General features: G+C 42.4%; 7 protein-coding genes across 12 annotated transcripts; 4 read left to right on the top strand and 3 right to left on the bottom strand.

The window, feature by feature from the left end:
• The first annotated feature begins 3,972 nt into the window (after positions 1–3,972).
• On the top strand, positions 3,973–9,508 carry bzw2 (basic leucine zipper and W2 domains 2). Its single transcript, XM_041053365.1, has 12 exons — positions 3,973–4,036; positions 4,727–4,797; positions 5,509–5,685; positions 6,902–7,005; positions 7,099–7,164; positions 7,521–7,656; positions 7,735–7,844; positions 7,990–8,160; positions 8,243–8,389; positions 8,543–8,681; positions 8,803–8,925; positions 9,225–9,508. Exons 2-12 carry the CDS (start codon positions 4,734–4,736, stop codon positions 9,251–9,253), a joined length of 1,266 nt encoding a protein of 421 aa, XP_040909299.1. The 5' UTR covers positions 3,973–4,036; positions 4,727–4,733; the 3' UTR covers positions 9,254–9,508.
• Positions 9,509–10,951: 1,443 nt separating this feature from the next.
• tspan13b (tetraspanin 13b) lies at positions 10,952–15,412 on the top strand. Its single transcript, XM_041053502.1, has 6 exons — positions 10,952–11,155; positions 12,746–12,913; positions 13,528–13,608; positions 14,222–14,335; positions 14,479–14,589; positions 14,732–15,412. The coding sequence occupies exons 1-6, from the start codon at positions 11,093–11,095 to the stop codon at positions 14,804–14,806; spliced, it is 612 nt and encodes a 203-aa protein (XP_040909436.1). The 5' UTR covers positions 10,952–11,092; the 3' UTR covers positions 14,807–15,412.
• Positions 15,413–17,438: 2,026 nt separating this feature from the next.
• agr2 (anterior gradient 2) lies at positions 17,439–21,254 on the bottom strand. Its single transcript, XM_041053360.1, has 8 exons — positions 21,177–21,254; positions 20,459–20,580; positions 20,281–20,344; positions 20,137–20,189; positions 19,811–19,887; positions 19,322–19,385; positions 17,854–17,937; positions 17,439–17,733 (listed from the first exon to the last, which is right to left on the bottom strand). Exons 2-8 carry the CDS (start codon positions 20,565–20,567, stop codon positions 17,684–17,686), a joined length of 501 nt encoding a protein of 166 aa, XP_040909294.1. The 5' UTR covers positions 20,568–20,580; positions 21,177–21,254; the 3' UTR covers positions 17,439–17,683.
• An 8,046-nt stretch (positions 21,255–29,300) lies between these two features.
• ppp1r10 (protein phosphatase 1, regulatory subunit 10) lies at positions 29,301–38,520 on the bottom strand. Of its 2 annotated transcripts, XM_041053240.1 has the most exons (20): positions 38,412–38,520; positions 37,953–38,240; positions 36,530–36,598; positions 34,300–34,408; positions 34,101–34,187; positions 33,216–33,351; positions 33,071–33,122; positions 32,891–32,980; positions 32,624–32,752; positions 32,428–32,533; positions 32,180–32,283; positions 31,946–32,073; positions 31,632–31,791; positions 31,332–31,475; positions 30,956–31,202; positions 30,787–30,862; positions 30,441–30,659; positions 30,186–30,309; positions 29,692–30,057; positions 29,301–29,572 (listed from the first exon to the last, which is right to left on the bottom strand). In XM_041053240.1, exons 4-20 carry the CDS (start codon positions 34,404–34,406, stop codon positions 29,421–29,423), a joined length of 2,427 nt encoding a protein of 808 aa, XP_040909174.1. In that variant the 5' UTR covers positions 34,407–34,408; positions 36,530–36,598; positions 37,953–38,240; positions 38,412–38,520; the 3' UTR covers positions 29,301–29,420. The 2 variants fall into 2 exon arrangements, with proteins under 2 accessions (XP_040909174.1, XP_040909173.1); XM_041053239.1 differs by lacking the exon at positions 36,530–36,598.
• Positions 38,521–38,965: 445 nt separating this feature from the next.
• mrps18b (mitochondrial ribosomal protein S18B) lies at positions 38,966–41,753 on the top strand. Its single transcript, XM_041053855.1, has 7 exons — positions 38,966–39,062; positions 39,512–39,668; positions 39,753–39,850; positions 39,951–40,019; positions 40,538–40,604; positions 40,689–40,748; positions 41,421–41,753. The coding sequence occupies exons 1-7, from the start codon at positions 38,982–38,984 to the stop codon at positions 41,615–41,617; spliced, it is 729 nt and encodes a 242-aa protein (XP_040909789.1). The 5' UTR covers positions 38,966–38,981; the 3' UTR covers positions 41,618–41,753.
• A 3-nt stretch (positions 41,754–41,756) lies between these two features.
• abcf1 (ATP-binding cassette, sub-family F (GCN20), member 1) lies at positions 41,757–50,948 on the bottom strand. The gene is made up of 25 exons (XM_041053854.1): positions 50,764–50,948; positions 49,468–49,514; positions 49,269–49,346; positions 48,747–48,873; positions 48,612–48,646; positions 48,410–48,511; positions 48,265–48,324; positions 48,077–48,163; positions 47,887–47,982; positions 47,511–47,633; positions 47,309–47,409; positions 46,853–46,938; positions 46,603–46,742; positions 46,335–46,483; positions 46,162–46,245; positions 45,929–46,053; positions 45,229–45,341; positions 44,868–45,042; positions 44,694–44,768; positions 44,398–44,468; positions 43,931–43,963; positions 42,662–42,830; positions 42,508–42,572; positions 42,356–42,428; positions 41,757–42,239 (listed from the first exon to the last, which is right to left on the bottom strand). Exons 1-25 carry the CDS (start codon positions 50,825–50,827, stop codon positions 42,073–42,075), a joined length of 2,445 nt encoding a protein of 814 aa, XP_040909788.1. The 5' UTR covers positions 50,828–50,948; the 3' UTR covers positions 41,757–42,072.
• Positions 50,949–51,721: 773 nt separating this feature from the next.
• c13h6orf136 (chromosome 13 C6orf136 homolog) lies at positions 51,722–59,194 on the top strand. Of its 5 annotated transcripts, none has more exons than XM_041053342.1 (8): positions 51,743–51,810; positions 52,803–52,879; positions 53,236–53,488; positions 53,715–54,395; positions 57,049–57,137; positions 57,279–57,479; positions 57,637–57,706; positions 57,920–59,194. In XM_041053342.1, the coding sequence occupies exons 3-8, from the start codon at positions 53,390–53,392 to the stop codon at positions 58,061–58,063; spliced, it is 1,284 nt and encodes a 427-aa protein (XP_040909276.1). In that variant the 5' UTR covers positions 51,743–51,810; positions 52,803–52,879; positions 53,236–53,389; the 3' UTR covers positions 58,064–59,194. The 5 variants fall into 5 exon arrangements, with proteins under 5 accessions (XP_040909274.1, XP_040909276.1, XP_040909277.1 ...); XM_041053344.1 differs by lacking the exon at positions 51,743–51,810 and adding an exon at positions 51,821–51,936; XM_041053340.1 differs by lacking the exon at positions 52,803–52,879 and having other exon boundaries at positions 51,722–51,810.
• The last annotated feature ends 3,365 nt before the right edge of the window (positions 59,195–62,559 follow it).

Below are 62,559 nucleotides of genomic sequence, written 5' to 3'. Positions count from 1 at the left end.
CCAGACAAGGAGAGATTCCAGCTCCTATCAGGAGTTAGGCTCTAGCGCCAGTGCTGTGCGTGGAGGTGATACGCCCTGCACCAACTCTGGCTCCTTCTCCACCTATTATAATTCTTGATTGTTGTCAAAGCAGGGCTGTAGAAGTTGCAACTCACTGTAGCTGCTACTGGTGCTAATCACCAATTACAGAAGCACCTAGTATGAAGAGAACAGTGCAAAATGTATGATGTACCCTGAACTGAGAAACCCCTTGAGAAATCCCAAAATTTGGTTACAAGGGTAAAGTGCTGCATTTGAAGAACACTGGAGCATGTTTGGACAAGAGCAGGGAACATTCGAATAAATGCAACGCATGTTGTGGGTGAAGGTGACTGTGTGGGCAGCGACGTGGAGCTTTATCACCACACCTGATTCTGACAGACAGGCAGTCTGAAGGCGTCTGTGAGCTACATGTAGTGGCGTGACTCTATTGTCAGGCACTGTCGAGGGCTACGCCTGCCACTCAAAAGTCGTCTCCATATGTCTCTATCACAAGGCATAACATGCTACAGTGACACAGCTGTCACTTTTATCCAGTGTCATGGTGCAAACAGGGTCCTAAGCTGTACTGAATTTTTGGTTTGACACTTCCTTTAAACACACGGCTCAGTCTGAGTATATATACATATATATTTATATGTATATATGTATATACACACACACACACACACACAGACGTATATATACATCAATTAGTTGCTAACATGACAGTAAATGTTCCATTTTCGTACCTCATCCAAACAGTTGACTCGTACTTCTTTGTCAGAAAGCAGCTGGGCAGCCTCCTGTACGTCACCTGCAAACCAAAAGCATCAGGCGAGGGGTGAGGTTTGAACATCAGAGTAAGAAACAGCAAAAATGGACGAGAAACTGCACAAACATGCTTTTTTTTTTTTTTTATTCGAGTTCTGGCTGGAGTTATGATGGACTATCTAAATTAAAGTATGCACTGTCGCCTTAAGTGCTTGCTCTGGGGTCAGACTCTGGGTCTCTGTAAAGCGCTTTGAGACAATTTTGATTGTGGAAGGCGCTATATAAATAAAATTGAATTGAATTGAATTGAATTCAGACTGTGTAGTCTGGTAGTAAATAAAGAAAAACAAAGTTTTGCCATGAAGGAAAAGCTCCAAATAAACATTCATTTGTTGGTCTTATTGGAAATATTGTTCTTCATATGTGTTGAATTGTATACAATTCACGTGATTTTTACCTCTGAAATGTTGCCTCTCAGTGTTTCACATCTGTTATTTTTTGCTGATGCATTGTAGATCATAAGGATGGTTGTATCATTACCATCATATGGTAAATACTGATTTGGATACCTTGCAATGTCATGGTTTTGTCTAAGTGCACTGAGAGCACCAAAAAATAAATAAATAAAAATCAAGAATGCTAACATCATAAGCTGGAAGAAGAAACAGCGTAAAGAAAGCTAAAAGTATAATCTCATAACAAGGCAGGGGTACTCACCAGCAGCGATAACTTGCAGGATCTTCCTTTCAGATTCTGACAGCTCTCCTTTCTGAGGTGCAGCCATTCTCTCTCTCTGTGTGTGTGCGTGTGCTGTAAATGATGTGCCTGGGTCTAACCTGGCCTGGTCTGGATCGCCTCTGTTCTGCTGAGACTCGGAACAATCTCTGCTGTTCAGTTCAGCTGACAGTTTCATATGTGGAATGAAAACCTACAGACACAGAGGACGCCTCTGAGAGTTGAGCCATTCTTGGAACGTACCACAATACCAGACATAAGGGGGAGACATCTGTTGTGTGCTGAGGAAAAAAAAAAAAACAAAAAAAAAAACAATGGGCAAAAGAAAAGCAGTAATTGTGTTACATGTCGCTAGATTTAATCTTTGTGATTTTCATGTTCAAGATCTGGATGTGCAGCTCTATGACTACTGTGCTGAATGTTTCATCAAGTTCATCAAGCACCTGTCTTTATGTCCAGATCCTGTGCTTTAAAAAAATGTCTAAACACATGTTTGCAGAAGTTTGGCCTGATATCTTATAATATTACCGATATATATCTGGAACTGGTTTTTAATGAACTTAACTTCATACTGTCCCCTCCAAAAAGTCACCCTATAAATCTGATCTCTTTTGGGTTATCATTTGAACGCTTACAGAAATGAAAAGTGAGAAGCGGTAATCACTTTCTTAAACATGTGAACAACGATTGTATTTTCATGTAAGATCTTCATCTGCTAAGTTAACTAGTAACAACCGCTAGTACAATCCTTCCCTATGAAAGGTATGATAAATGTTCTAATATCCTCCCTAGTTTAAATCCCATCTCTTTAATTCTACTACTTGACTTTAAATGTATAACTCTTTTTTTTTTAATGTAATGTAAATGCATTCAGTCAGCAACAGTTAATCACAGACACCAAGGCCAGGGGAGGATGTTCAAGGTGTGTAAACTTACACACTCAATGTAACAAACCCCAGAATTACAGAATCATCAGAAGCCAGTAACTCGACAACCGCTGAACACACCATCCAGGCTTATACAACCCTGTCATACCCCGGGTCCTGATAGCGTTGTGTCCCATCCCTGGCTCCACTGGTCTAATCCAGCAGATGGCAGCATTGCTACAAAAAAAAAACTGTAAGCTGTTGCTATTGTAATATGCAGGATTGCATGTTGTCTTTGCTATTATTCAATATTCTGTTGCGTTTATGAAGACAGCGCTTAGTGTACCAAGCCAGGCAACAACATGTAAGCAGTGGGGCTGCAATATTTTTCAGATTTAAGTTTAATCTCAGTTTTTCCTGGGAACTTAAATTGTGCAGGAAACCTGAAGCGCTTCACAGGGGCATTCATAAGAACCAGATGATTCCAATTTTTTTTTTTTTATCACATGCAAACAATAAAACAAAACAACACATAACAGTGTCCAACAAGCAACTGTGACAGACACACATTGTCACACATTGGCCTGTGTGCTCTCTTGTAAGGGTAAGGAAGTGTTCTTTTGTACTGTGTGTTCTTTTGAGACACTCTCAGCGCACAATGTACAACACTGCTGATTAAGCCACAATTACAAACAGAAGCAGTCTTGGGACAAGAGATTACAGGCCACTCACAATGTAAATGTCATCTGTGTTTGTTGAAGCGGTGGATTGTTGACCTACATGCATTTATTGTATACTTTACAACTATTAAACACCGCGTATAAAATCTTTGTGTGGTGTTCAGCAGGTATAATGGTATAAAGTAAAATGCAGGTGAGGTTCAGTCCCCAGACCAGCAGGATAAACCTGAGCAGAGGGCCCCGTAGCTCAGGCTCTGGCTGAGTGGCTTCACGTAAAGATAGAACTGCACTTTGTGAAAACTTGCCTTAACTAATAAAGCTTGATAGAATATGACAGATTGTTTTCATACATTTCAACACAGCTCCTCTAATGACGTGTGGAGCCCATGAGAGGAAACGCAGTTAAAAGCGCTCTTTCACTGGCTTCAGCTCTCAGCTGAGTGCGGCAGGTGGTTGGCCCTGCTCCTTTTCCAGTGTGTGTGTGTGTGTGCGTGCGTGCATGCGTGCGTGTGTGTGTGTAGTGTGTAGTAGCAGTGAACTGACACAGTGAGTCTACTCCTGAGCTTAACGAGATCCAGACAACAGGGATTGATGTTGTGGATTAGAAAGTGCTGTAATCCATGACCCAGCCAGCGGCACACTGTCTGCCAGAACACAGTGAACTTCTCCAAGTCCTTGCTGCAGACATGGCTGCTTTTGGACCTTTCTTCGCCACGCCTTTCAAAATAATAGAACCTAATACACCTATGTATTAATATGCATGCCATGTACAACAGAGCGAGAGAGAATGAGTGACATACACTCTAACGTGACACGTGTCCTGGTGCCTAAGAGTAAGAGGCAGGTTTACCACTGCAGGGATGAGCCCGCTATTTATAGAGCAGAGCCACAAGGTTAGCAGGCAGAACGACACTCAGACGGTCAATACAGTCCAACTCTCTTACAGGACGGAACTCACTGCTGGTAAGCAAGCAGTTTAGTTATCTTATTCTTTTTTTTTAAAACAATTCTCAAAGGAAGAGCTCTGAAATAGATTTTTGAGGTGAAGAATGGAGGAAAAATGCTAATTAAACACAGTTAACACGGCTCCAAAACTCAGGGCAACTGCTATAAGCTGCTGTGTCTAGTTCTCAGGTTACATTTTCCATAATTCTATACTATATATATAGATATAGATAGATATTTATAGATAGATAGATATTTATAGATAAAGGTATCAATATAGATATAGATATAGCACAGTTTTCAAATAACAAAGTCCACAGTTTCATTAGGCCTCATTAGAAACTTTCTTGTGGCTGTTTATTTCGTGCCGACATATGACATAAGACATGTAAGTAGCTTGTTTACTCAGATGTTAACACCGATTCTGCAAACTTTGCTTTGTGCCGCTTTTATGCTCGATGCGAAAGGAGCGATTCACTTCTCAAGCCACTGTAGAAACAGCATTGACATCTTGTCTTTCACACGAACAAAGCCTCTCATGTGACATGACACAATCATGTCGCATGAGAAATCTCGTACCATACAGGCACAGCAAATGTATATTGTAAAGTAATGATTATAGCCCAAACCTAACTGTAACCTGAACCCAACTGGCCAAACTCCATCTGTCATGTCTTCGTGAAACATGTTAGACGTTGTGTCTTTCAGGACGTGTATGAATACCGGTAAGCAGCAGAAGCCAGTGCTCACAGGCCAGAGGTTTAAGACCAGGAAAAGGGGTAAGTACATAAATGTGTTGGCTTCATATGAATGTATACAATATATTTTTTCCACTTGGATACACATTGCATACATACATTCTGACACAGACCACCTGTTGTGTAGTCCATACAATGTTAACGGGCAGTTTTTTTTTTTGTCAGGCAGTGTTTCACTGACCAGCTACAGCACATGCACACAGAGCCCAGTGGACATTACTGTCCTCATAAAATGTCCCCAGTCTAATTGGCAGGTCGCTGATGGAAGTGTGATCCACTGTCTCCAGCTAGTCTGAGGTTCTGCACAGCCCTCAAGAAAGCTGCTGAATTCATTATTGTCACCAGGTCTCAACACTCAAGCGAGACAGAGAACATGTAAACTACTCAAAGCATGAATGACATTTAGACCAGGACCCTCTGACTTTGTTGAAGTCCTGAGGTCCAGAGGCCCTGTCCAGACCTGACATCAGCCTGTGTCTCAGGTGAATCTGCTCACTAAGGTACAGGAGTAGGAACACAAACATTTCCTGGGCCACGCTGGACAGGGACCACCGACAAGGACGTTGGTTGAGTCGGTGGCCACTCTGCCTTGAAGTTGGGAAAACAACTTGAATCCAAAATACTGTGAACAGCAATGTAAAGTTAATGCAAATAAAAAGTACAAAGACATTGGTAAGCACTTTTAATCTTTTTTTTTTTCTTTCCCTGATCATGTGATCGTCTCTGTTCTAGATGAAAAGGAGAAATTTGAGCCAACGGTTTTTCGAGACACGATTGTTGTGGGCCTTAATGAAGCCGGTGGCGATCTGGATGCTGTCGCCAAGTTTCTAGATATCACAGGGTCGCGACTGGACTACAGACGCTATGCCGACACTCTGTTTGACATCCTCATCGCAGGAAGCATGCTTGGTGAGTATCACTGTGACAGTCTAGACTGGCTTCTGTTATCCCCCAGGGGAGCTCTCATTCAGGTTAATGAGAATATCTCTCTGGATGACTGCAATGTAAAGTGGTGCTTTAACCTTTGTAACCTTGTAAACGTAACCTTAAACCGATCTTAATCTGTGGTAAGGCTTTTTCCTGTTTACCTGTTTGAATGCTGTGGACTGTCTCTCTCTCCACACACACACACACACACATAAATGTGCGCACACACACACTTCCATCCCGTCTTTTACATTCTCTATGTTCTATGTTATTACCCAACCACCACAGGCCACGTCCACCCCCGAAAATATAACACTGTGTAATCATGCATGCAACATTCAGCATACAGCGGAATTCACTCTCGATGCTGATACCCTCTGTCTTGGCTACATGGACTGAAGGTGTTATTTTCACACTGGCTGTCACGTTAAGACAGACTGAATCACTCACACAGATGGTCTTTCATGTCATAATTAGAATCAGAATCAGAAAAACTTTATTAATCCCCATTGGGAAATTCTTAAAAAGTTATGATCAAACTCCCAATGGAAAATGAGGAAAATAACAACATAGTACACAGAGAGTTAGAACATAGAGGTGAGATTTTAAAAATGTGTCTAAAATAAACAAAAGAATAGAAAAAAAATAGAATAAAGTAAAATAATATCACAAATACCCTTCCTTAGCCCTTTCATGCATGAATTATGAAAACCTCAGTTATCATTTTTTTATCATAAAGTTTTTATCCCTCTTTAGGCATGAAAAAAAAACAATACAATTGAAATTTTGTTTATGAACCTTTTTTTGTGGAGTTACAAACATGTCCGTTCTGCGAGAAAACTATGAAATAAAAACATTTTCAATGCTACTAATCTGTTTTCTCACAACATTGTCTGCGCGGTGTACAAATGTCCTATCTCCCCTCTGATTTGATGTCGTCCTCTCACATAATAATGTCCTGCTCATCTCCACTTCCCATCCATCTTGTATGGCAATTGGCAAAGCATCCAACGCACACAAGGCACTGCGTGCAGACATCATAACAATAAAATATGAAACTCCCATAGATCCCCTTCAATTATGCCAAGTGACGCCATGCTGGTCTGAGTCCAGCCTTGTGGTGATGTAGTGCTTGAGGGAATGTTTTCTTGGCTCTAACTTTAGCTCTAACTTTAAACGTCCCGTTCCCTTTCCTCAGCTCCTGGAGGGACTCGTATTGATGAGGGCGACAAGACCAAGGTGACGGCGTACTGCGTGTTCACGACTGAGGAAAGCCACGCTGCTCTACGCCAATATGCTCAGGTACATCCACAGAGGATGGGTAACTATTAACATCACATAAACACACTGCTTGTTACTTGATTGATTATGTAACTGTCTGCTCTCTGATTGTAGGTTTTCAATAAGCTCATCAGGAGATACAAATATCTGGAGAAGGCCTTTGAGGAAGAAATCAAAAAGGTAATGCAGTGCTGTATGACAGCTGGATCCAGAATCTTTATTGCCTATATAGTACAATTTAGTGTGGTGGATTATTATTATTATACCTTATACACTCACAACACTTTATTAGGAACACCTGTACACCTGCTTATACATGCAAAAAAAAAAAAAAGGCTCACCAAAACTGGACAGATGAAGACTGGAAAATACGTAGCCTGGTCTGATGGATCTGGATTTCTGCTGAGGCTGCAGATGGTAGGGTCAGAGTTTGGAGTCAACAGCATGGATCCATGGACCCAACCTGCCTTGTGTCAAAATTTTCCTGTCAGTCAGAAAGTGAGACTCGCCATGTGCTGTCTTGTCTGTTTGTGTAGCTGCTGCTCTTCCTGAAGGCCTTCAGTGAGTCAGAGCAGACCAAGCTAGCCATACTGACTGGCATCCTGCTGGCCAACAGCACGCTACCACCTCCCATCATCACCAGTCTCTTCACTGAAAGTGTTGTTAAAGAAGGTAAGGTCAGTTCTTCAGAACTGATTTGATGCAAACAAAGAAAAACAGTTTTAATTTTTTTTTTTTTTTTTTCTACAGGAATCTCTGCATCGTTTGCTGTGAAGATGTTCAAAGCATGGATCGCAGAGAAAGACGCTAATTCAGTCACCTCATCTTTGAGGAAGGCAAACCTGGATAAAAGACTGCTGGTAAGGAAAAACAAGCCTCAACAGGTTGTTTGCTATTTTACACACTTCTCAAGAATAGCCTCAGAGAGTTTACATGAAGGGTACCTGTACAGGTCCGCATGAAGAGTATTAGTCACCATGGTGTGCCTGCCTGTGTCGATTTCAGGAGCTGTTTCCTGCCAGTAAGCAGAACGTGGAGCATTTCTCTAAGTACTTCAATGAAGCCGGGCTCAAGGAGCTGTCAGACTTCCTACATGTGCAGCAGAGCCTGGGAACCCGCAAGGAGCTGCAGAGAGAACTGCAGGAACGTCTGTCCCAGCACTGTCCCATCAGAGAGGTACAGACAGCTGGGAGACATCCTGTCAGTGTTAACAGACTCTGGACCAAGTCGTAACCTGTGTATGTGTGTGTGTGTTTAGATGGTGGTGTATGTGAAGGAGGAGATGAAGAGGAACGAGCTACAGGAGCACGCCGTGATTGGCTTGTTGTGGACGTGCCTTATGAACGCTGTGGAGTGGAACAAGAAGGAGGAGCTGGTCACGGAGCAGGCACTCAAACACCTCAAAGTAGGTCTCACACAGCTGATCCATCTGGACACTGCACGGCGCAGCACGGCCTCATCGCTTCATACTCCTAAAGCTGAGCTGTTAACCTTTCTTTCCCACACCATGGAACTCCTGGTGGTCCCTGTGTAATGTGTGTGTGTCTCTCTCTCTCAGTACTATGCTCCTCTGCTGGCAGTGTTCAGCACTCAGGGTCAGTCTGAGCTGGTGCTGCTGCTGAAGATCCAGGAGTACTGCTACGACAACATCCATTTCATGAAGTCCTTCTCCAAGATCGTGGTGCTGTTCTACAAAGGTCAGTGTCTCACACAGTCAGACTGCATCCTTGTGTCATTATTTCGCTCCCAGGTCTTTCCAGAGCCCTCCCTCCCCTTTTTAAGCTCCCTGTGCTAAAAGTTTTTATTTTCTTATTCCAGCTGACGTCCTGAGTGAGGAGGCCATCTTGAAGTGGTACAAAGACGCCCACTCTGCTAAAGGGAAGAGCGTCTTCTTAGAGCAGATGAAGAAGTTTGTGGAGTGGCTCCAGAACGCCGAAGAAGGCAATGACAATATTAGTTCCCTTATATCGTTTCATGTCCTCCAGACTCTGTCAGGAAGCTGTGTTACCACTGCAACCAAACCGTTTGTGTTATCACACTGGAAATTCATTCATGACTTACAACAGGCTGCTCTGAGAAGTCTTATTCTTATTTTCATGCCAGGAACTGGCATGAAAGGCTCTTATTTTGGCTTAAGGCTCTTATTTTGAGGGTCAGTGATGTCCCCAAATAGTTGTAATTGTCAGAGGAACCAGCTGATGGAGCTGTCATCTCACACTGTCTTTCCTCCCTGCCCACAGAGTCGGAGTCAGAGGGGGAGGAGGGCTAAAGAAGGAGCAGCTAGAGATCCCACAGTCTGCATCCTGAGTCCGGAATGACAATGGATCAACCAGTTAACACGTAGTGTAGATTCCACCTGGGCTGAGATGGAGGCCCTCCAACCACAACAAACCCCCCCAGACCCCGTGAAGTAGCTGAGCACCGTTAGATAACCAGGAAGTGTCTGAACACTGGACCAGGAGTCAGTCCTACACATGTAGGTGGCCTTACTGATGTCCATCCACCACCACGAACTCTCATCTTTTTACCAATAAACTGGTTTTATATATATATACACATGGTTATTCCTGTTTTGTGCATTAAAACAAATCCATTCAGGGTGGATGGGTGGCTGTGGGTAAGTGTGTTCTTGATGGTTTCTGTGCCAGATATCAATTCTGGTGAACTTTCGGGAACTACTGGTGCATGAATTGCTCTGTGAGCTTGTAACCTGTGTGTGTGTGTGTGTGTGTGTGTGTGTGTGTGTGTGTGTGTGTGTGTGTGTGTGTGAGAGAGAGAGAGAGAGAGAGAGAGAGAGAGAGAGAAGAAGAAGAGTGTCCCACAAACGGTTGTGTTGTCTTAAAGCCAACATGGTGGCTAATGAATCATAAATGAAGGGTGAATGTAACATGAGACAGGAGGAATCACTGGAGGATCACGAAACAAACACCCACCTCACAGCATCTCTAATCAGGCCTGAGTGTGTGTGTGTGTGTGTGTGTGTGTGTGTGCGCGTGCTGCGGAGCAGAGTGATTCTCATTCTTTCTGGAAGATTTTTAGAGGAAAAAAAAACAAAACAGGACGTTTCTTGTAGCCAATCAGGAGGCTGGATGCCTTCTGAGTCCGTCCCTCCCTGAGTCATATGCCGAACAGGCGTCAAGCTAAAGTGGCTACACTGAAATTACATGCAAAATGTTTTCAAAATAAAAGCATTTCACTTCAGGTGACGTGCATTCATCAAACCCTAATAAAGACAGAAAGACTTCACATATAATTTCATAGATGACAGTATTTCGTGTTTGCAGAAGTTCAACTGAAGACTGATACATTATGCTGAGCACAGTTTAGTTGTTATATGGGCTGAATGAGAACATTTCTGTTGTCATAAAGTTTGGCGGATTCATACAGCCTTTGTTACACACAGTACAAAGCTGCAGACTGCAGTGATTTGTTCTAGTTGACTAAAAATAATGAAACTGCAGTGAACTACAGTGAACTATATTTCTAAAAGAGAGGATGATAATGACACTGTCATTTACCTGGGAGAAGTAGTAATAATAATAATAATAATAATAATAATAATAATAATAATAATAATAATAATAATAATAAAATCACCATCTCACCAAATGATTCACTCAAATCATAAACTCAAACATTTGCAATATGTAAAGTAAAGTCTCTTGTCAGGACAACATACATATTTTAGAATGAGGCTTGGAACAGGTTTCAATGAAATTCTTTTGGAAACCCATAATTAGCACAAACTTTAAATAATGCTTTCCAGGTAACTTCCGCCCTTACGAACCGTTGCCCTGTCCGCCACGTTACCGTGTAAGTCAAGCTACCACAGAAATTGCCATATCTAAAAGTGGAAGACGACACGCTTTCATTTTGAAGGCGTGATTTCTAACTTCCTCTTTTGTCCTGTGTTATCGTCGGCACTTGACGCGTGAGCGGCTCCGTTCTTTCCCAGGTTAGACCTGCCGCCGGAGCACCATCTATTCCAGCGGGGAAGCGGAATTATACGCTCAGAGGAATTTTGTTTGTCTGGATGTAATTTCTGGAGCCGAGATATTAAGTGGGAAAAAACGTTTTAAGGATTGATTGTGTTTATTTATTTAGAAAGATGGGCTGTGCTGGATTCACCTGCTCCAAACACTCCCTGTGCGCGCTCAACATCCTCTATGTTGTGAGTATCCACGGCAGAATTTACCATATGGATTATTTATACCGCTGCTTCTCGAAACACACTCGGTGTTTTATTCATCCTGTGGTTGTGTAAATACAGTGAAGTGAAACGTCCTGCTGTAAACAACGCTCTGATGAGGGCCAGACACCGCTTTAATCAATTATTCACTGTGGGGCCAGGATGAGATGTTCACTGCCCCCACCACACAAAACAAATGAGACATAAAAAAAAAAGAGGAAAAGAATCAGAGTCCAGCTTTTAGGGCTTTAATGTTATTTCCTCTCGGCACATGCAGTGGCACAGCAGCGGACGTCCTGTCTGTGAGAGCTTTGCCTGCAGCCTCTGATAGCACTTATCATCTGGACGTTCCAACAGCAGGTTGTTTTTTTTTTGTTTTTTTTTACTTCACGGGGCCTCAGACTGGGGCACTCAAACCGTTTAACACGTCAGTGTAACACGTTCTGCTGAGCCTGTGTGTGTGTTGTGTCATATTTCCTGCTGGATTTCTGGTGATGATGTCATAATGATGTCATAGTGCTGTATTCTTTGTCACAGATTGGGCGACTGCAAATTTCTGGTGATGATGTCATAATGATGCCATAGTACTGTATTCTTTGTCACAGATTGGCCGACTGCAAATTTCTGGTGATGATGTCATAATGATGTCGTAGTACTGTATTCTTTGTCACAGATTGGGCGACTGCAAACTTCTGGTGATGATGTCATAATGATGCCGTAGTACTGTATTCTTTGTCACAGATTGGGCGACTGCAAATTCAGATTCTCTTAACAGACAGTTTGTGAATGCATTTTTTTGCATAGGTAGAGGACAGTAGGAGTTTTTTTTTTTGTCCCCCTGCTCTGACATTAAAACCACTTTAGGAAGGGAACACTTCAAGGCCAGACTCAGAAAATGTGACCCTGCAGCTTCAAGTAAAAAAAATGTAAACTCTTTGTCAGTGACCTATAAAAGCTAAACAATCATACATGCAAGGATGGTGTTAACCCTCTTGCATGGGTTTCTTAAAACCATATGCATGTGAGAAAGGAGCTTGGGCATTTCTATTTGGTAAAGGGTCTGAATATTTTTTCCACTGTGAACGATATTTAATGTTCTCTCACTGTTCGGTAGGTTGACGGGGAATTTGCATTGGATACATTTTTACTGCAGTGGTTTTTAAACGGCAGATCAGTTTTCCATCATGTACTGTACATACAGTATGTTCTGCACTGAACAGCTGACTGCGAGTCACTGCTCCAGGTGAAGGCTGTGTTCTCCTGACTCATTCCGAAAGCTGGTGGTCAATGTCCACACACACACACACACACACACACACACACACACACACACACACACACACACAGCGTTACAAGACATCACAATAAAGCTTGTTCTGAAGGCAGGGCAGAGTTCACAGATTACAGTAGCACAGCTGTCTGTCCTCCTGATAAGGTTTCCTTACAAGCGTCTTTGAGGCCGTGTGCAGCAAATTGTTGTTGAAATCTTAAAATGATATTACAAATAATTTGTGACTCATTTACAAAATAATTATAACGTTCAGACTCAGGCTTGCGTTGTGTGTCTTGCAGATGGTGAGCCTGCTGATGATCGGCATCGCCGCATGGGGGAAGTGGTTCGGTCTGGTCTCCAGCTTCCAGGTTGTGGGAGGCGTGATCGGCGTGGGGGTCTTCCTCTTCTTCGTGGCCCTGGCTGGCCTCATCGGGGCCATGAAGCACCACCAGGTCCTGCTCTTCTTCGTATCCTTCATGCTGCTCATGCCACTTCTGTTATCACAGTTTTCCAGCTCACAGAAAAAAAAAAATGTCAGGTGAAAATGACTGTTGGTGATTTGGATGATGTGGGATGAATTTTCATGTCATGTTTGTGACCCACAAGCGAGCTCCTAATCTATCACAGTGAGCTCTCTTCACCTCAGTGTTTTGGAAAATCCATTTTCCATTCATGTATGCATGTGCAATAGGATCTAGGCCAGCATCATGTTTCACTCTGTAGTCGGCCATGCAGAGGAAGTTCTGCTGCTTTGTTTCCAGCCTGTAACCTGACTGACTGTATGGGAAAGATGGACGACCTGTCTCCACCTCCTCCCACAGTACAACTTTAGGTCTCACTCCTGTAGTTCACTATACACCCAGGTACAGGTGCTACCATCTTGCACCGGTGACATCATTTGGAGCCAGAGTCTGCGCAGTAGTAGTGATTGACAGGTGGATCGAGGTCCCGCCCATACACCCGCCCAACTGACTAGCGTGCCCATCACAGCTGTCAGTCATGATGCCACACCCCCTTTTTACAGCATCAAATAAACTTATCAGAAAAAAAAAACCATTTGTTCCTTGACAGTGACGCTCAGTACATGATCATCCTGTCCATGGTGTTTATTGTGCAGTTCTCTGTCTCCAGCGCCTGTTTGGCCATCAACAGAGAGCAACAGGTAAGACGAAAATACTCACTTTCTCCATTAAAGTGTTGAAATAGTGAGAGGCTGTCGTCCTGTGTCAGTCTTTCATGTGAGAATAAGTGTCTACGTTTGCGTTGATGGAAAACTTCAAAAACTGTTTTGCTCTGGGAAAAAGAAATACATGTGTACACATGCAGTTCACGTTTCTGTAAAACGTGTGTTGACTTAGACTTAACTCAAAGTTTCACCTCACATTATTTGGCCATTAAATTGTTTTTTTTCAGTGATTATTGTCCTCAACTTTTTTTTTTTTACTTTTTTTTTCAGGGTAGTTTGTTCAAAGCAACAGTGCAGCATGTTACATATAATATATGTAATATTACACACACAGTGACAGCGTTTCAGCTACATATGAGCTGTCAGCAGTTCACCTTTCAGCTACATTCCTTATCACGGTGGGTGGTCACCCACTGTTGGGAAATACACTGCAACAACATGAACATGATAACTGTTCTTTTTCAATATTTCTAAATAAACACAGACATGAAAATGGAATATTTATGGAAGTCTTTGATCCCTGAACGTTCAAATGCTGTCAGATGAACACACACAGTGATGTTTCACGTTGCTCTGGTGTGTGCTGCAGGATCACCTGCTGGAGGTGGGCTGGAATAACTCTCAGAGCACTCAGAGGGATGTGGAGAAGAGCATCAACTGCTGTGGCTTCAGACAGGTGGACCCCAACGGTACCTGTGACGCTGTGAGTGTCAGTCAGTGCTGAACTATGAAACGTTTCAAGTGTGTTAAAGCAGACTGATGATCTCCAGTTGGCTTGGACTTAATCACTAAACCCTGCTGTTGATTTTCCTGTTGAAGTGATGCATCTCTTGTTCTTCCCTTTAGCCCTGTTTCCCCAACCACTCCTGCTTGCCATGTGCAGATAAGATCCAGGAACATGCTGGAAAAGTTCTGCGCTATGTGGGAGGGATCGGACTCTTTTTCAGCTTCACTGAGGTGAGCCATCACAGCAGCAACAGCAGATATTAGTAGTTATTAGTAGTTATTAGTAGTAGTAGTTGTTGGTTTGGCTGGCCACAGACAGGCAGATGTTACTGCTGTCAGTGATTTCTAACTGCTGCTCTGTTCCCTCTGTCAGATTCTGGGAGTGTGGCTCACGTATCGCTACAGGAACCAGAAGGACCCTAGAGCAAACCCCAGCGCTTTCCTGTGAGACAGCACAGGCTTAGGCCCCTGCACTATCAACCCCACCACCCATCTGTGGACTTTCTCCGGGCCTATGACTGTAAATACAAGACTGACATGAGTTTGTCCACTGATGGCTGCAGCGATGCTGTTATAATGGGATGTGTTTAGTGTTCAAGAGTGAAGTGTGTTCTGAAAACAAGTTGTTGTGTGTGTGTGTGTGTGAAGGAACAGCACAGGTTGCCTTCAGGGTGAAGAGCTCTGCCTAAGAGAAGTGTGTCTTATACAGTACAGTGAGCACTTGTGGGTGTCTGCAGCAGTCTGCTGTGTATTCCAGAAGTATTTATGCAGCCTGCCCGATGTTGACCCTGAACGCTGTCTTTTTTCATGTCTTTTTTTTTTGTGTTGTTGCTTTGATTTAAAAAACGAGTCCGTCCCACTGAATGCAATAATGTCGACTACTCTGTGGTTTTGCTGTGTGAAAGAATGAATAATGTATGAGGAGGATACATGGTTGTCTGTGTGTGTGTGTGTGTGCTTTGTATTTGGCCTTTTGCATGAATATAAGCTACTGTATGAAAACTGCGGTGATTCTTCTGTAAACCTGTCTGAGCCTTTGTACTGTAAACCACAATAAAACACTAACGGAAGAAAAAGGTATTCGTTGTTTGACTTAATGTCTCTTGTTTCTTCTTACTAAAATCAAGAGTGTGTACAAAAATTCTTTTTGTCAGACTCTTGTTTAGGAGGAGAACATCACGCGTCACCTCTAGGAGGCACCAGAAATTTATTATGTTATTAACTCGTAATCGGGTGCAAGGATTTGTACGAAATTCAGTTTGCACAATCTAGAGACGTGACTCAGTGCATAAAATTTGGTTATGATTGATTAAAGTAGGCGTGACTTATTACAAAACTAGCCTTGCCTCTTTGTCAATTAACATCTATGTCTCCACAAGTCTTCATTCAAACTGAGACTCAAACAGGACTGAAAATAGCTTCTCTCCCAAAGATGCCAAAGTGTTGAGCATGAAACCTGCACTCAGATCTTATTTAAGTAAATACTGCATTTCTGAATCAGACTTAAGTAAAATAACAACTTCTGCTTAAATGATATCTCTAGCTGAAAGTATAACAGAGTACTTGATTTTTTTTTTTTTGAGAAAAAGCTGAATATTTAAAAACTTAGAAAGTAGTAGAAAAAGAAGAATGATCACAGAATTGTCCTGAAAGCTGAACACATTTTGATAGTTGAATAGTTTCCGTAGCAGAGGGAAGGAAGAAAGTATGCAGGGGTAGTTAGTGACTGAAAAGCGTATGGAAGGGAAAAAAATGGCGGAGTAAGAATCAGCATTCACTTAGTGAGGTTCAGTGAGGATCATCTCCCTGCTCATTCCCTCTAAGTCAACCACAATCTGACACGCTCACCTTCAGCCAATCACTCGTAAGCTGTCAGTCTTTCAAAGTCTTGTCTCTCTCTCTGATGTCATTCACCTCATTCCAGCACCACAAAGATTTGTGACCCACCTCTGCCCCTTTCACCACCTCAGCTGTGGATCCTCTCCAATCAAACCCTCCAATCAGAAGTCTCCTTCTAAGATTCCTGTTTATAAAATGGAAACCTGATGTAGAAGTATGACCTGGTGACTGAGAGCTTTGCCGTCAGCTCAGCTGTGATTCACAGAACGTTACCTCCTCATTAAAATCTTATTAAAAGACTGATAAATAAGCTCATCCTTGAAAGAAAAGCTGATTTGACGTAGGTTTTTTTTTTTTTAGGTTGCATCTCATTTGATTTTCTCAGGGAAGAAGGTGGCGGTTGAAGTCCTGACCAAAAAACTTCTACCTGCTTTGTGGGGCTCATTACCCAGGACAATGGCTTCAGTTCAGAAGAATCAGTAACCCAGGCAACAGGAAAAATGCTTTCAGCGCTGGCTGTGGGAACCCGCCCATTCAGGATGTTAAACACACACACACACACACACATACTACCAATTACACAGTGTACTTCATGAATAGATTCCTCCCCAACCCATTTTAATGAAACTCATTTTCACTACTTAACCCAGTTTCAAAAGGTATGTGGGTCCATTTAAACCTGCTCATTCTCAGCTGAAGACAAGAATCAGGAGCAGTGAATCACCATATGTCAATGAAAGTCAGTGACAGTTCATTCCTGCCAATCATTTACTGAACCAATCAGATAACTAGATCAAAAAGAAACCTATTGTTAGCTATTTTGGCTTGCTTCCCAGAATGCATCGCACTTGTAAGTATGCTCAGGGAACCTTTGCACCCTCAGTGTGGTCTGTCAGGTTGCTTTCTTCTGAACATTGGCTTACATAATTACTTTACATAACCTGTGTGCAAATGCATGCAGTGATCATCACTTGACTTCCTAAGTGACTGGCAACCTTGTAGGAGGCTAACATGCCTTACAGGCCTAACTGAGGGATTATAGATCATTGTGCTTAAAATGGTACGCTCTATACTGAGGCTAAACATTTGTTTCCTTAATTTTACCCAGTCCTTTAAAATTCTAATTAGCTATGTTTTAGCACTAGCAGTTTTAAAAAAATATATATATAATTTCATATTTCTTCAGAGATCTTCATATTTCCTTGTAATCTGATGGCAAATAAACAAGCAGACTATCAATCTTGAATGTATGAACAATTCCATATTTATTTAAAAGACACTCTGGATGTACAGCAATAATAACAAAGGTGAGAATCAGGAACCGACTTCAAAGCAGGAAACATATCAAATGAAGGTGAAGAGCGGAAACTTTCCAGTGCGTAGTTTTCTTTGTGTAAACTGTTCTGAGAGGATGTTACTGGCACCTGTGGTGGGCGATAAACTCGGGATCAGGTTCACACGTTGAGCGTGTGTCTTGTCCTCATGCTTACAGCTCAGACTTCAGGAGCTTCTTCGCCTTCTTCATGTTGGTAACCACTGAGGTGGAGGCAGAAAACATTTACATTTAATCAGCCTGTGGAACACGGACACAAACAGACACTGCTGGCACAGGATAGATTTGTGTAAAGCTCAGTCTGTGTCAGCTGCAGCACTTACAGAGTTTGGAGTCATTTGGTTCGTAGGCATACATGCGGTTGGAGTAGGGACCAGTAATGTCTGCCCTCACTGTCATTGTGGGGTCTGTGGAGACATTAGAGACACTGGGTGAGTGAAAACTTCAGGTTCAGGTGTCGTCTTGGAGCAGGTAGGAACTGTGTGCTGCTGCTGCTGCTGCTACAACCTGCTGAACCTGAATTGTGAGTATCTTGGCACCAATGTCAGCAGTTCAGATTCCTTATACATGGTGTGTACTTGGAAAATAAAAGGCATTTTAAGTAGACAAACACAACTGGTTATACATATTTACATGTTTTTAAAGCTGCACTGACATTCACTTGAAAATTTGTAACTATTTGTGGATCACAAGTTCACAAGTATGTAACTTCTGAAGAGAGGAAGAAGAAATAACACAATCTTCCTCCCACAGATGTTAAATTGAATGTATAAGCTATAGAATTTGTTCAGTTTAAGGGTGTAGTGTGGTTGGGTTTTGATACCACAGATTTTCTTAATCTGCTGTGACCAGTAGCTTGTGGTAACTAATGTTAGCTAACGTAAGCAAAACCTAAGCTAGATGCTAACTCATGCTAACTTAAGTTAAGATGCTAACTCAAGTACTACACTTAAGCACAAATACGAGGTACTTGGAGTTTACTTGAGTGTTTCTGTTTTATGTTACTTCACAGGTCTAATTCGTCACGGTTCAGAGGTAAATATTAGACTTTTTACTGAACTACGCTGACTTGACAGCTATAGTTACTAGCTAACTGTGATTTAGACTTTACATACAACACATGGGATGATGATGACGATGACACGCTGTTACAGATGAAACTACCCAACAGTATATTTAAAATAACCGGCACCTCGACCAGCTACAGCGGAAGAATGTTACTTACACGTTATTGCTTCTAATAATAATAATGAAATAATATAACAGTGTAACATTGTGAGTACTTTCTCTTTTGATGTTTGAGAACTCTTTGCTAATAATACTTACGTACTTTTACATTCGTGACATTTTCAAGCTAGTACTTTTACTTGTAATGTAGTATTTTTATGTTGCAGTATCACTAGCTTTACTTAAGCAAAGGATCTGAATACATCTCCCTCCGCTGGATACTTCTATGACAACCAAGGTCACAGCTTTACTGAATTACTGAACCCCGCACACCGTTAGCCATTACCATAAAACAATTTACAGCTGTACAGTAACACTGTATGAAATAGTAAGAGTAGAAGTGTTACTGACACAGTAAATACTCTGGCATTGGTATGAAAGGTAAGACATAACTAGTCTGATAGTGTCATAAGAAAGGTCAAAGCTCTCTTACCGAGAGGTGACAGTGCTAACCATTGCACCTCTCTGCTGCCCTTTACATTAAAGGTAAGTCATCTAATCCATGACAGGGACATGTTGGCAGGCCGACAAAAAAAAAGCTGTGTCACAGGTTACAGCTCTTACCGACAAAGATGATTCTGGGAACATACTGTCCATCAGGAGAGAGATGTTTGTCTGTGGTTTCGTACTGTAGGTGAGAAAAAGAAACGACATTTATCATCAAGCTTATCAAAGTCTGAACCATAACATCCTAAAGTCCTATCTAAATCAGCTTGTCACTCTGACAGCTTCTGGTTCTGGTTATTATTTGACATGAGAGCGCTCTGTGTTTTGTCTTTTTGTCTGCCTTTGAACGGGCAGACTTTAGCTGCATTTGAAAGACAGTGTGTGGTGACCGTTGGTTGGTTGTTTGCTTATGTCTATTAAACTCTTGGTAAAATAATAACTTAGAATGCTTTTTCCAAAACTTGCACAAGTTTGGAGGGCCTTTAATGCTTAACAATAAAATGAATCAGATTTACGTAATTTTATACCTTTAAAACTAAGGTTTTTAAGTGGTATGCACCTTTAAAAGTCTTTGCTCAGTGTGATCTGAGAAGTCCTGTAACTTACCACCAGATTGAGGACGATGAAGTCCTCGTCGAGAGTTCTCTGGATCTCGTTGTCTTCAGAAATAATCTTCCTGAGTGCTGCAGGAGAAACAGGTCTTTAGTTCTACAACTGGGTCCAGCCTTTGTTAGCATATGAGCCTGGTGCAGAACTGTTCCAGGATGTGTGAGATGACGTCACACGTGAGCAAACACATGATTGCTTATTCTTCAAACAGGTTTGGCTCTTCATTCAACCGAACTTTTTTTTCTCTGACTGAGTAACTTAGTAACTTAGTAACTCAAATAATAGCAGCTGGGTTTTTTTTTTTCCCCTGGAGTCAGACTCACCCTGGCTGTGTGGGCAGTCCTCAAGGTGAAAGATGACCATAAGAGGCTTGTTCCTAAAATACAAACGACTTACATTTAACCATCGACTTCAATGAACGTGAGTGTCAGAGTTAAACATTTTGATGTGTTAAAACAGTTTCTTACCTAGACCTCGACCAGTACAGACCCTCCTCATACGTCTGAGCCCAGATCAGCTGATCACCCCAACCTGGACAGACATGGACATCATTATTAGATCAATGACAGACTCGGCTTTAGCTCAGTATTTATCTAAATATACTTTGGTCGTTCAGTCTCAGAGTTGCACATGACTCTCACAAACCTCTGGACAGAGTCTGAGGGATCCGCTTGCCAGTCTTGGGGATGTATTTCCCAAAGGTGGAGGACACGGCCACCAGGACCAAAAAAAACGACAACATGACTTTGATCATCGTCCTAGGCTTACTGGAACATGAGGAGCAGACAGACAAAGGCAGAGGTAAACATGCAGAAAATGGAACAAAGCTTGAAACATTCAAACTCAAGACTTTCCTTTACCTTTTAGAAGGATATCTTTAAAAACAGTATATAAGTAACATGTAACATGTCTGTGATGGGACAGAGATCGTCTGCAACAAAGACTGAATGTAATGTGCAATGTAGCCCCAGAGCAAATGGCACAACCTGAGACTAAAGCACAGATTCTTCCAAACACTTTCATACTCTGCAGCATCAGAAGCTCATAATACATGTAACTGTGTTGTAACGTGTAACTGTGTTACATGAATCGTGATGATTCCCCTCCCAAGTAACTTTTAATACTTATTTTGAAGATAATTTATCCTACTTTTTCTTTTGCCTTTTATTTTCTTAGACTATGTTAAAACTTATCAGTTTTACTTCCACCCCACAGAACCTGAAGCTGATTGGCTGAGCAGTTTAACACTGAATTACCTGAAGTGAAAGAGAAAATTTCTTGAAAAAAAAAAATCCTTTCCCTGTGGTAAAGATGTGGCATATAAAGAGTACGGTGGCCTGTGAGGACACAGCCTGTATCTTACCTGCTTTCTGTCTGGTCGGGTGAGAATGTATACGGACCGCACTTCCAGCACCTGATGTACCTGCGCTCTCACCTGTCCTCGTATTTAAGCACCTGCTTCCTTGCGGGCCCCTCCCTCTTTCCATCCCAGCCCGGAAACTTCTTCAACGATTTTGTTTGCAAACCAGACTCCCTTGGAGAAATGAGTGATTTGAATTTGCCGTGTATATCGCCAAACATATCCTGACGGAAGATCATGAATGTAAACATTTTATCTTATGACAGAAATAACTCTTAAAAACGGCATACATCATGAGTCACGAGCAGCGCATTTTGTAATAAAAAAATAACTTTAAACTTTTGTTAAGCTCTTGTTTCTCAGTGAACGTGTTTGCGTGTGTGGATGGGAGGGAAACAGCATGGGCCAGTTATTAATTAAGATTTTGATTTTTCTGAGATGTTGCCTACATATGTTATCTAGATGTTAAATATATCATGTGATGGATCATTTTGTGCAGTGTGGACACTGCGATAGATGAGAATATCATTTTCCCTTCACATTTTGCCTTTGTACACGGGTGAGAGGGCATGTTTGGCCTGGATCCAAGGACAAGTCAGCACGAAAAGGGAGAAACGTGCGATCAGAGGCTGGACGATGATTAGTCTTTATGTGATTGGCTCAAGACACAGAAGTTCAGGCTGAAGGCGCCTTTCCTACAAAGTCAACATATTGATTCAGTCATGAAGATGAAGAATGAATGACGTTTGAGATCCAGGTTTTAATGAGATCCAGGGATTAATGAAGAGGGAACAGGTGGAATCCTGTCTCCTCACTCAGACTTTACAACACACGTCTGAAAAAAAAAAAAAAAATAGAAATAAGAAGAAAAGCATTTAAATCTTCCATGAGATCTGTGACCGGACATGAACGAATTCAAACCGGACTGTGTGTAGTTTCTGCCTGAGCTTTATCTTGAGGCATCTCAACAGTCTCTTGTGTCCTGGAGCAGGGGAGCTCAGAGTGACCTGGCTGCCATCAATGGCAGCTTTGTTCAGCCAAAGCCTGATCTGGGGGGTATGGGGGGAGGTGGGGGGGCGGGGGGGAGGGCTCCTGACAACCAACCTGACCCTCAGAGACTGAATCAGTCCTTTTACTGCACCCTGTCACAGCAGCTTCTCAACCGTCCACAGCGGACACACCTTCAACTCAGCACACACTCAACCTGTAATGCTGCTTTCCAAACCTCCACTACTTCCTTTTATTGCTTTCTGTGTACTCCCTTGTCTTTGCATTTAAGTGTAACAAACAAACAAACAAACAAATAAATAAAGCTTTTTTTTTTTTTTTTTTTTGGTAGCATGTTTAACAAAGGTCCAATTCTGTACATGGAAACGAAAAGAATAAGAAAAAAAAGAAATGAAATCATGAAGCGCAAGGACAATAAAATACAAGTAGGAGCAGATTAGGGCCTGGGTATGGTTTTTATTTGTGTCCTGTAAGTTTCAATTTTAATTTTTCAGTTCAACTTTTATATTTAGCAGTATTTTCTGGTCAAATATAAATGACTTATATTTGTGTTCTTTGTAAAAAAATATCCAAACTTTTAGTTGTCACACACATGGTTTCACTTCTGACTCATAAGGCATCTGTTAGAAAGGGTTTATAGGTTGTCATTAATGGTTTTATTATGGTCAATATTTTTATATAATGTACGGCAATGTAATATAGTGATTAATGAAAACATCTCCTGGGCTCTCAGGTAGAGGAATCTACTCTTCCAGCGGGACATTTGCTTTCCCTTTTTAGCTCTTTAATCCATCAGGAGGACCTCTGTAATGAACCATTTGACCTCTGACCTGAGGGAAAACCCTGCAGAGGGTTTGAAAAGAAAGAAAGACAAAAAAAACCCTTTGTTTTTGTAAATCAAGTGAAAGTGTCTACAACTTATAAACCCTTTATAAAAGGTGCCTTATTAGAAGGTGGTTTCAGACAATACACAATTCATACAAACACAGTACTGAATGAAATGCAGTTAGGCATCTAACCATGGGGCAAACAAAGTGCACCTGTCACGACCCCTCCTCCACCTGCCTGTGGTGAGTGTGTTTCAGTACTTTTCAGCCGTTTTCTCTGAGGGAGGTGTGCTGGCTGTGTTTTGGTTTTTGTCCATCTGTCTATTCGTTTCCCCCTTCCCTCTGCCCTCTGTCCTTCTCTCTCTGTCTCTGAAGGTGATGAGGGTCCAGGAGAAGCCCTGGGAGACGTGGATGCCTAAAAACTTAAAACTACAGATGCATTCCACGTCCGACCCATCGACGTGCATGGGGGTGTATTCACAGCCTGAACATTTCCTGAAGTCCTCTCTGCCAGGTGCTTAGACCTCCTCAGTGTTGGCCGATTCATCAGTGTTGCTACTTAGGCCAATCACTGTGATGTTGTCGTGAACCTGATGATGGTGTTAGGAGTCATGAAGGCACAGAGCCTTGTGGGAGGCTCCTGCTCCTGATCAGGGTGGAAGAAGCTGAAATCCCATGATTAGACCAGAACCAACTATCTGTCACAGTGTCTTACAACACTTCTCTGTCACATCTGGGGACTCTCAGCTCCAAGCCCCTTGTTTCCTACTGAAGACCTATGTCTTTAAAAACACCTCGTGCATGTATAGTAAGGGTCAGTGATTTCCCCCAAAATAGCTGCTCGTTGGAGTTTTTACCAATTTTTTTCTCAAACTGGAGAAAATATCTAATTTGATGGGACTATTTTCAGCAGCGGATTAATCCACATTTGGTGCTGTAGTGAGTATTTCGGGCAGCAGGACGGTGAGTGTGGGACTGAGTCAAAATAAACTACAGTGTATGAATATGTTCATGGTGATGAATTTACATGTCACCCAGTGTAACAGTGTGACTCACTGATGTGTTTCTAATAGTTTTTGGAAACAATGGAGCTCTATGGCTATTACATACAGTATATCAGGCTCTGATCCGCACAGTAGCTGTTAGTAGAACACAGTCAGTGCTGATTTGGGTCTGTCCATGGGATTTTGTTGACAAAAAGAGAAATAAAGACTATCTCTGGACAGGTGTCAGTACTTTCTTGGAGAGACCTTGCAGCTACAAAGTGCTTTGCAAATCCCTGATCAATTTTATTCTCCATTTATAAATAATTAACTTCCCTTTGTAACATGGAGGACATGTAAGGGATAACACACCCTGAGGTGTCCAGATGTACAAAAACTACAGAAATAATAAATGAGATGAAGAGGAAGGCGAGAGGAGATGGGGGTTGGAGAGCAGGATGACAGAGAGCATAGCACAGAGCAGCAGAAGAGAAGAGAAGAGAAGATAGAGAGGAGAATGGTGGACTGGAAAGAACTGCAGTCAAGGAACATTTCTGTCAAATCTGGATCTTCAGGGGAAAAAGAAACTTGTAAGTAAAGAGAATTTCTGGAAATATTTACAAATGAGACATTACTGACAGTACATTCAAAAGCATCAAATCACTGTTTAACTGAAGAGGAAGAGAAGTGGTAGGATATTATATCAAATGTGGGGGGGGGGGAATACCAGAGAAGCCGGAGGGAAATTTATACTCCCAAAAATAGTACAGAGATATTATCTGACATCAAACGACGTCACCAAATGGGAATTACTGATAACAATCAGTGCTGGAAGTGTGAGAGTGAGCTGGGCACATATTTACACATGATCTGGGAGTGTTCCATGGTTTCACCCAATACGGTGTAAAATCTTGGAGCTGTTGGGGGAATTGGCTGCACCTAAATCCACCACAAGACAATGGCACCTGGTATAATGAGCGGCAAATTCAATATTTTAAAAGTTGACTATGATGTCAAAGCAGCAAGACTTCTACTGCAACACTGGAAGTACCACAGAGATGTCTGAGAAGGACTGGACTGATGATATGATCATGAAGCAATTAATGGGTGCACTGCTCCAAACAGGACAAAAAAACAAGAAAATCATTTAGGCATTTTTTTTTTTTAAATTTCAATCTTAAAGTTTCAAAGAAAATAGCAAGCAACACCACTGGGACCAGCCAAACCAGCACCCACTGCGAAGAGGTCAAAGGTCATCAGGCAGAAGTGAAGTGAATGGCAGATGAAGAACATCTATATCTCCAAAAGTGTAAAGCACTTTGTAAACAGCTAAAGTAAAAAGGAGGATAAGAGCCGTCCATTGACCAGTTAGCACATCTGACACCAGAGACCATGTCCTCCATGTACAACCAACCTCCTGTTATCATGTGACTGAAATGTCATACTGAGGCCACATGATGATAAACTACCATCTCTGTGACAATTGGTCGTGGAGAACTTGGACCTTGTCTTAATGCTGCATTTGTCCTGTATTAGTCTCTGTTTCCTGTAGCTCCACTATTTAATAAAATACTGTTGATGTCCCGCTCACACTTGCTGTTTCCTGCCTTTATATGACTTCATGATTTTATATTACTGTCCAGCTCTCCCATGTGCTGCTGCACATCATTTTTGATCTCATGTTGATATAGTTTTAATCCTCAGTTCTGTTCCTCAGTAAATCTCCTGTGTGACTCTCATTATATTCTTATGGTAAAGCCCTCGACAAGCCAAACGTCCCACAGCGTTGGCTTGTAACCAGGATGTGGGATCAGTTTAGTGCTGAGGTGTCCTTAAACCCCCGCCCCCCTCCACCGCTCTAACTCTGGCCACAACTTTCACTCCATGTCTCCCTCTCTCCGTCACTGTGTGTTGTCACAGCACCACGGTCAATATTTGAACTAAAGGGCAGGGTTAAAGGCCACTCCTGTTAACACTTCACATTCACCAGCTGCACTCAGCCCTGCCCTGATAACACGGATCTGACACTGACTGACACACACACACACACACGCACACGCACAACACACAACACACACACACATACAGTGCCATTGGTGGGCTGGTCAAATAGGATGCAACTACCTGGTTTAAAGTGAAGCACGACGCAGCAGTTGATGAACGTTCACCAAACACACCCATTCACTGTTCTCGCTGCTTCACCTCACATCACATTTAAGGCAGCTTTTCTCCTTTGAATCTTTCATTTCTGCTTTAGCCGTGTAGCGAAGAAAAGAAAGAAAAAGAGCTGGTCAGGCTGATCAGTGTTGAGACTGTTGATGATGTTCAGGCATGGAAGTCTGTGGGGGAACAGATCAGCTGAGGGAACGTTTTATATGAGTTAATGTTTGTCTTTAAAAGCTCCTGGCAGTGCTTATTCTTAAGGCATCCACTGATTTATTATTTAAAAATGTACTATTTAACCATATTTAACTATTTTGCCAAAAAGTCAAAAATCCAGTGTATCACTCACTCGCTTGTCTCAATGCAACTCAAAGCTACACTAACATCTTAACCCTGTATGGTGCCAAAACTGGCTCTGACCATAAGTGCCTATATCCTGTAGTTAGTTCTGGCTCAGTCTTTACTTGAACCATCCCCTAGTTAAACTGCTATAGGCTTAGACAGCTGGGAACTTCCCATGATGCATCTGGCTGCTTTCTTCTCCTCTATCTGTTCTCATTCATATCCCATTAATACATGTTACTAACTGAGCTTCTTCTCTTTCCTGTAGTTCTGTTCTTCCTCCTCTCTCTCTTCTCTTCTGCTGTCGCTCTCTCTGCAGGTCCATCTGCCTCCAGAGCTGTAGAGTCTGGATCTGCTGCTGTGGGCCACCTACTGCCCCATTATTAGTCTCATTAATTAATATTATCAGTCCTTTTATTGTCTTGTTGTCATTTTTATTTTATTTTTTTATTTTGTGGAACTTGCACTGAGTTATGTTCTCTTTCCTCCTGCTCTGCCCCCCCGCCCCCACCTCCCTATAAGAATGGCCACCTGCCATCCACCACGAGTCTGGTTCTGTTCAAGGTTTCTACCTGTTACAGGGAGTTTTTCCACTCCACTCAGTCAAGTCTGTTCATGGGGCAAATGTTAGGTCTCTGAGAATAATAATATAAAGAGTACAGTCTAATCCTGCTCCATATGAAAAGTGCCCTGAGATAACTTCTGTTGTGATTTGGTGCTATGTGCATAAAAACTGATTAAACTTGACAAATACTCAGTTCAAACAGGTCATTTTTTTAATGCTTGTCAAATATAATTTATTTAATTAAAAAAGTCCTTCCTCAAAGATGTCCGAAGTGATTACAGTTCATCCTGAGGGGAGCATGATCGTCACATTTCATCACCATCCATCATGAGATACTGTATTTCAGCACACAGGTCACACTGACCTGCAAACATCATACTTATACCCAAGTTAAACACATCATTGTGTCCATATTTTACACCTGAGGCGAGGAAAAGAATTTCAAGAAGGAAAGTGTAATAGAGAAGAACCACTGGTCTGGGCCAGGCTGGACAGAGTGTCCCTCCACACTGTGATGATACTCCTCAATAAAAAAAAAAAACAGTAGTCAGCAATCCTCTGAGTCTGATGTGTAATTGATTTATTGCATATTTCTCAAAGCAGCAGACAATAAACCGAGCTGCTCCCAGGGAGCAGCTGAAGGCATGGATCAGGGACACTCACATTGATTACAGTAACTCCTCTGCTTCACCTTTACTCTGTATACACCATTACTTCCAGGATCTTCACTTTTTGAGTATCTTAACATTTTCTTGGCTACTTGTACTGATTTGTTCTTTTAGTGTCTTTTAGCTGTTTTTTTCTAAATGAGTTTCCAGGGTGTGAACATGACACAAACTAAATCCAGTGCTCTGGTCCTGCACCATTAACAGCATTTTACAAGGAGTTTATCTTTCATTTCTGTAGAGATTACATTGTTGAATCTATTCTAGTCATTTCAAGGCTGCAGTTTGTGTTCACTGTGTATATTTCTTTTTTATTACTTTGTTCTGCATTAAAACTGCCTTAAGGTTGAATCTACACCTGTTCAATGTTCACATGGCAGGTGAGTGTTGAGTAATATAAAGATAGAAATGTAACCTATCTTTGAAAGTTTGTATTTTATCCAATGACCTGTTATTAAAGAACGTTTATCCGCGTGTTTGTGTTGATCCAAAACTGCTTGTTGTTCTCAGCAATCCAAACTTTCCAAGAGAACACAGAACACTTTTATGTTTGGGCATTTATTCAATACACTGTGTACAAAAAGATTTCAACTGAAAACATAATCCAAAAAAAAAAAACAAAAAAACATGGAGGGTGGAGAGAGAAACAAAAATCATGACATTCTAACAGTCCCACAAGAGACACAAAGGTCACTGTTTTCACAGAAAACATTCAATATAGCTGACCTACAGAGCAGTTCATCATTCATCTGACTCCAACGCTGTCAATACAAACCCCCACCTGGGCTCCGGTGGGAGAGCAGAAGACACGGGCAGCAGCTCTGGGGCATCAGGGAGAAGCTGCTCTTCTTGACAAAACCACGGCACGTCTGACGCTCATGATTGCTGCGCCACGCGTACGTCCAAGCTGACAGCCCCGACTTTGAGCTGCTGAGCCAGAGCGCACGCGCAGGAAGCTTTACATTTGACAATGCTGTTGCTTCTACACAATCTCTTCACATTCAATACCAGCTGCTGTAAGAACAGGAAAAAAAAAAAAAAAATGCCAGACCTTCCTCATCAGCTCAGCAGAGTTCAATATAATGTTGTTGTTCTTCTTCTCAGTCCCAGTTTTACTAATTAATAGCTGTGGCTAAAGTCTGTTGGCCTTCATTTTTATAGACCGCTTCCTACATTTCTGTCACACATTTAAGAATCATGTAAAACCAACGAATTTCGGACTCTTCCCGAAGAAGTAACAAAACTAAAGGCATTATGAAAGCAACGTGACACGTAGGTAAACAGTACAACGGCCACAAAAAAAAGAAGGAAACTCAGTCAAGTTGAAACTTTCCTGAGCTGAGCAGGAGACCTCCATTTGGTCGACCACGTTAATGACGTGGAAAGTGGCAAACGCAGACAGGCAGCACTGTGGGTCCAGTGTGGTGGCTTGTTTCGGTTTCACAGATAAATCAGAGTAAAAACATAAAGTCCCCTCTCAGGTGAGGCAGAGCTCGCTGCTTCAGGTCAGTCACACACACACACTCCAGACTGTAGGACACAACATCCTACTCTTTGTATTGATTGTGTATTTAAAAAGTGCCCCCCCCCCCCCCCCCCCCCCCCAAACGCCCCGCAGTGGTTTGATCAGAGAATGGCTCTTCAAGAGGTCAGCAGTTCACAAGAGTTGTTCCCATGTTTGGCAGCAGTGTCACCTAGTGTCCGTGCTGGTTGTGCTGGTTGTTAGCGGGGTGGTTGGGGGGCAGTGGTGGTCCGTTTACGCCTGGGTGGTAGAAAGCGCAATTGTTCTCGTACCTGCAGCTTCCCTTCATCATGAAGTGACGACACACAGGCCTCTTCGACATGTCTGACAGGAGAAAACACAACAGTGTTAAAATCACACCACACAGACATACGCCCACTTTCTAACAAGGCCAATCACTGTACGTGATCTGTACATTGTCCCAAACTCTATGTCCTATTTACCGTTCATGTTGTTGTGTCCTCCTCTGGGTCCGCCTCGTCCTCGGCCTCTGAAGCCTGGCTCTCCTCCTCGGCCCCGGCCTCCTCGGTGGAAGTGACCTCCTCTGTGGGGTCCTCCTCTCATGGAGTCGTCTCCCCAGTAGTTGCCGTTGTCTCCCCGGCCCTGGCCTGGAGGTGGTCCCATCATACGTGGACCTCCCCCGGCATTGAAAGGTGGCCCGTGGTTGTGAGGGGGCGGGGGGTGGTTGAAGCGGGGACCGCCTGGCGGGTTGTTGGGCGGGTAGCCACCATTCATGGGCATCTGCATGTGCACGTTCATGTTGTTCATATTGTTCATGCCCGGACCGTGGCCCAATAAGCCCTGGTTGACTAGACAGAGAGAAAAAAAAACAGATTTTAAAATACTGAGTAACACAAGGACCAGGACAGGTGCTCATTAGGCTACGACATCAGGAGGAGAGCTGTAATTCTACAGCTGAAGAAGAGGCTGAGGTTACCTGGTGGAGGTCCACCCTGGTTCTGGTTCTGGGTCTGCTGCAGGGAGCCCAGCAGCTGTTTAATCTTGTCTGAGAAGTCAGGCTGCTTGATCAAGTCTTCAGTAGATTGGTTACCAGAAGCACCCTGAAGACAGACAGCTGTTATTAGTTACACATTACAACAAGTAACAGACTATTCTCCATCCAACTGCAGAGAAATTCAAAAGATTCAGTTAGCTTCTCTAGCTAACTGTCTGACTGTATGATTGTAATTACCATGATGGATGTGAGCAGCTCCTGTACGTTGACAGAGGGGGCCACAGGGTTGTTCACAGCGTTTGTAGCCTGCGGACTGCGGGAGCTGTTGCTCAGGTTGACCATGAGGTTGGCCAGTACAGGCGGCAGCTTGGAGCTCTCGTTCTGGGCCATGGTGGCGCTCTGCTGCGATGTGGTGTCCATGGGCTCAACGTAGCCATCGTCCATCATGGAGGAGTCCTGCAGGAGAGAAGGGTCTGAGGGCTTAGCAGGCAAGCGATAACTGGTGTGTACAGAACGCGTTAGAGTAAAAAAGAGAAAGACAAATGAGAGACAGAATGTGAATGTGTGCGTTGGATGTACTAACCTCGTCCAGAGGGATGAGACGGGGAGGCATGGGTTCGTAAGGCTCTGGGTCTGGTTCATGTGGACTGTCAGGCACACTAGCAATAAGAAAGGACAGGAAATCATTAACACACATTGCAGGCTCTCATCCTAACTTCTGAGACCCCCACAGCTTTTGCCCGGTGTCCTACCTCTCTTTGTTCAGGAAGATTTCCTGCAGAATGCCCATCTCGCGATCTCTCTGGGTGAGTTTCTCTGTGCTGTTGGCCCCGGGCGTGACCAGGCTGCCAGCCAGCGTCAAGGGCCTCGGGGGTGTCCAGGGCACCCTCTCTTCCATGGCGTCGTGGGAGAGCCGACGGGCCATCTCAAACGTCTGCCTGTCCATCATCAGCTCTCGTTTAGCGGCCTCGCCAAAGTCTTTGATCTTGTTAACGTTGACTGTGAATTAAGTGAAATTATATCATCAATAATTCATATTTTTTCCAGAGGATTTACAGACGCACTGGTGTTTCAGAACAATAAACACCCATCTCAGACACGTTGGCCATGCAGAACTACATGCCTTACCTCTCTCTGTCTCATCCAGATCAAAGTAGAAATAGTGTTTGAGTTGCTCTTCCTCAGCCCAGTGAACCGTCTTCTTCTTCTTGCCCTTCTTGGTCAAGCTTTCTTCTTCTCCACGAGGTTCTGCCAGAGCGTTAGGTTTCTCACCTACAAACAACAGAAGACAAGGAGAAAGAAATATGTTAGGAGATTGAGAACACTCTCATTTCCCCTGAAACTAAAACCAAAAAAAAAAAAAACATACGGTAGTGTAATGTCAGAGGAGCTCATTAAACTCTGTTGTCATCAAGAAGGAGACATTACCATTATCAGAGGCCTCAGGATCCTCAGATGGAACAGGGGTCCCGGGCTGCTCGGGCTCCTGGTTTTCATCAGTAGGAGTGCTGGAAGCAGCGGTTTCTGGAGATGATGGTTTATTAGAAGATGACGAATACGCAGAGGGTTTGCTGTCGAATGGACTCGCCTGAGAACGAAAAAAGGAAACAAGAGTGAGGTGACTGGTCTAACAGATCCATGCTCGGATTCAGCTAATTTCTCATTTAATTTGCTAATAAATAAATACAAGTTTTAAAATATTCAGCGGATGTTCGCAGTAAAGTACGCAGATGTGTCAGTACCTTGTTAGTAGTGGGGGAGACGGCCTTGGCATTTGCTGTAGTGCTAGCACTGGGTTTCTTCTTCTTGATCTTGATCCCAGGCACTGGGGCAGAGTTCAGAGCATCTAGGAACCCAGTGCACTCCATTGCTGTAATGAGGACACAGGACAGCAGTGAACACCGGAGCTGCTACATCATTATCATTCTCTTTAAAATCCAGTTCAAATGTATGTAATGACATCATTTTGAACTTACGCTGTGCTGGAATGATCTTGACTTTGATCTCTTTGGCAGAGTTAGAGGGGGTATTTAGAGGTTTGTATTTTTTCTCCAGGGGTGGAGCATCTGATGGACCGGAGCTGTTGGGCGGGGGGTGAACAGAAAAGGAAATGTGTAAGTACTATCATCAGCCACCTGAGGGCAGCAGTGAGCGCACTGCAGGAATTCACCACAAGACGGTGCTGCATTCACAGAGACAACCAGTGGACAGGAGGGTGCAGTACCTTGGCCTCTTGAGGACTGGAGGCTTGATGTTGTACTTGTCGCCCAGCTGTGGGGCAGTGGGCGCCTTCTTAGCAGGGGCCGGGTTGGGAGGGTCCATCTCCAATCCTACACAACACAAAGCTTAATCATTATTTCACGCAGAACACAGAAACATTCAGGGCCACTCACAATCACTGCTCATCACTTTAAGTTTACCTATGGAACGAATCTTGGTGTGCGTGGGTGCGTGAGCTTTAGGTTTATCCTTCTTCTTTTCCTCATCGCCACTCTTCTCCTTCACATCCCGCACCGGCAACTTGTTCTCCTCTTTCTTCTTCTTCTTATCTGTAAGATAAATACAGAATGTGTTACAGACTGTTGCCAGAGGGGGGAGCCATTTTTAAACAGGGGCGCTCGTTTAAAAAAAAAAAAAAAAAAAAAAAAAAAAAAAAAAAAAAAAAAAGTGAAATGATCGGTCTGTACCAGCGGGAGAGTTGCCACTGCTTGAGACACTCTGGGAGCGGATTGTTGCCATCCAACCATCTACCAGCACAGACGCCAACTTCCTCAGGTCTACAAATAAAAGACAAGAACATTAGTGGAATACACACACTTGCGGTCTGCATATGAACAGTTTGGTTTCTGATGTACAAGCGAACTGACCTTCGGTCTCTGCGCTCTTGCTCAGCTGCTTCACCAGCTTGGCTGTGTTGTTCTGGGAGAATATGAAAGCAGTTTAGTTTATTTGCTATAGCTGCCTGTATAATGTTCTAAAGGGGTTTTCTGGTGGATAAACTGAGACAAGTACCTGTTTGAGGTGGTCCACTTTGAGAGGCAGCTTCTGCAGTGTGAGCAGGATGAGCTGCAGCAGAGGGGTGTTGTTGGTGGTTTTCGAGTAGGTGAGCCAGGAGTTGAGCAGCCTGTAGCCACCAACTCTGATAAACCTGGATGGAAGGAAGGAACAGCTGATTTATAATGAAGGAGGCCTGAATTAAATGACTGAGATGGTCGTTGATTGCACTTGCACATAAACAAAGACACTATAAAGCGGTACTATTTACTCAGATAATCAGAAGTGTTTGTTTTGAGAGTAGCTGCTTGTGATGATTCTTGTAAACAATGAACCTGGGCATATTCCATATTTTTCTGCCTGTCAAACAACCAAAGGCAAACCTTCAAAACTTTCTGATTCAAGTGGTTTAATCCACATTTACTCTAAATCGAGTGAGTATTTCTGGCAGCAGTAGCACAGTGTGACTCACTCAAGTGTTTTTAATAGCTTTTGAAGTGGAGCTCTGTGGCAGAGAAGAATAACATATATCAGGCTTTGGATAAGCAATTCAATTTTACAGAGACCCAGCACACACAATACTTGTGTAACAGCATACATTCACTGTTGGTTTGGGTGTTTTTGTGTGACCTGTTAAAAGACACTACAGTATTACAGAGTACAGTAAATCCCTGGTTTTCAACAAAACAAACTAGAACTTGCTACTGACTCTGGAAACATTCATTCATGAATGTGGTATGGGCCCAATCCTACTTACAAAGTTAATTTAAACCTCTAAAACAGATTAAAATTTTCAAGACTGGACTCACACACTTCCAGAGTAATGTCAAATGTTTATCCACCTCGTATTACCAAAGACCAAGATTCACAGTTTACATTTATCAAAGTTGAAGTAAAGCTTACCGGTTAAGAACATCATGGGATTTCGTCTGCAGCAGGATGTTCAGGTACATACATCGACTGACCATCTTGGTAGACGCTTTCATCAGGCTGCATAGAAAAAGAGCAGAGGTGTTAATATCAGAGTCATTAGTGAACTGTTAAGCTAAAGGTCAAACAGTTTAGTCACACCAGTATAGCATGTCTAATTTCAGTTCCTCACCTGAACACCTTTGGGACTCCCTCCAGGCTGCGGAGCTCTCCATCCTTCCCCAGCAGAGCCTCCACACCCTTCAAAATCTCTCTGGGATCCACTGGTCTGCCTGCCATACCTGAAACAGACACCTCAAACAATTAACATACACACACTAACAAGACACAGTTGCATTACATTCTCTGGTATGTACAGACAATCTTTTATCTTTGCTTAAAGATATTAAAGGGCTGTTTGTTGAGGACTTTTTGCCTGCCAAATAGAAAAGGGAGCTCCATGCTACACAGTTCCACCCAGATTATTTTTAAGACCGCGAACTCAACAGCTCCAACCTGTTTGCTTCCAAAGGAAAAAAAAAAATCTCATTACGGCTCAAAAGCAGGTTCACGTCAAACACAAAAACTGTATCAAGCCAACAAGGGCCTGATTCTCCTCACCATTAAGCACTATCCCGACTCCACTTTGAATCATCTTACTTTCCTGATTCAGTGATCAACCACACCTGTCTGTTTGTATCAAGGTCACTCCACTAACACTAAGGTCCAAAGAACTGACACAACACCAAATCAGGAGATAAACACCACGAGCAGGCCAACGAGGTCTGATCAGTCACTGAGGGTTTGAGCAACAGCATATTCATCAAGTTGCCAAACACCCCTAATGACAAAGTAATGATCCAGGAGCAGGCTTGACGAATCTGAATCTGACACGATCACACAACTTACTAAAGCAGCAGTGTTTTCTTCCAGCCACACAGCTCTCTGTTGCTCTGGCAGTCAAACATCCACAGTGCATGATGGCCTCAGAGTGCTGCCTCATAGTTCAGATGACTGTGGATTGTTTCATGGGGCCAACTTGACACCAGTTCAACAGGGACAAGGGCAGGACACTGTAGTTTAGACATCAGTGCCAGAGTGTCTCATCTCAGGGACTTTTACTTGCAGGACAGGATTTATAGTCTGATATTATGTTCATTTTGTGTGTGAGGCAACACCGTTTTTATTCCAGCTCAGGCTATGAGGAGGCAGCAGCAATGCAAACAATAAAAATAAACATTGCATCTTTATAAGACTGATCTGGAAAATGTCATACATTCACTATGAATTCACTTCTTTTATTAAAACTTTTTACTTTAACTATTTCCCTAATCATATCAAAAAAGAAAATACCGGTGGAAAGAAATCTATTTAATTGAGTATTAAACTTTGCAATTAATATGTACTAAAAATCTGTAACTATTATTATTTATTTTTACACATAAGCACTGTATATATATTTATCAAAAACAAAACAAGGTGAAAGGTCAAAGTTTTGTCACAAAAAAACAAAGTTGCCAGAGAGACAAATTTTAGCAAGATATGTTACTGATAATTACTTTTTAATTGCACACACCTATCCCAGTAATTTATATTTGTGCAAAAATGCAACTCAAATGAGGGATGGAAACAAAAAAAATCTGTAACTTATAAAAACTGGTTTTCACTAATTAATATGGTACCTGGCGAAAAGATGAATGGTACAAATTCAGATTATACGCATTAAAATACACAATAAAATTAAAGTGTGATTGGTAACTGTATGAAATGCTTGAAAACTGTACAATTAGTCTGTTAAATACTCATCTGTGTCCTTGTGATCATCAGACTGAGGGTATCTCTATGTTGGACTGCAGTGATGTTAACAAATGTGGCAGCCACAGAGTACAAGTCCGGCCACTTACTGCCACCTACAGGTTAGTTTATGTTTACACACCGGCACTGGCTGTGTGTAGTTACACAATACATAAATGCATTACAAATTAATATAACTGTTAGTGCAACATCACATGACAATGGTCTGAACTGTAACACATTCATCTGTCTGTAAAACAAACTCATGAGTGAAAGGCGCTTGATGTTTCATCATTTCAATAAGTAATTAGAAGTCTTATTATCTTTAAAAAGTCTAATGTGATCCAAACAAAAACAGCCAACACCAAGACAATTGGCCTTCATGGATGTTTTTACTTTTATGAATTTTAAAATTATCATGACAAAAGTTCTTATAACTACCCTTCAAACTGTTCATTATATAATTGCTTGATTGAACCATGTAAGCATGCAACTTTTTTTTTTTGTTTATGCATTTTAAAATGAAATTGTTTTAGTGCTAATTTGTCAATTCATGTACAGAGCCCTCAATTCTGGTGGAAATCAGTCCACTGGAAATGTCATGATGTGAGGAATCAGTTAAGTCTTACCCGGGTAACTGTTGTAGTAGAAGTTTTATATAGTCTCAGACCTCCACAACACTGCAAATAACCCAATTCCTGAAAATGTCACAATTACACATATACATAAGATCAGTGTTAAACATGGCCCTGGTTCCTGGTTGAGTGGGGGAAAGAAGATTATCTGTGCACAGGCATACTGTGGTGTTATTACATATCACTGGCAAATCATGGCAAAAAAAATTAAAAAAAAAAAAATCAATGACTGCTCTAAGTGAACAAGCCTCCAACAAAAAAAAATTTACTCTAATTTTATATCGGTTGCGCAACAACAGACTTGACTACAAATACGGCAACATGCCATTTTCATCAAGGATACACAGACTGAATCAAATAACAGTGTAAAACGCCCTCGGTTATATAAGAGCAGTTCACGCAGCCTATAAAAGGCTTGCGCTTAACCTGACATCTGTCATAGCTGAGTACAGGCCTGCTCCTGCGGCTAAAGTGCCCGACAAAAGGGGAGGGAGCTGGAGGCTGTCTGCTAATCAGAGCCCTCCCTCCGTTAACCACTTCGAAGACGGAACACCAAACCCTACACCAACAACAATGGCTCTCATAGCAAAGGCCATACTGGTTTATAGAAAAACAAGGCGACGGACTCCAGATAACTAGCGAACCGAACGCGTAGGGCAGTCAGACAATGCGATGGACATCAGTATACACTTGTTCTGCATTTCAGTTTTCTAACAAAAAATTAAAAAAAAAAAACACAAAAACAAAAAAAGTCCCAAATGTTGCTTCGAGAACAATGCTAGCCCCCGGAGCTGTCCGAGGACGAAGAGCAAAGCACAACTAGTCCACCATATTTGCCAATCCCGACTGTTTGTGCTTCGAAAGACCACTTCGCTTGAGTCATCCTGCAATCTTTATCCACAGATTGCCGAGTACATGGTGCGGGTTTTCGGGAAATCCCTGTGCTATAATTATCAACATTTGAACACACAATGCTTCATAAAATATGTCCACAATCCTCAAACTAATGCAATCTTTATGTGTAGATTGCGGTGGGTGTTCGTTCCGTGGAGCAGCCCCTACAAAACAAAACTGGCAGGCAAAAAGTCCGACTTCGTGATCTGGAATTTGCTTTTCTGTGCCTACGGCAATCTTTATGAATAGATTGCTTATGGTTATTTTTACGAATTTACTGACTATATTTAGTTTTATTGGTACAATACGCCCAGTCCGTCTCACACACAAAGAAACGGAGCTTTGTGCCTCCGTCCACTTTCCTGTGTGAGCTCATACTATAACATTGTCTATTTTCAAATTGTTTGCCAAGAACCAAGCTAACTCGCGGTGCCTGCTAGCCAGCTACCGCTAGCTAGCCTTTTGTCTACGACTATTTTCATTTGATGAATTTCAATTCAATGCAACTTCAAAATCAACTTACTATTGATACTCTAGATCCTCAGCGTCTCGGGTATATTATAACGTGCCTTTCTGGCACTTATATCTCTTATTTCATTAATTTTATGTCGTCAACCTTCATGGTTTTAATATCAACTGAAAGACTTCTTATGGGTGGGGCTGTGGTAGCTAAAAGCTAGCCTTTCCTTCAGGAACAAACTGGAGGCAAAAATAGAAATCAAATGTCCATTACTTGAAGAAAAAAATATGAATTTGAGTAGAGTTGTTCAAAGTCCTCGACGGTTCAGTCTTCGGCAAAGCAAATTCATACCTGAAAAACACACAAAAAACACACCTTTAATTTCGGCTCCCTGACAAATTTCGTCGTCCTTCGTCTATATCAAAGTCTTTTGTTGGCTTCTGGATACATTCATCAGGAAGTTCGCATTAAACACGGACAAAATGTTGAAATAAGGATTATTGTCCTTATGACTGCACTTACCTCTGACCAAATCCAGGAATGAGCTCGAAAGGAGGGACTTCGCTTTTATACTGTGTGACGTTTTTTGCGTCACGGATGACGTTTTTCTCCGTTACCGCTGAAACAAAATGGCCGATAGCCGACCTCTGTTGCGTAGTCAAGGGCATAATGGCGTACCTTACACTTTGGACACCATTATTCTGAAATACTCCCTAGATTCGCCTTTAAACTATTGTAACTTGGTACAACAGAGGAGATACTACAGACCACAAACGTATTTTGTTGAGATTAGTCGATTGTACTGAATCTTTGATATATAAATCTAGTTAAAAATATTTCTTCAAAATGGCGCCTGGATTTGTCTACTTGGGCCGTGATGGTCACATGCGCCAGTCAGAAAGAACGCTGCATTTCAACAGTCATGTACTCCCGACGAATCTAAATAAAAATGGCAGGATGTAATTTTATACACAATATAAGTAATTTATCAATGATTATACTTCGATATATAAAATGTCAGCTTTGATACGGCAACAGCGTTGCTTGAACTTTCACCTTTCACCTACAACCCCCACTGTGACAGAAAAAAAAATGGCCGCCTCCATCCAGCGTTTCGCGAAGGTTTTTTGCGGTCTATCGCCTTCAATTTTCTATCCATTACGACACTGTCAGGTACTGCAATTATTGTACTGTTCATATGCCCGTCATCCGATTATTATCTTTTAAAGACTGAACGAAGGGCTTCATATGTTTAAGTCAGAAGGGACGCTAAGTACTGGCAGATTACTTTGCCACGTAGCTAAGGGCTAAATAACCGAGTGGCAGGACAGCGTCGTGTTCGGTAAAATACCTCGCCGTAAACTTACTTTGATAACTTAGTTGTAATGCTACACGGTCGGTAGAACACATGAGTACTATAAGTCTTATAACTCAGTAAGGTGTTTCATTACGTACCTCGCTAAATGACATTCATAGCGTTAAACGGTTTTGGTATTTAGTGACGGTGTCCGAAAGGCAAGGCAATTTTAAACTGACAGTACATAAGTAGATAGAAACTAAGTGGGGACAGTGTCTGGGATGCTTTGGTGACGACTTTGTTGCACATTCTATCCTGTCCACAGAGGGTACCTGGAAGACGATGCTTGCCCCCCTCTCTATTTATAACCCCAAGTCAGCCTTTCTGCAAATCAGCATCACACCAGGATGAGGACGCCGCTCACACTGCTGAGATTCTCTCCCGCTACAAGGACAGACCCTGGGATTACCTGGAGAGTGAAGGTACATGAAAGGGAAATCGAGTCTCATCTTTAACCCTTGCATTTGTTTGGTTTTTGTTTACAATGTATTTCTTTCCCTTTACAGAGTACATTAAGAGATATGGAGACAGTCAGGTGTGGACAGGCTACAGGAGGAACCACAAGGGAGGCATTCCCCCACAGAAGACACGCAAGACCTGCATTGTAAAAAAAACTGTTTTAATCCCCCAGTGGTACCTTACATTAGTTGCATGCATCTCATCGGGAATTTAAAGTAACACGAACACTGTTTCTGTTTCTGTAGAGAGGAGACAAGATATGTGGAAACCCCTGTCCAATCTGTCGGGATCAAAACATTATCATCCACCATCAGGTCAGTAATTATCTCAATCCCTCTGATGGTAAATAGTCTTCCTTCTCCTCCCATAAATCTCACAGCAGCTTGGATTTATCTCGTGACCCTTTGGCTGGGCCCGACCCCTATTTTGGGAACCTCTGGACTAAACTCTATATAAAGTAGCTGAAATCAGCTGCTCTGTGGGCAGATAACATGACTTAGTATTAACAGTCTAATAATGTTGGCTAGAAGAACACAAAAGTCACAGGCGACATTTTACTGCTTAAAGAGAACTTTACTTACGATTCGTAACTACATTTGGTTTATAATACTTTCTACCAGTACTTAAAATTTAAATGCTGGAATTTTACTTGTATGTAATGTTTACATTGTTCTATTGGTACTTTAACTTAAGTGAAGAATCTGATTACTTATTTATCACTATCACTATGCTCAGTGGAATTACCTTCCAAAGACCAGGATAGAATGCCAGTTTCCACTGACAGTCTCACTCCCCGTCCTATGCTCTAACTCAAATGTATCTTCTTCTGTAGAATGTGAAATTACTGCAGCAGTTCATTAGCCCCCACACTGGAATGGTGTATGATCCCACTCGGACCGGTAAGTCTTCAAAGTCAGCACATGTATTGACGCACAGGGCTCTTTCCAGTTGATGACCTGTTGTTGTTGATGTTCTGTCTCCAGGTGTCTGTATGAAACAGCAGAAGAAGCTAAACGAGGCCATCGACACAGCACGAGATCAGGGTACGTAACAGAAAGCCTGAACCCTAACCCTTTGAAATATGGAGTGCCTGACTAATAAAGCTTCTCCGCTGCTATCTAGTGGCAGCAGAGAAGTACTGAATGTCCACTGTTGAAACTATATTGTGAGAGTTTGGAACATTCCCAGCAAATACAGTTGCTAGTTGTATTTGCTGTATTGTATTTGATGTTTAGAAATGTTAAAATCAGCCAATGAACTCACAGAGGAGTAGCTGGTACTGATTAGCAACAAGTGTAAACCCCTACTGTTGTGTTCATTTTAATGCAAAAAAACCCCAAAATATTACTAACAAATGCAGGATTATCCCCTTAAATTGAGTATTTTTATATAATATATGGATGTGAATCCTACTGCATACTTCTGTTGGGATTTTACCCCAAAACTGAGAGCATTTGGTATGCCCCACTCCCACCTGATTTTAATCCTTACATATTCAGAGTGGAAATACATCTGTTCGAGCACTGGCTCATGGGACAGCTCAGTTTGTTGAGGTATTGCAAAGCAGGTTGGAGCCTTCTCTCACCAAAGTGAAGGGATTTCTTTGTTAAGTGTATTAAAACTTCTCAGTAGGTGATGAGAGAAAAGAGATTTTTTCTTTTTGGTAATAACAGAACAGGCCTGGTGTCATTCTAACGCCTCGTGTCCTCTCTCAGGCTTACTTTCCTTTCAGATTCCCCATGTGGAATTTTCCGGAGAGGACTACTCCAATTCCCATGATGCTGTGGGCTCCACACCACCTCCCCCATCCTTAACCTCTGGCGACATCTGGTATAAATGGTACGGTGAAATAATGGCTGATGAGAAAGAAGTGGCCAAAGTCAAGAAGATATACAAGGCTTACTTAAAGTGATGGGGACTACAGAGCTAGTCCTGTCCCATGGAGACAATAGCTGTAACCTCAGTTCACTTTGATTTGCTCTTCATATGTACAAGTCTTTCTGTTTTCATATTCCACAGATGTGCTCAAATAAAACTGCAAAAATAAAGGACATGATGAAAAATGGATGTATTTTATTATTTAGCTTTAGTAGATCTTGACCACAGATCATTATTCAAGAATTATCATTTATCCCTATATATATATTTTTTTTAGCAATTAATGTTCCATTAACACTCCAGTATCTGTCCAACTGCAACCCATTAAAGATGTTACAGTCCAGGAGGGAATAGATACAACAAATCCTCCAACAAATCCAATATTTTATTTTTTAATATCAGCGTTTCTTTGTGAGACATGCCGACCGATCCAGGTGGAGTGTAGGTAGCGTATGATGGGTGTAGCACAGCAGTGTGTCCTCTGCGCGCTCATGCATTGATCTTGTTGACCATGGTCTCTCCCAGAGCCTCCAACACCTCCCGCTTGTAATCGTCAAAGTCTCCGTCGATCTGGTTGACCGTGCAGTCCTCCACCACCCACAGCTGACACTGAGTTTCTGTGATGAGCCGGGCGTCGTGACTCACAATGATCACAGCTGGACAGGAAGGGACAGAATGACAGTTATGTTAAAAAACGGCCCAACCAGTCCACTGGTGTTTGAAAGACGACGTGGACAGCTTGTTGTCAGGTGTGTTATGCTTGCAATCTTACCTCCTTTGTATTCATTAATGGCCTCTGATAAGGCATCGATTGACTCGATGTCCAAATTGTTGGTGGGTTCGTCCTGTGAGAGGAAATGACAGTTTAGTTATAGAACTCATTCATCAATCTTGTGGATAAAAAGGAGGTTCTGTGGTCCTCACCAAGATCAGCACATCCGGCTGACGACAGGCCAGTTCAGCAAACACCACTCTGGCCTTCTGACCCCCTGTTAAGACACAAAATCCAGACAAGGTGTTAGAAAATGTCTCCCGTCATGAAGGGTGACGGCGAAGGTTGGACATTTTGTCCTCGTACCAGAGAGTTTGGAGATCTGAATGGTGTGGGCGTGGCTCTCCAGGCCAAAACGTCCCAGGCACTTCCTGCTGTCCTGGTAGGGAAGGTTGAAGTTCCTCATCAGGTACTCTGTCGCAGCCTCCTCCATGTTCAACTGATCAGCGTACTGCTGGTTGAAGAAGCCCACTTTCTGTAGGCAGACAAAAGTCCAGAATAGAATTTAAAATCCTGCTCCTCACCTACAAAGCCCTCAGTGGTCAGGCACCATCATATCTTAAGGAGTCCATAGTTCCCTGTTCATTCAGTTCAATTTTATTTATTTAGCTACTTCCACAATCAAAACTGTCTCAAGGTGCTTTACAGAGACCCAGAGCCTGACCCCAGAGCAAGCACTTTCAGGCAGCGGCAAGGAACACCCCCTTTTAACAAGGAAAAAACCTTGAGCAGAACCTGGCTCATTTGGGGGGTGGTGAATGAGGAAAAGGAGGCAGATAGGACAGCTGGGAATGGAGGAGAGGAGTAGAAGGACAGATATTACCCTACTAGAACACTGTGCTCCCAAAATGCAGGCTTACTTGTGGCTTCTAGAGTTTCCAAAAGTACAGCTGGAGGCAGAGCCTTTCAGCTCTCAGGCTCCTCTGCTGTGGAACCATCTACCAGTGTGGGTCCTGGAGGCAGACACCCTCTCCATGTTTAAGAGGAGGCTAAAAACCTTCCTCTTTGATAAAGCTCATAGTTAGTTCTGGCTCAGTCTCTCCTTGAACCATTATGCTGCTATAGGCTCAGACTGCCGGGAACTTCCCATGATGCACCGAGCTCCTCTCTCTTCCTCTCCCTCTCCATCTCTTGTTACTTCACCAGCTTCTTCTCTTTCCAGTAGTTCTATTCTTTCTCTCCTCTCTTCTCTTCTGCTGTGGCTCTCTCTGCAGGTTCATCTGCCTCCAGAGCTGTAGAGTCTGGATCTGCTGCTGTGGATCTACTGCCCCATTATTAGACTCAATAACTATTATTATTAGTCCTTTTATTGTCCTCTTCTTATTTTAGTACAAGTGCTGCTCATGGGGGAAAGGTTGGGTCTCTGTAAATCATATTATAAAGAGTATGGTCTAAGCCTGCTGTATATGAAAAGTGCCCAGATCAGAATGTTGTTAGTGCAACAAACTACATAAACAGGGTCCAGAGGCCTGAGGGCAATTGGTCAGTTCTTAGGGACACAGTGTGAGCACATGTTTTATGGCCTCAGTGTCCAGTTTATATAAGAATCAAACACCAACAGTTTAAACTACTCACCAGACGATGGTTCTTCCTCATCTCACCTTTAGTCTAAAGAAAAAAAAAAAAAAGAATATCCAGTTAAGTGAGAATTTACACACAGTGACAAGGAAAATGATCAAAGTGAAGTCTTTGAAATGAGCTGGTTTTCTTCATTCACTGGTCATGAAATTTGATCTGATCTTCAAATATAGACAAACACAATGTGCTTAAGCTGATAACACAAACAGTGTTATTAGCTTATCTTTTGTGTCTTAACTGGGAACCCATTTCTATAGTGAGAGTAGCCACAGAAGTGAAGTGTCTCCATTTACAGACACTTCCTGCTCCTGAATCCACTTCGCTTTTGTTGACGTGATTAGCCTCAGGTTCCACACTTTTTCTAACCTACACTACGGTTGTTTGAATCTTATATTCAACATGGATTTTCTTACCAGTGATTATTTTAGAGAAAGGGGCAAATCTGTGCATATCTACACACTTACAGGATTTAATTTCCCAGTGAGCAGCAGCAGCAGGGTACTCTTCCCAACACCATTTGGGCCAACTATACAAACTACAGGAAAGAAGAAAAAAACGGTGAACGGTGAGGACAGCACATTACGTTGTGAAATAACGCCACACCCGAGGCTGCTTTTACTGCCACGATCTCGACATTAACAGTACAGTAACCTCCCTGAGCGCTTCCGTGTTTACTTCTGTTTATGTTGCGGAAAAAATCGGAGGTTTTCAAAGAAATAAAATAAAACAAAAAAAGAAACAATAGAAGCAGCACACGTACTCCTGGAGTCCATGTCAATTCCAAAGTCCACATTTTTGAACAGAGGCTTCTGACCGTCGTAGCCGAAGTCAACACCTGTGCAAAAAAAGAAAAAAAAAAAAAATCAGAATGTTTTCAACAACTGGCTTTTCATTTCTAAGATATGACACACAGTGTGGATGCAGGTGTTCTTACTGTGTAGTCCCAGTATGGGTGGTGAGAGAGGAGGAGGGTTGGGGAAGGTAAACTTGACGGTGTATTCTTTAGGCCTCTTCAGCAGCTCTGTGGCCTCCTGGCTCTCCTCCTCCTGACCTCCTTTCTTCTTGCCTTTCTGCTGCTTTCTGGTCAGGGCCTCCTTTGTCTGCTTCTCCTGAGAGGAAAACATCCCAAAAAAAAAAAAAAAAAAAACAGTTCAGCTTGAATAAGGAGTTTAATGTTAAAGACATGAAGACTCTATAGACACATTCCAATAGTGTCAGCTGTGAAGCAACACAACTTGAACGGTTTTGTTCTGGGGTGCGATTTGTGAAACTCCGACGTGGACGGCCATACTCACAGCCTGTTTGGTGGACTTGCCACCAGCCTTGAGCTCTTTGAGTTTCTTCTCCTGCTTGTCGTACTGTTTCTGCAGTTCCTTCTGCTTTTGCACATACATCTTCTTGAAGGTCACTTAAGGAAAAGCAGAAAAAAAAGCGAAAATAAACACTAAGTTGAGGTAAAGCAGGATTTCCACTGTCAGTTTTCAGCTGTGCTCAGGCCACTGAGCTGCTGTAATTTATTAATTCTGTAATTTATTAATTGAATTTCAGTGTAAAACAAAACTGACAAACCAATGAAAAAGATACTCTTACAGGGAATTTAATCTACTGTGCAAAAGTTTTAGGCACTTTAGATGTTTATAAAGACTATAAATGACTTATAAACGACTGAGCCCTGATCTCAACATCTTGGGAGTCAGGCTGGGATCACATCAAGAGACAGAGGACACTGAGACAGACGAAATCCACAGAGGAACTGTTGCAAGTTCAAGATGTTTGGAACAAACACAACAAATACTGAGTTGACAGAGTTTTTTTCCTGTTCATCACTGATAAATAAAAAACATACATGGCTTTATTGTTGAAAGCAGTCCTCTCTTTACTTTTAATGACTAAAACTTTTGCACAGTCATGGATTTTCCGGGTCACGTGTTCTCTTAAATCAATCTTACATACATACTGTACATCCCCCCCATCTTAATCCAAATGTATACTTACAGTAGTTCCCCCTGTAATAGTAGAGCTTCTGGTTGTCTAAGTGGATGATATCTGTACACACATCATCAAGGAAACTCTGGTCATGGGAAACTATGAGGAGCGTCTTCTTCCAGCCTTGAAGGTAGCTGAAAGTGGAAAAGACAGAATATGTATCTCTCTACAGGACCAGCCCAGTGCTGGGATGCAGGGAAACGTATATGATTAAAAAAATAAATAAAAAAGCTTTTTTTTACTTGTTGAGCCAGATGACTGCATTCAGATCCAGGTGGTTTGTGGGTTCGTCCAGCATCAGTAGTGTGGGTTCCATGAACAGAGCTCTGTTGGTACAGAAGGTACGAGTAAGTGGAAAAACGTCTAACAGGTTCATGCTGGACCTGTTCAATCCATGAAGTTGCTAATGGAGTACCTGGCAAGGGAGACTCTCATTCTCCAGCCTCCAGAGAACCTCTTGGTGGGTCTGTTCTGCATCTCGGGGGTAAATGACAGACCAGCCAGAATCCTTCTGGCTTTGGCCTCGGCTGCTGCAGCTCCAATTGCCCTCAGCTCTTCATAGACCTGTTGAGGAGGAGAGACACTGAGGCTGGTCAAGAAGTGCAAGCAGCCAGTGGATCCAGGTTATCTGAACTGCTGTTTTGGAGGTCAAACTACTATCAAACAAAAGGGTGACCTCTCACCTTCTCTAGCCTCTCAGCCACAGCGTCCTCTCCCTTCTCCAGACGAGCCTGCAGCTGCTTCTCCTCCTCCAGAAGCTTCAGGCGGCGGGTGTCTGCTTTCAGCACCGCCTGCACTGCCGGCGTGTCGTCGGCTACCACCTCTGACAAAAAAAAAACAAAAAAACATAAGTGCGTGACAGCGTCAGCGGGTGAGAACACGGCAAGCACGGAGACAGAAAGGATGGAGGGCACACTGCTGCGGGTCACTTACCCTGTTCGCACAGCAGCACGTCAATGTTGGGGGGAATACTGAGAGCTCTGTTGGCTATGTGTTTCAGTAGGGTGGTCTTTCCTTTGCTGAAAGACAAGATCACGCTTGAGAGACCAGCGCACGTGTGACATGCATCCCCACACATTTACGTCAAGACAGGGGGTATCCACAGAGAGCACACGGCCAGAAGCTGATCAGGTTAAATCATTAAAACATGGTACTATTTTTCTTTTCATCAATTTATGAATGGGTTGATTCTGATCTCATAATAATGTATAATAAGGTTTGGGTATTGTGCTGCATTCATCATGCTGTGTCACCCACATGTATGTAGGCGGTGAATTTCACCAGGTTCATCGTGATCAGAGTGAGATCGGAGAAACAAACCCTGTTCTGATGGTTACAATTTAAAAAAAAAAAAAAAAAAAAAAAAAAAAAACAAAAAGTGATATTTACCCATTTGGTCCAACCAAACCATATCTTCTTCCTGCCACGATCAGAAGGTCAGCATTGACGAAAAGCTCCTTGCCGTGAGCAGATATGCTGAACCTCTCCAGCTGAAAGTGCACAAACAAATAATTAGGTTCAGAGAACAGATTTTTCAACCCCTGGCAGTGAAGTAGATTTTTAAGCCACTCATTTTAGCAGATGTGTAAACCTTGATATCAGAAGCATTCTCCAGCATGGCCTGTCTGGACGACATCTCAGCCTGGGAAATGGAGAAATCTCCCTCCAAGGCGTTCTGAGCACGGACACTGGCCACCTGACGCTCATACTCCATCTGTAACGATACACACCAACACAGGGAAATCAGAACCCAGGAACACAACACAACCCTAATCACATCTTCATTTATTAAGATTTATTTAAATGTCCAAATCACAGCACAGCATCACAGCCTTTTCTTCTCTGAGAGACAGAGACAGGCTGAGCAGTACTCTTAATGTCTCGGACATGTAAAATAGGTAAAGAGCCCCTTCAACATAAGAGGGGATGCATTTAATTTACGCACCTTAACCGCATATAATGATTACCTGTTTCTTTTTCTTCTTCTTCTCCTTTTTGCTAAGGTTAGCATATGGGTCGTCTCCCTGCTGCTTGGCCTGTTCTGCGATGACATCCTCAGCACTCTGGATGGTTGCAACCAGAGAAAGAGGTTAAGTTAGCGCACCGATTCAAAGCCGAGACGGAGAAGAGAGAAAGCTTTGTGGAGGACAAACGTACCATCATCATGTCACCTCCGTCGCTGTCCTCCTCCTCCTCGTCTTCATCCTGGCTGCGCGATCGCTCCGCAGGCTTTCCTTTCTCTTTCTACGCAGGCACAGTTTGATCGCAACATGGTTACTGGGGAAAATGCTGACCATGCGATAAACATGGAAGGAACACAGCCGACATCAGTGCTCATTACTTACCTTGTGTTGCTCTTTCTTCCCCCTCTTTGGCTTCTTGTTCTCATCATCATCTTCTGGTGACTAAAGGAAGATTTTTAAATTTGAAAGATTACCCACCGCTTTTGATTTGTGGTCACTTTAAGCAACATGAAATACAGTACTGTACCTTTTTCCCTGGTTTATCTTCTTCGTCTGCATCAGCATCTTCATCCTCATCCTCATCCTCATCACTCTGGCCCTGGCTAAGAGCAGCAAAGATGTTTCCACCCTGAAAGACACAAAGAAGCACACGCTTTACACATCCAGCACGTGAAGAGTCAGGAGGGTAGAGGTGAAACATAGTGTGCCAATGTAGGCCTATGACGAACCTTATTCTTCTTGTTTCCTTTACTGGGGGCAATGACTGTAGAACAGGAAGGAAAGGACACTGAGTGATGAAACAAAACCACACAAGTGAAAATAAGGAATATTGCATTGTGTGGATCAGACGTGAAACAATCTACCTGGTTCCTCTTCCTCATCACTTGCTTGCACTGAGAGCTTTTTCAGCTTCAGCATGACGTCGTCGTCGTCACCGTCCTCATCTGCATCTCCATCTTTTTTCCGCCGGTCTTTCTTCTTTTTCTGAGGCTGAAATGAAAAGTTTCGAATCGTGTCACAGGAGAAGAGCATTTTTAAATCTGAACTGTACCCAGTGCAATACCTGGCGAATATGGATGAATATGAATACAGCGGTAGCGTATAACATTAACATGAAATAATTTCAGAAATGATTCCAACTCAGCTCATTATATAATGTTTCTCTCATTCACACACACATCCTTGTTTCACTGTATTGTAGTAACCTCCCCCAGTAACTCAGCAAGGTGTCAACAAAGGCAGAGAAGAAGAAAACTGCTTATTCAATAGCACAGAACTGGACCTCTCACTAGCTGCAAGCGTAAAAAGTCACGTATGCACAGTGTCATCTTTTTCGTTAAAGCCCTGCTTTCAGAGAAAGGTTACCTGGGTTAGGAAAAGATTACCTGTTTTCCTTTTGTGTCTTTCACAGCCACCTCTTGGACAGTTTCCGGTTTGCTATCTGTGGCAAGTTCCTCAAAGAACTGGAAACAGAAAACATTCACACAACAATTCCAATGAGACGCACTGTGCCACAGAAATAAAACACAGGCTACCGAGCATTTAAACACCGAAAAAAGTAATCAAATGAGCCAATGTACTCACACTCTTTTTCCCCTTTTTATCCTTCTTCACCTTCTTCACAGTTTTTTCTGTTGGAAGAAAACCGATTTTTTAAGCACTGTATGAATATGAGTGTGAATGGGTGAATGTGACTTGTAGCGCTCTGAGTGATTAATAAGACCAGAGAAGTGCAATATAAATGCAGTTTATTTACCACAACGGGAATATCTTGGACATATGTATCCCTCCAGTAGAGTCCACAACCTGGACAATCTAAGACAAGGAGCACTGAAGCTGTTCTGGGTGCTTGTGGACGTATAACACCTTGCTAACACAATTTACCTTTGTGGTTTATTTGTCACCCACGTGTATAAAGAGCTAGTGGTTCAGCACTCTTCACCCAATAGGGATGTGAACTCCATCACCCTCAGAGTCAGCACTTTTAACCTCTTGATCATAGTTTCACTTCATTTGCCCTTTATTTGTTTTATAAAGTTAAAAAAAAAAAAAAAAAAAGTCAAACCAAACAGTTTCTGATTTTACTGTCAAACTGAGACTAAACTGTCACATTATTTCATATATGTCAGAGCCTACAATAGTATTGCATCACTGTCATGAATGGACGCCGTGGCCGTTGTGCGTCCAGTCTATGGTCGTGGCTAGCGTTAGCGCTTTGTTGAAGTCATTGTGAAACGTGACACAGCTCAACATTACGCTTAACTCTGTTTCTCACTCAAAATTAGGTTTACTATTGTGCTGGTTACGCTGACGTTGGTGCGCTTTATGGCGAAATGAGACCGATGCTTATGTCGTGCTGTCGCACCAAACTTAACTGATACATAATGCAATTAAATGCAGTCTTGTTTGTGGATACTTTCCTGTCAGCAAATTGTTTTGGCGAAATCTATGGCATGAAACGCTACATACATCTCACAGCATTTGTGATTATATGCTTATCAAGCGTTAGTTGGCCTCTTCATGACCAACCAACGCTTGATAACCCCATATTATTATTCATTTTAGGAACCTATCTATCTAGCTAATGAGCGACTTAGTTCAGTTCTAACGTTAACAGTCGATATTTTATTTAAATGAATGCTTTTAAGGGAACCATCTTCAATCCGAACTAATCAGAAGATGCTCAAGATTCAAGAAAGAGTTAAAGTAGTTTGTACATAGTAAATGTCGTTGTCAATAAGCAGTTTAGGGTAAAAATTAGAGATTTTCAGTGGAGTTTGGCACAACTGACACCTTCTCCGGACAACTGCTAGATTAACGGTAGCTGTAACGCTACTTAGCCTGCTGCTAGCGTTTCAACAAACGTTAACGTTTTCTCACCAGCCGCCGGCGGGGCGACATCATCGTCCACCCACTCTGCTTCTTCTTTCGCTTTCCTGGGCATTTTGTTACTGTGACAGGGACTTTATGAAAATAACCTAGCTAAAACTATGTCCTTTTTTTCTATCAAATTACGTTTCTCAGCTACACACATGTCATGCGGCCCAGCGACGTAATGACGCGTCTTGTTTTTCTTCTTCTTTGAGACTTTTTTTTTTTTACGACAGCTGCCATCCATGGAGTTGCATTACTGCCATCTACTGGATTAATTCACGTCTGAAAATCCTCAAATGCCCCCTGACAGACCATTTCTCACCAGAAAATCAAATCAGTATCTTCGACCTTGCCCACCTTCACCACAACCAACCACAGTCCTGTTAGTCCTACTTTCTGCGTCCCTGTCATTATTTCCTGTCTCCCAACTTGCTTTTCCAAATATTCACTCTGCTCCCTGTTATAAGTAGAATATCTCTATTTACTTTGCAGAATACAGTGGTGCCATATTATCTGACACCAGTGTAAGGTCAAGTACTAAATACGAACATATAAGCACACTAAATTATTTTCATGCCACAAATCCACCATTACCTGACCATTACTGTATATTTTCTCATTATGTGTATTAAAGTCTCAGCACCACACAATATTAGTTTTGTATGGTTCTTCTATGTCTTACATATGAAGAAAGGACTGAGGAAAACTGTAGTTCAGATTAAATTGACTCAACATTAAATCTTTAATGACCTTGTCAGATGAGTTGGATCAAATAAGTCTCCTTTGAGTTAATCAGAGTGGAAAATCAGGAGGATTTAATCTCTCCCACACTCCGGATCAGAAGGTGGCGGTAAAGCACCTAGTGCGCTGATTGCCATCCGCCGCTGAAAAACAAACAAACCGAAGGGCAGGAGGGAGAAGAAGAAGAAGAAGAAGTTCGTGGTAGTTTGGGTAGTTGTAGGATTTCCGACGGCAAGTGAACGCGACATTACAATTGGGTGCGTGAGGCGTGTTTGGCCGGGCAAGGACACACGGGGCTGGAATGACATTTGTGTAAGTTAGCTAAGTAATGCTTCTTTGCCTGTTACTAGCATTAATCTATCACTGACTAATGTGCAGGACCTCTCCCGGAGAAACGCTGCATCTGGACTGACTCGAGCGGGTTTTCGTTTGTAAAAGGTAACCTTATGGGGACATTTGCAAAGCCGGTTGCTAGCTTACTATTAGCTGGTAGCGGGTTAGCCTAGCAAGCAAGCAAGCAGCTATCAGAGGCTGTCACGGTAGATGGCCAGAGTTAGCTAACACCATGGAAGGTAGTGTCAGTGTTGAAGGGAAGATATCTCGAGCCCCATGTCCCGGCTATTCTTGGAGGAAGTTGTGTCCCTGAAAAAGACGTGACTAAGTAGTGATCGATAGCTGCCTAAGATGCAGCTGTTTCTAATTCAGCCTAAATGATGTTTGACATGATGTTGACATTTCGGGCTAATGTGATAAACATTGGCATATTTTTTGTTGTTAGTGGTGCAATTTATTTAGCACTCTAACAATGATAATATTTTGTCTCGATTCTATCGCCAAATAGGCATTTTGACTCAAACTGTAAAAGCTCACAAACGTTATCATGCCTAGAAATTACCAGCACTTGCTGATTATCTGGGACTATCTAGTAATGTCTTGTGTTGCATTTGCGGCGAATTATGCTGCAACTAACGTTGTTTATAATTTTAATTATCGAACCCCTATATGGGTTGTTTTAGGTCATTTTTTTTAATCCGGTATATTTTAATTTTAAATGTCAGAAACGACAGCGTTCCCTTCACAAGTTACACAGTGATGTCCGCACACAACTTTATCAGTTATCCACCCAAAGGTAGTCACTGAGAAGATTTATACTGACGTGACAGTTTCTTTTCGCTTGTGTGCCTTACCGGTTGTAAGAATGCAAGCCTGGTTAAACATTTATTTTGTAGTGTGCTCATGTCGGGTAAATTAAGCCCCAGCTGTCACCGTGGAGTCTCTGATTATAAACTTGTGGTCTGCTGCAGGTCATGTGCTCCAGGCATCAGCTCTGAAAACCTCAGTGGAAGACCCAAGTCAGAGAAGAATCCGTCATTGCTTTCAAGTAGAATTTGCTTGGCCTTTCATTTCCTGTACAGATCATTCAGTTTCCCTCTTTAAATCTGCACCTAATTATTGTAAAGTTATCATGGTGACATAGTCATTTTTATTCTCTATCCCAGTTAGGGTTGCATTATCTTTTAAACTGTTAATTAATTTCTCAGTTAAAGTGGTATCTTCAAAATGCTTGTTTTGACCGATCAACATGTCAAAATTCAAAAGACATTTAGTTTACTGTCATATAAGACCAAGAAAAATGAAACCACTGGGACCAGAAACATCCTAAGTTTCTAGCAGAAACTCTCGAGTTCTCACTGTCTCACCATCGCTAGCTCTGCCTTATCTTCTCTGTGGTCTCAGGTTTATCAAGGTGGAAACTCTGCTGCTGTAGTTGGGAGTCTTCCAAAGTCATAAGGTCCTAAGGGCACTGTCTGTGTGTCCTTGTGGCATCCTGTGTTGTGTTGTGTGGGTGATGCTCAGCTGGTGACTGGGGTTGCCTTGGCCCCTGTGGTGAATGGCTGTGAGCAGAGGGGGCGTCGCCTTCTGGGTGGGTTGTGTCCGCAGCCATGGCAGAAGGCAACCCATCAGGAAACAGAGCTGGACATTCAGCCAGGTAATTTTTTTTTTCTCTGTAGTTGAGTTGTGTTCTTAAGCTTAAAGCAATATAGCTTTTATTTAAGTTTTTTAAATATATATATACATATAGAGATATCATTTTTCTGTTTTGATTACCTTTAGCCATTTCCTCCTTATTCCTATTGCACAGTATGTAAGCAAGTGTTACTCTTGTAGTTATACGGGTTAAAGATCATTTTACCAAGTCCCTATTGCTCCTTCAGGCAGTCGACTGCTTGTGGATCCGTCCAACATGCCCCCTGAGCAGTGCATCATGGGCCCTGGCGCCCCCCAACAGCCTGAGATATCAGAACATTAAGCAGCCAGTGCTCTCCCACCCGTTCCACAATGCCAGCCAACCTCAGCGAGGAGGTTACTACGAGGAGGACTGGGAGGAGTCTCTCAGCGTGTGTGTGCTGGTGAGACAGGGCGAGTCAGACGGCCTCCACACCCTGCTGGAGATCCCTCTGTTCAGTCACAATAAACTAGGAGAACTCCTCGTTCCAGGGGTTCACAAGTCTTCTGAGTTCTCCTTTCCCCTGACCACAGTGGACGGCAGCAGGGAGGATGATATCCGCATGGACAGCTTCAAGAGAAACGGTGTGGATGCCGTAGAGAGAGAACATGGCTGTTTCAGAAGCCTGTTTGAAGCGGAGAGGTGCCCTGCACCCTTCATGTATGGCTCTCAGTTTTATTGTTTTCATTGCCCAGCCACAGAACCGGTGCCTGGCAGTGGGCTGAAATCAAGGCAAGACATTGGACTGGTCAGTAAGCTTGTGGAGAGGCCTCTTCTGCATCCTACCACTCTGTGCAGCCATACAGAGAGAGCAGAGGGGGAGCATACTGAAGGAGACAGCGAAGGAGAGGAGAAACTGGCCATGATGTATGAAAGACTGAGGATAGAGGTAAGAATACATACAGTGTCTGGATAACATGGTGTCTGCACAGGAGGCATGGAGTGAGCAGTACGCTAGTAGAGCAGCGTTAGCTTCAGTGCTTTGTCTCTCAGACAAGGATGTGTTCAGGCACAGGATTTAATTGTAGGTCATCTGTGTTTTGGCAGCATTCAGAGCCAACATACAAGGACAATTCAGTTTTATTTATATAGCTCCTTCCACAATCAAAATTGTCTCAAAGTGCTTTACAGAGACTCAGACTCTGACCCCAGAGCAAGCACTTAAGGCGACAGTGGCAAGAAAAAACTTCCTTTTAACAGGAAGAAACCTTGAACAGAACCTGGCTCAGATGGGGGACCCTCCTGCCGATGGCCGGGCTGGGTGAAAGGAGGAAAAGGAGGAAGATAGGACAGCTAGGAATGGAGGAGAGGGGGAGAAGGACATGTAGCATATAAAACATGATACAAACAGGGTTGGCAGTGGACACTTGAGATGAACGAATGTTGAAGCACTGTTGAAACGCTTCCTATATTGACTGTACTGCTGTAAGTGAATTGCTGATCTGAAGTGGTGAGGTGCTGAAACGTCCTGCTATCCATCATCTAGTTGTATCATAGGACTTCATAATTAAAAAAAAAAAAATCATGACAACTAATTAGGGTTTGGATGCTGGTTTGGTTTAAATGTTTCAAAAACTTTAACCTTTACCTTTACGTTTTCTGTATTCTTTTTAAAAATGTATTTATTTATTTTTATTGCAGTTTATTTTTTGCCCTCAGGCTTATTTCACCCGCTTCCCTTTCATGCTACAGTTCATTTTTACCTCTAAATATTTTTTTTTAAAATATATACATTTTCTAACAACCTGGTACAGGACTGGCCTGTGCCACTGGTGGGAGGTTTATTCAGATGAAGCAGCACAAAGCAAGTTGGTGGTAGTTTGGTTGGAATTGGGTTTTTGTGCATTGATAATAGACGTCTTCTGTTTCCAGAGCAAAGTCACTGCACTGCAAAGTCTGATCATTTCAAGAATGAACAAAAACAAAACTAATTCTTGTAGCAAATACGCAACAATAATGGAACAATGCTGAGAAATGTAAATAAGCTTCAACATGGGGTTCACTTCAACATGCGGACTGGAGGAGCGGGGGTATCGAACCACCGACCTTCTAAATAGGAGTTGACCCTCCTGTGAGTCAAAACAGCTGCTTTTTACCTGTAGGAAAACTCTCCTTCCGTTCATTAAATCCCTGCAGACTGCATGAATGTGTTTAGTAACAGTAATATACCGTTACAAATACGATTCATAAACATGGCATAAAAAAAGTGCTGTGTCATTACACATGGCCTTCCATTGTGTTTACCTGGATTAAATCACAAACAGATGACGCCAGGGGGGGGTATACCACAAAGGAAGACTGGTGTGTTATCGGTCTGTCTCTCTCCGATTCACTCATGTTTTCTGGCATGTCTTTTGACGGCGGTGAATCACCATGGTAACCTATGCTGCACAGCCAGTCTCATAGCTTGAGGCCAGGTTAACTTCAGGGGATCAGATCAAAACCTCCAGATCACTGGAAAAACATTCACCACAGTTAATAACTGCATAATGACTATTATAGCTTTAGATTAAGTGCACAAAGATTCTTCAGCTCCTGGCGGTGCTTTCACACACTTTGTTTTCCATCACTGCTCCTACTGCCTTTGCCAGAGAAGTTAGCAAAGTAAAAGGCTTTCCATTAGGAGAGGTATGAAGATCTAACTTGTTGCTGTTACGGTTGTTACGCTTTTTTTGTGACTATTAATTTCACCATGTGAAATTTCAGCAGCTGTGTTCAACACGAATGCATACAGGAAAAACACTGCGTTGGGTTAACAGTGCTGATTAATTCTGTGAATCACTGGCTCCTTTCCAACTCTCTTTTTAACTAAACTCTTTATTTTTTTTTTTTCTTGAAAGGTGTTCGGCGAGCTGTTGTCACGCTCCACCGTGACTCAGCTGTTTCAGAGCTATGACACTAGCGATTTGCTGCGTATACATTTATTAATCACCTCGCTCATCTTCATTATATAGTATGGTCATACAAACTGTTGCCAGACTGCTGAACTGCATAGCTCCAATTGTGTTTTTTTTTTTTTTTTTTTTTTTTATAAATTCTGAAAACTCTCCTTTTAAAACTCAAGTGTCAAACAAAGATGAAACAGTGCAAGAGTAACGTTAAAGTCATCACATCAGTAACAAAAAAATAATAAAGTACCGTCTTTGGCAATATACTGTTGAGAAAGCCTGGATCTTTAGAATAGGTAAAGAGAACGTGGAAGTTCCAGTTTTGTGTAAGATCTCTATATATATTTCATCCTGCCAATGTTTCAAAGTGACTTTATTCATCTGTAAAAATCTGTTTTAGATAGTGATGTAAGTGACCTTTTGGTAACATTAGCTAACCTTGTTCTCACACGCTGTCTGGGATTGCTTCACATCATAAGGCTACTTCTGTTTTCAGCTGAATTCACATGTTCATGAATCAATATAAGCCTCAGAAAGATTAAATATATTGTCGATATAGTGTCGGATAGCTTTGAACTGCGGTTGTGTTTACTACACAGTGAGTGAAAAGTTGTACCTCAGCATGAGGGAATGATTTTTGTGTTTGTTTTGCAGCTTCCAAGTTTCTTTGTAAGGAACCATGATTACACCATGTACTCACATGATATGGAGTTCATCAATGGCATCATGAATACCAAGACCAGGTGAGTTATGCTTGTTCCGTTTGGGTTTAATGATGATACACTATTACAGACACACTAATTCTCGGACTAAATGCTGTGCATAGGTTTGCACTCTGATTGTGTGGCTTTCTGTGCGACTGTTGCTGCGTGTGTTTGGTGTAGAGGCCGTGTGTTGTACCAGCTCACGCTCTCCATGTGGCGCCTGCTGTGTCTTTGTTACTATGCGGAGGCTCGGCTGGAAGTGCTGAAGCTCACCAAGCACATGGAGGACGGGACCATCAAGGCTCGCTGGAGGATCAGGGGCCTTCCTGTCCACTCCCTGCTGCTGCGCTTCTATCGCAAAGACAAGTCTCACCTTTACAGGTAACGCAGTACAGCCAGTAACTGTAACTGCTGCTGTTTACACAACTGTTATTAGGTTCAGTCTGATGAGCGGATTTCAAATTTGAGTTCGTTGTTTGTCAAAGCCTTTGCTTTGGTTTATAATTAGATGAATTAATCCAAATATCATCTGTTATAGGTCATATGATGCATTCTCCACTTTTTACATTGGACAGGATGGACTCATTCATTGTCATAAAGTTGAAAAGGTGAGCAGCCAACTTCCGTTTAGTACCTGCTGACATCTGCAAGTGGCAGTTTGGTTATCAGTGAACTGATAACACCACTTGTTTCACTGACATTCACTAACATTTGTTATGGAAATGAAGTTATTCCTTTTCTCAGTCAGCCAATGATCGTCTCGACATCGGTTTTGGGCGTCACACTCAGCTTCCCGTTTGATTGTCCTCTGTGTTTTACAGGTGATGCCAGCTCAGCCCCCTTTACTGCCTCGGGTAACGTCCCTCCTGGCGGGGGCTCTGGTGGCTCTGGGGGTGCAGGAGCACCGACCTGCTCTCAACCTGCTGCCCCTCCTCCTGTCCTCGCTTCGACAGGGCAGAAACTGACCCTGGGATGACCATTCGAGGAAGAACGGCCAGTGGAATCAACAATGTGTCCAAGGTCCACATGACTGAAAAGTTTCGTTCATTTTCATCATAGGAACACACTCAGATTGAAGGCTAAGCTTTCTATTCTAAAACCTTATAGTTGCCTCTGAATTAAATACAAAGTCAAAACCTCACACAGCTTTTCCTTTATCTAACTGTAGGTACTGTTGGTTAACTCGAATACAGGTGTCACATGGCTGCCCATCAGCTCCCAGCTCCTAATTTTAAAACAAACTGCCAAGATAAAAAAGAAAAGAAAAGAAATCTGTCACGTAAAAGTTGAAGAAAAAAAAAATCAGCAGTATTTTAAAATTGGAGAATGTGAAACTGAGCTTTTCTCAGCTTTGGCTTTACAGTGATCAGCAGTGCAGATGTTGTCTGATCTTTTACAGGCTCGACATGAGGTCCGTGTGCAATATTGAGAAAGGTAACATTAGACGCTCCTGTGTAAACGCAGTGTCAAAAAAAAAAAAAAATTGTATCGCAATGCTAACGTCTGCTGTAGCATCACACATTTCACATGACGCTTCTACATGGAGGGTTGCTGCACAACCTGCGACCGCTAATTAAACGTCATTTCACGCTTCCTCCTTCATAAAGGAATAGTTGAGTGTTTTGGGAAATATGCTTATTTGCTTTCTTTCTCAGAGTAAGGTGGTGGTGTCAGAAACTGCATTTCCCAAAATATTGGAATTAGTCCTTTAAATAGCCCACTTTCAGCATCATGATAGCTTCATGTGGATGAGTGAGCCTGGTCCCAGCAAATGCTGGAGGGTTTCTGACCTCAGCAGACAGCTCAGCTTGGCAAAATGCAGACCCAACATTGTAATCTGTGCTACAGAGCAACGAATGCATCACAAAGTTCATTATCCAAAGGCAAAATTGTCACACACACACACAACAACGCCCTGATGTAACACAACTCATGAAACCTAACTGGCCTGAACAGGAGTGAGAAAGAAACTTGCCAAAGTTTGACTCGGGGGGGGGACATTTTCAGTTTCTCACAGTGGCTTCTGTCCCCCTCCACCCACCCCACCCCCTCACGTAGCAGTCCCAGCACACATGTAGAACAGTTAGATTAAAGTATACAACACACAGACTGGTGCGGTGTGGGCCTCTTTAACTCAACATAGACTGATACTCGTAGAAAATCTATTTTGACTCTTACAGTAGAGAATAGAGAAAGTATTTGAATGGTGTCTCGCTGTAGTAATGGGAGGATTTTACAGGTGTGTTGATACTGAGTGTGATACTGCTGATCAAAGAGCTTATTTTTGTTCAATCTACAAGGCCTGTTTGTGTAAACCACTCCTGCGGAGGGATGACAGATTAAAGGAAGAGCCTGAAAAATGAGTGGAGGAACAGGATGACAGAGCCTCCATCCATAGGGCACGGGGGGGTCAAAACACCTAAGGGAGGGAGGGAGAATCATTGCCATGGAGCACTGAAGCTGTTCTGGCAGCACCTTACTAAGACACTTTATGTTGGTTCTTCCCTTAATTTGTCACCTTTGTGTACGCGATGGCAGTGCTGTGTTTTTGTTGGTCACAGAGGGACACACTGATGAAACTCAGATTACAGGAGTTTAAGTCTTTGTACAGATATTATATGCTCTTAAATCACAAACACACCAGAAAATAGAACAGTTAGCAAATGCTCGTAATTAAAAGATCATCTAATATTACAGACTTTAAAGTTGTCTGAAGACAAAAGTGTTCCTGCCTGTTCTGTGTCCTCATGGCTGCGTCCCCACTGCCTTCCTCAACCCCTTTTGTGTCTTTGTGAGTCTTAGAAGCCAATGAAATGTATCAATCTTTGCTGGAAGGTGTGTTCATGGTGTTGCACTCAGCTGCGAGGTTTAAACCCTGCTTGGTGTCTAAACCTCCAAAGCCCATTCATTTGCACAGAGAGCCAGCAGCGGCTCTGCCAGAGGTCTGGATAAGAAATGCTGTGAGCGTTCTCTACAGGCACAAAAACACGGAAGCCTGAACATCTCACATCACACACCCAGTGAGCAGCTTTCACAGGAGTGAACTGGCTGACATCTTGGAAAACAGTGAGAAGTTGTGTAATTGTTAGATTGTCTGTTTCAGAGACTTACAGTTGTCAGGTCCATCCTTCTCAGTTCTGAAGCTGGAAACTTTCATACAAAAACGTCTGTCACTTTGTGTGTGTGTGTGTGTGTTCAATCCCATGCCCCTCACACCTGTAGGCTTATCCTTAGCTTGTGTATCTGTCAGTGCAGATATGTGTACATATCAAATAGATTTCAAATATTTAGGGTGCCCTCATTTGTGTGAAGATGTGATCTGTACAGGTCTCCAGAGGTTCTCCAGTGACTTACTGAAGGGGGAACATTAAGGTTAAATCAGCCTGAATATCTATTGGCTTAAGGTGGTAGACTTTTTGAATGAAAGCCATGGTGGCAGTATGATTGTGGATCAGTGTGGGCTTTGATCACACACCGCTTTGTGTCTTTGTTGCGTTTGGAGAGGTGATAGCGTCAGTGGTTTTAAAAACCATTAAAGGTGTGTGTTGTGACATTTAAAAACTATTTTTTAAATCATTATTACAGCACGTTAAAAGCACCTTGGCCAGTTCAGGCCCTCCCACAGGCCTTTGCTGCAGATCGCAAGAAAACAGTCAGCAAAACCCTGCATGTCCATTCGTTTACAGTAGAACTGAACCACAAGACCGACAAGCTCATCTGCTGAGGAAACCTAAGCTTATTCATGAAATAACCAGTTTAATGACATGAACAGTAGATTAAAGATTCAGGATGTTAATTACACTTTATTCAAAAAATGGAAATAAATGTGGAGAGGAGCTGCATCCACAGCTGGGTCACTGGTTAGAGAGTCTACCTGGTGTCTGAAGGTCGTGAATGGACAGCAGCACCACCGTGACACAGCAGGACCCACATCGTGTCGCTAACAGTGAAGCAAGCTCTTTCACTGTCACATTGACTGAGCTTCCAGCCACATTCAGCTTCACTTCTTTGGTGTTTTGGTTAAATCCCATACTTTTGATTTTAAGTCACTTGCAGGAAGTTCCAGTTCAGTAACACTGGTGTAACCCGAAGAAACAAAAATGGACCTTTGCTCTCAAAGGATAATGGACTAATGTTATTCTGTAGTTCTCTTATCATCCACAAATCCCATGTGCAGACCTGAACCAACAGCGTGTTAGTGTATCTCTCAATACTTCGACTCTTTCAGCCTGAAGGCCGCATTTTCCTGCAGATGTACATCTTAAAAAAAACAACAACTCACAAATAAATAGTTTCGTCATCACTCAAACAGGAGGAAGTAGCTCATTTGTTGGGGGGACTATTTTCAGTGGCGGATTAATCCACATTTCATGTTCTAGAGCGTATTTGTGGCAGCAGGACAGTGTGTGGGATTGCATCAAATTAAACTGCAGTGTGTATGTGTGTGTGTGTGTTCATCGTAATAAACCAGCATGTTACCCAGTGCAACAGTGTGGCTCATTGGTGTGATTTTAATGGTTTCTGGACAGAGGAATATGATACACTCACCGAGCACTTTATTAGGAACACCGTATTCATGCAGCTGTCTGAGCTTCAGTTAATGTTCACATCAAACAAACAAACAGAGTTTGGCTCTCTAGAGAAACCACTAGAGGGTGCAATGGCATCAAAAGACATATTTAGCACAGAGGTCTAATTGCCATGAGACACCTCTCACAACTGCGCAGTGTGGAGTGCAGACCACCTTCTACTCTGAGTCTCTGTCAATCAGCAGTAAAACGCCACTAAATGAACGCAGTGAGGTTTACAATACAAGCAATCACTCCTGCCCTTGTCAGTGAGTTCCTCCCGACTTCATAATCTGATGACATTAAGGTTGAAGAAACAAGGCTGTGGCTTCATCTCCCCTGATAGGATTAATATACTGATTCCTTTCTAAATGAAACGGGTTCTCTGTGTTTTGATCTGCGTTGCGTTCACGCTCACTAAACCTTTGAAATTCAGCCTAATCTGTCTTTTCAATTAACACACAATAAAAATGTAGGTAAAATCTTATGTAGGTAAAGTCTTTCCATTTTATAGATCAGTGCTGTTTCATCGATCAGAACTTTCATTTTCCTTTTGTAGTTTGCCAGGTAGTGCAGAAAATCCTTATCTTGCTACTTTATGACTCCTCCTCCAGGATCATCTTCCTTTGTCTTTTCATCTGGCTCTTGAATTCATTCGGAAAGACGTCTCTAGTGGACACTTTCACCACTTGTCATGGTGGAGAAGAGGAGCTCCAGGGCATTTGAAGCAAAATCCATTTATTGAGAACATTTACAGCTCTAGGCGTACATGCTCAGCAGCTGTAAGGACTGTGGGAAATAGAATTACAGTATAAATTTGCTAATATGGCTTAGTCATTCACATCTATGAATTATTGTTTCACATTACCATGTGAAACCAGATACACACAAAT

The sequence above is a fragment of the Toxotes jaculatrix genome, chromosome 13, assembly GCF_017976425.1.
Source record: "Toxotes jaculatrix isolate fToxJac2 chromosome 13, fToxJac2.pri, whole genome shotgun sequence".
NCBI classification, from domain to species: Eukaryota; Metazoa; Chordata; class Actinopteri; family Toxotidae; genus Toxotes; species Toxotes jaculatrix.
This window is presented reverse-complemented; position numbering and strand designations above follow the sequence as displayed.

Bases quoted from the DNA above. Each gene is read 5' to 3' on its own strand.
- bzw2 (XM_041053365.1), top strand. From the start codon at position 4,734: ATGAATACCGGTAAGCAGCAGAAGCCAGTGCTCACAGGCCAGAGGTTT. The intron at 7,165-7,520 runs GTAATGCAGTGC...CTGTTTGTGTAG, and splicing joins TTGAGGAAGAAATCAAAAAG to CTGCTGCTCTTCCTGAAGGC. The intron at 8,682-8,802 runs GTCAGTGTCTCA...TTCTTATTCCAG, and splicing joins CGTGGTGCTGTTCTACAAAG to CTGACGTCCTGAGTGAGGAG.
- tspan13b (XM_041053502.1), top strand. From the start codon at position 11,093: ATGGGCTGTGCTGGATTCACCTGCTCCAAACACTCCCTGTGCGCGCTC. The intron at 11,156-12,745 runs GTGAGTATCCAC...TGTGTCTTGCAG, and splicing joins CGCTCAACATCCTCTATGTT to ATGGTGAGCCTGCTGATGAT. The intron at 14,590-14,731 runs GTGAGCCATCAC...TCCCTCTGTCAG, and splicing joins TCTTTTTCAGCTTCACTGAG to ATTCTGGGAGTGTGGCTCAC.
- agr2 (XM_041053360.1), bottom strand. From the start codon at position 20,567: ATGATCAAAGTCATGTTGTCGTTTTTTTTGGTCCTGGTGGCCGTGTCC. The intron at 20,190-20,280 runs GTAAGAAACTGT...TTTGTATTTTAG, and splicing joins CTGTACTGGTCGAGGTCTAG to GAACAAGCCTCTTATGGTCA. The intron at 19,386-19,810 runs GTAAGTTACAGG...TCTCACCTACAG, and splicing joins TCATCGTCCTCAATCTGGTG to TACGAAACCACAGACAAACA.
- ppp1r10 (XM_041053240.1), bottom strand. From the start codon at position 34,406: ATGGCAGGCAGACCAGTGGATCCCAGAGAGATTTTGAAGGGTGTGGAG. The intron at 32,074-32,179 runs GTAAGTTCAAAA...TCCTCATTACAG, and splicing joins CAAGATCATTCCAGCACAGC to CAATGGAGTGCACTGGGTTC. The intron at 31,476-31,631 runs GTAATGTCTCCT...TGTTGTTTGTAG, and splicing joins TCCTGAGGCCTCTGATAATG to GTGAGAAACCTAACGCTCTG.
- mrps18b (XM_041053855.1), top strand. From the start codon at position 38,982: ATGGCCGCCTCCATCCAGCGTTTCGCGAAGGTTTTTTGCGGTCTATCG. The intron at 39,063-39,511 runs GTACTGCAATTA...TCCTGTCCACAG, and splicing joins ATCCATTACGACACTGTCAG to AGGGTACCTGGAAGACGATG. The intron at 39,669-39,752 runs GTACATGAAAGG...TTCCCTTTACAG, and splicing joins GGATTACCTGGAGAGTGAAG to AGTACATTAAGAGATATGGA.
- abcf1 (XM_041053854.1), bottom strand. From the start codon at position 50,827: ATGCCCAGGAAAGCGAAAGAAGAAGCAGAGTGGGTGGACGATGATGTC. The intron at 46,939-47,308 runs GTAAATATCACT...CTTGTCTTTCAG, and splicing joins GGTTTGGTTGGACCAAATGG to CAAAGGAAAGACCACCCTAC. The intron at 42,831-43,930 runs GTGAGTAGTTTA...GTCTGCCTACAG, and splicing joins TGAGGAAGAACCATCGTCTG to AAAGTGGGCTTCTTCAACCA.
- c13h6orf136 (XM_041053340.1), top strand. From the start codon at position 53,390: ATGGCTGTGAGCAGAGGGGGCGTCGCCTTCTGGGTGGGTTGTGTCCGC. The intron at 54,396-57,048 runs GTAAGAATACAT...TTTGTTTTGCAG, and splicing joins ATGAAAGACTGAGGATAGAG to CTTCCAAGTTTCTTTGTAAG. The intron at 57,138-57,278 runs GTGAGTTATGCT...TGTTTGGTGTAG, and splicing joins ATCATGAATACCAAGACCAG to AGGCCGTGTGTTGTACCAGC.